The sequence below is a fragment of the Asparagus officinalis genome, chromosome 6, assembly GCF_001876935.1.
Source record: "Asparagus officinalis chromosome 6, Aspof.V1, whole genome shotgun sequence".
Taxonomy (NCBI): domain Eukaryota; kingdom Viridiplantae; phylum Streptophyta; class Magnoliopsida; order Asparagales; family Asparagaceae; genus Asparagus; species Asparagus officinalis.
Window position 1 is genome coordinate 66,822,593 of NC_033799.1, and position 72,089 is coordinate 66,894,681.

Sequence of the window (72,089 nt, forward strand, 5' to 3'; positions counted from 1 at the left end):
CTCCTACCGGTATAAGAGGTTAAACTGCTCCCAGATACTCCGATAAGTATAAGAGTATAAACTGCTTCTCACTCCAAAGAGTATACGAGTATAAACTGTTTCTCGATACTCCGATAAGTATAAGAGTATAAACTGCTTCTTCAAACTCCGACGAGTATACGAGTATAAACTGCTTCTCAACACTCCGATAAGTATAAGAGTATAAACTGCTTCTTGATACTCCGATAAGTATAAGAGTATAAACTGCTTCTCACTCCAAAGAGTATACGAGTATAAACTGTTTCTCATTCCTCCTACCGGTATATGAGGTTAAACTGCTCCCTGATACTCCAATAGGTATATGAGTCTAAACTATTTCCTACCATTGACGGGAAGTTCCTGGAGGATATTACGCTAATATTCTTAAGGATAACCCGGTCGGACAACCAAGTCAAACCCAGTTCCAAGAGAGAAACTGGGGGTGGATTATCCAATGCATCGGGAAGTTCCCGAAAGAATACCACAGGGGTATTCTTAGGGATAACCCAATCATTGTGGAATTGGTGAATAAGAAATTCACGTTCGAACTCAGAAGGCCGGAATGTCTCTTCTCATTCTCTAACTCTTATGAGTCGTTTTTGTGAGATGAGATCCAATCCTCTGATAGGTTAATTTTTCCTCACCAAACCATCCGCTGATCAAATTAAACGACAGTGGATCCACCAACGTTTCCATTTGCCCATTGTTGGCATTTCTCAGACTTAACGTGCTAGGTCCTAGCATTAAAGCCTCCTCTTGAGTGATAATACGAGTTGGCATTTTCTTTGCTACCCGTATTCCACTTTCTGTGTTTTCTGGTCAAACCTGTAAAAGTTAGGGCCAAAGCCAAAATCCCCTCTCGATTCCTCCAATGAACGAGAGGTCCACCTTCAAATCGAGCGATCAAACCTTCCGACAGTTAGGTCGTCTCAAACTCCTGCTTGGTCAAACATTCGACAGTTAGGGCCACATCCAAAATCTCCTCTCGATTCCCCCAATGAACGAGAGGTCCACTTCCAAATCGGGTAATCAAACCTTCCGACAGTTAGGGTTATCCGAATCTTTTCGATTCTCGGAGTGGAGATCCCACTCCTAGTTTCACCATTCTGGATTCTGGGGGTGGAGATCCCACCCCAAGTCTCCTTTCCGGCCGAAGATAGAATATAAAATTCTTCCTCTTCAGCACCGGGAGATAGAATATAAAATTCTTCCTCTCCCGTTTCTCAATCTGTCTTTGCTTTTAGAAAAGACACGATTGTCAAATCCGGGCACTCGATGCACGGGGAATTTTATCCCGAAGCCTGAGTAGGGATAAGTCAACGCCTAACACGCGTTGCCGGGTAGTCTATTCCCGTGAGAAAGACGAAGTCTATGTATTCAAAATCATAGCATTAAGTCTAAGAGAAGCAATTCTCTTAGCACAACGTTACATGTGAAACGGGTTTTAATAATTCACATGCTAGCCCGATTCAAACGGTAATCGGTAAAGGCACATCAAACCCGTTGATGGCTGGGGGTTTGCCAAAAATCCCAAAGCCTATGTCTAACACACATGGCCGGTTAGTCTTTGACCGTAAAAAGGACAAAAGACCATATATTCAACATTGTGGCAGGTTGTTATTAATAACACCATAATCCGTGCCTCACACGCGCGGGGAATTTTATCCCGAAGCCTAAGTAGGGATAAGTCAACGTCTAATACACGTTGCCGGGTAGCCTATTCCCGTAACAATGGCGAAGTCTACGTATTCAATATCGTAGCACTAAAAGGGTTAACTCTTTTAGCTTAAACGTCACATAGGAGCGGACTTAAACAATCCGCATGCTAGCCCGACTCAAACGGTAGTCGGTAAAGGCTAATCAAATCCGTTGAAGGCTGGGGATTAGCCAAAAATCCTAAAGTCAACGCCTAACACGCGTTGCCGGGTAGTCTATTCCCGTGAGAAAGACGAAGTCTACGTATTCAATATCGTAGCACTAAAAGGGTTAACTCTTTTAGCTTAAACGTCACATAGGAGCGGACTTAAACAATCCGCATGCTAGCCCGACTCAAACGGTAGTCGGTAAAGGCTAATCAAATCCGTTGAAGGCTGGGGATTAGCCAAAAATCCTAAAGTCAACGCCTAACACGCGTTGCCGGGTAGTCTATTCCCGTGAGAAAGACGAAGTCTACGTATTCAATATCGTAGCACTAAGAGCGTTAACTCTCTTAGCACAACGTCACATGCGGAACGGACTTAAACAATCCGCATGCTAGCCCGACTCAAACGGTAGTCGGTAAAGGCTCATCAAATCCGTTGATGGCTGAGGATTTGCCAAAAATTCTATAACTGCGAGTCATTGACGCATCAACTCCCCTAGTTGGTCTCGTGACTTGAGCACCCAACAAATTCAGGACAAAATCCACACATGCAGATGAATCAACTTTAACAGTTGGTCCTGCAGCCCCGACACTTGAAACCGCTATGCTCCAATACCTTAAGAGCTTAAAACTGTGTATACTCCAGCAAACGTACGAGTATAAACTGTGTTAATGGCGATCCGTAAACCCTAGGGTCAGCGCCGGTCAACGCGTAACCCTAGGTCAACGCCGGTCAACGCGTTGCGACAAAAGTCAACACGTGGCGACGAAAGTCAACACGTAGTCAACCCACGCGGTTCAAAACCCTAAGGTGAGCGCCGGTCAACGCGTAACCTTAGGTCAACGCCAGTCAACGCGTTGCAATCAAAGTCAACGTTCGACGATTCGAAACCCTAGGGTGGACGCCGGTCAACGCGTAACCTTAGGTCAACGCCGGACAGCGCGTTGCGACAAAAAGTCAACCCCCAGTGATTCAGAACCCTAAGCCAGCACAATGTGGCGGAGGTAGTTCAAAGTCAACTCAATGACACGAGCCAAACTCAATTCATCAGCTGCAGACTCGAGACTCCGACGACGGCCAGACGATAAACGCAGCGCCGGAAGAACCTCGGCTATTCGTCAAAGCATCGGATAGATCGAAAATCGAAAGAGTCAAGAGTTGAAGCTAACTACGCCGACTGAAGGCCAGATCAATCACATCCAAAGTATTCCAGCCTCTTCAGTCACGCGAGTGTAGGCATCGAAAATTGCCGAGAGGTCCCCGCACACAGCTCAGTGTTAACAAGCGACGATTGAACGTCACTACCCGGTTCACAAGAATTCCAACGACGTCGGTAAGCGCCTGAAGCGAACCGACGGATTACGTAAGCCGACAGAATCTCAGAATCACGGGGATACGGATTGATCGATAACCCCGTGATCGTTGCAAACGGACCCACACCCGTCGTGTCCCGTTATGATAATCCAACCATTGGGGCCCACATAGCTCGCCGTTAGAATTCCAATGCACCCGGGATCACTCAAATCTAAGTTCGGACGACAAATCAACCGCGAGTCAACGGCGGGACAACGGCACGGCCCCAGGATGAACCGGGGACACCCAAACAGGTCTCGGCCAATAGCCGAGACACCCCCTAAGGAGTGTCTCGGCCACAACCGAGACACCCCAAGGGGGGTGTCTCGGCCATGGCCGAGACACCCCATGGGGGGTGTCTCGGCCATGGCCGAGACACCCCAAGGGGTGTCTCGGTTTTGGAGCCGAGACACCCCCCTAGGGGTGTCCTCAACCAGCCCCCTACCCCTCTCCTTTTCCTATAAATAGGCCCCTAGGGCCTCCATTCTCTTGGCCTTGGTTTTGAGAGAGAAATTTCAGATCTAGAGCTCTAGCCTTTGAGATAGAGAGGAGCGGCGAAGCCCTGCCGGAGTAAGGAGTCGGGGTTTTCTAAGAGAGCGGCGAAGCCCTGCCGGATCGAGGAGTGAGCGAGCCTTCTGCAGCAAAGGAGCCTCCTTCTTCATTCCCCTTTCTATTTTCCTTAGTGTTCCCCCTTAGCGGTGGTACTAAGTAGAGCGAATATCTCGATTATCCGAGATAGGAGCTGTAAACTTCTAGATCTCACACAGATCGACGAAGTTCAGAGTTTCTAAAATCCCCCCGCGGATAGACGAAACTCTGCCCGATTTTCTCGGACCAGATCTGAGTGCCCCGGTGGTCCACGGATATCCACATCCCCGTCACAGGCAAAAGACCCACGCAAGCAAGAGATGACAAACAGATCTTGCGTTTGTTTGAAAAGAGTTGTATCTATTTTGTTTTCATTGTGTACCAGTCTTATAAAAAGGCTATCTTTTTATTTCATTGTAACGATTGAAGTTGTAATGAATGCAGCAATGAATACAGCAACTTTTTCCGCAAACATCCTCTAAAATTCAATTTATTTTCTTTTGCAAATATTCATAACAATAACTCATCACATTCATACTTATTCTTTATTCCTAATTGTCATGCACAAAATATAAGAACCAAGTTTAATAATCTCTTAAAATCACCTTCTTCGTGGGATCGATATCTTTTTATACTATAACTTGATAAATTGTGCACTTGTAATTTTTGGTACATAATTATGCTGCATCAGGGCCCATGGCAACCGTGGCAAGAAAGACGAAGATGGGTGAAGTATTTAGGAGCGAATCCTTTCCCCTGTTGAAGTGCCGGAGAAGATGAACAGGTGCCCTGTTAAGAAATCGAGTAAGAAAGAGAAAAGTTGAATGACTTTTTGATTTGACCTCAGTGGCCCATATATAAATAGTTGTAGCTGTCAAATCGAAGCGGTATTTTAGGCAAAATCTCACCTGAAACGTGATTCTTGCGTTTTCAAAAAAAAAAGGGGGTTTTCAAATTCCGAACGCACCCTCACGTTCAAATAGTCGAACGCATGATTTAGACATGCGTTCTGATGACCGACCTCAGCCTATCACATAAATAACTCTTTCAAAGGGGTCAATATTCCAAGTAATGGCGATATGATCAGGAAAGAAGATAAATCCCTCTGAGGCCGTCTTCCTGACTAAGCTGGGGATAAAGTCCTTCTTATACAGGCTTGTGGTTCTCTCCATCTGTGATGATAAATTTGTCATAAACCCAGAAATGCCCAGCTTCCCTGAAGATGACGAACTTAGTCAAACAAGCTAAAGCCCAAGTCATTACGGATAAACCAAAAAAAGAATGAGGAGGTCAACGAAGGTGCTCCACTCAATCTATGATGAGGCGCATTTGATCAACAAAATTTTTGGGTTCCAAAGTGTTTCGAAAATTCGTCCCAGTCAACCGCGAACTTTCGAAAACTTTGGAGGGGGTTCTGTAGGCTGTCTAAAAATAATAATACATAGTTGATTCCCCATCAAACACCGATGATGGAAGTTACAATCTGACGACTTCCAGAAGACTACAATTAGCAACACTCTGACAGAAAGAGATTACAAGTCGACGATCTCTTCAAACCAAGACGTAGAAGCCCTCCCTACGTACCATCGTCAAGACACAACATCAATTCAATCACCTACACAGCTTCAACCGCTGCAAATACAAATGCAGCTTCTTATGTGAGATGATTGATATTGATGGTTGCGACAACAACATGACTAATATTATATCAGCAACTATTAGAGATGCTGATGAGCAGTGTAAGGATATTCGACACACTGAGGAGCACATGGTTAAACCATGCAAAGAAATCTTAGTGGAGATCGTGACCTGCAGTTGATAGAGCGTTATTGAGATGCCTCAATTGTCACAAATGGCCTGAATAAGACCTCCTTTACTGGTCATTGGTGCCATCCATATATAAAGACAGAGAAACCTGAATGCAGTTCCAATCAACTGCTGAACGCAGCTTCAACAATCAGCCGTTGAACGCAGCTTCAACAATCAGCCGCTGAACGCAGCTTCAACAATCAGCCACTGAACGCAGCTTCAACAATTAGCTCGAACACAGCTCCAATCGCTGCCAAGCACAGCTCGAACATGGCTCCAATCGCTGCCAAGCACAGCTCGAACGCGGCTCCAATCGCTGCCAAGCACATCTCGAACGCAGCTCCAATCGCTGCCAAACACAGCTCGAACGCAGCTCCAATCGCTGCCAAGCACAGCTCCGCTGCCAAACACAGCTCGAACGCAGCTCCAATCGCTGCCAAGCACAGCTCGAACGCAGCTCCAATCGCCGCCCGACGCAGTTCAAATAGTTGCTCAAACGCAGCTCTAATCAGTCGTTGAACGCAGCTCCAAATCGCTGCACAACGCAACTTCACAACGCTGCAGAATGCACTTCCAAATACTGCGTTCAAACACAACCCATGCGGTTACGAAAAGACCGCTGATCACCCACGATCTGGGGAGTGGTTTTAGTGGGTTGTTACAACCGATTAATGAGGCAACTAAACCTATCATTTAGGAGCGGATTAAGGGGTCAGTTACACCCTTAATCTCCCTATAAATATCAACAAACTCAACGGAGTTCAGGGGGGATCTTTGGATTGTTGGGATCGGATTTTGATCACTTGGAGAGGATCTTCTGATCAGATTTTCCAGAATCGGAGAAAGAGGATTGACTCCTTACACAATCTGGGGAATCAACAAACGGAGAAGCTCCAGACTGTCGATACTTGGCCTATTAACCGAATTATTTTCGGTTTGAACAACTCTATTACTAGAGTTTGTTGCTTGTTCTGAATCACGAAACTCGTCAAGAGTTATCAACCAGACAAGACTGTTGTTCCAGTGAGCATAGATATTCGGATCGTCAACGAGAAGCAAACTCGACACAAACATTCGAGGGAAGCATCTCATCGCTACCAAGAAGAACCCAGAATTAAACAAAGGAGAGGATCCAGATCATTCTCTTCTCTTTTGTAATCGGAAATCCAATTGTAATCGAGAGTTGAGAGAGTTGTAATCATTCTTTTTCTAAGCAGTTAGAGAGAATAAAATCAAATACATTTCTTTCATTCATTTTTCTTATTACAAATTTTCCACAAACAATGGTGCATTAATGAAAGTTTTTATTAGATTGACCTCTAACATACCTATCAAAAAGATGTGTATCATCCAAGAACAACATTGGCCTGCATCCCTCCTTAAATCCCTTCCAACAAGCATAATAAGACACAAATACTCTTGTAAATCTTCCATCTTCATGCTCTAAGTGACCAATTGATCTCGAATTAGTTTTCATAACTTTATCCTTACACCATCGAAGTTGGTCATATGAATATTTAGTATCACCATACAATTCACGTTGAGCTAGCTCTTTTCCCTCACAAATTCTATGATAAGGGATGTCCAAACCAAATTGTATTTTAACCTTCTTTTAGAAATCAATTGTGCGATAAGTGGGTTGTTCTTTCAAGATGGATTTGAGATTATTAGCATTCCACTTACGAAATGCCCATCTATATCATGCCTTTTCTATGTCTCCTCCTAAACAACTATGAGAACTATAAATTTTTTTACATAGAATCGATCATTATCTCTACGACGGGTGCAATGACACATTCATTCATAGTTTGTGGCCTTGCATTTTGTTATCACTCTTTTGTGTTTATTTTTTACAAAAATAAAGTTCAAATCTCATGGAATAGAGTAATTACTTAAACTCCACCGACAATGCTCAACATTATCAAATTCTTGACCAATACTTCTAATTGCATTGTGTCATGCAAGAGGAACCATATAGAGCTCATAACTTCCTAAGACATATTTTGTGAAGACGAAGGGTTTTGTGAATAAGAAGCATGTTCTTCACTAGAGGGGATGTATGGATTTCTAGATAGAAAATTGTATCATAGTAAAAGAAAGTTAGAACTTTAGACTTTATGGTAAAAATATAAAAAGATATCAAAGTGTAATTTACCTTATATGGACAGTATTAGATTGTTTCCTAAATAATTCTCTCGATTCATCTCAGCATTCATAATAACTACATTCTCCTTGCAACTTTGATGTATATTGAACATTATTGAGACATCATCATAACAAACACGCACATTCGATTCTTCTTAGCGTTCATAATAACTACATTCTCCTTGCAATTTTGATGTATATTGAACATTATCGAGTCATCATCATCATCATCACATACACACACATAAAGTTTTTGTGTGTAGGGGACTTTGTAAGTCAAGTGCATCATGTTTGCACTACAAGCAATTGGACTTCGCAACCGCCAAACTATTGTAACTCTCATTGACATTTAATTTCAAAAAGTGATTATTTCCTCTAAAATCCGTCAATGCACAATACAATTTTTCATCCATCTATGTTTGTCATAAAAAATAAACAAATTTATGGAAAATTTCATCAAAGATAGACAACTAAAATTAAATTTAACTAACACTAAAATGAGTGGTTGAGAAATAATTTTCATGAATAAAATGAGAAATTAATGAGAAATAATTATTGTGAAATAATAATTTGAACTTATGTGAAATTAATGAGTGGTTGACTAAAAACAAATTTAACTAAAATTTCATCAAATCTAACTAATTTTTATGGATTCATAATAATAAAATAATTTTCATAAATAAAATAAGAAATTAATGCTATAAACTTAGTAAAATGCAAAATTATACCTTCAATTGCTAAGAAAGTTATGAATATCCATCAAAATCACACCCTACGCATTAATGAAGTTAAGAATTAATTGATGGATTCATAAGAGTGGTTGAGAATTAATTGATAGGTTTATAAGAGTGGAAGAATATAGTAAAGAGGAAATAATGGATGAAAGAGGGGAATTAACTGAAAAATGAAGAGAGAGAGGAACGAGGGTCCCGCCGTATTTTTCCTCTCCCATGCCTAACCGCATTTAATGACGTGTGATGGCATGGGGAGAAAATGGGAGGAACAGCCCCCGTTTCTCTCTCATAAATTTTCATTTTATTAAGTTTTTAATTTTTTTTAAAGGGACCCACTTAATCAAGACATGTGAGATATCAGGGAAGGGTATAATTGGATTTTAAAGAAAAATTAAGGTGGGACCCACATATACAAGTATTGTATTTTGAAAGTTGGGTTTAAAGTCAAAAACAAAAAACTAATTGTGTTTAAAGATACAAGCAAAAGTTATTGGGTTTAGAGATAAACTAAAGTAAAAACTTGGGCCTAGAAATAAAAACCCCTTGAAATAAACTTGGGCTTTAAATCTTTCTTAACTTAGCAAAAACTGGGTGAATTTGTACAGGCTAAAATCTATTTCCATTCGGTTTTAATTTTTTATGTTATTTCATAGGAATGAAGAGGCTTGAGTCTGCTTCAATGAGCGGGTGACTCACACGGTGCAGTTGAATTTGGGATTAACTGTTGATAATTTTTGTAATATATTTTAAAGGCGGCGCTTTTTGTAATTTTTTTTTGCTTAAATTGCTGTATTTAATTAGTTATTGGGCTGCAGGTGAAAGAGACTGCGAGGGAGGCAGGGAATGGAGCTGCGTCTTTCTGATTTTGGCAGCAGCATCAGCTCCTCTGTCCTTCGTACAAATAGGCTAATATCAAAAGTTAATAAGGGTTTGTTTGGTTATTGTGAAAGAGACTAGGAGTTTAATATAATATTGAGCTTGTAGAGGACAAAAATAGAAAAGAAAAATGGAGATGGCTTTAACGGTCTTTTGCTTTAATTTAATTTAGTTTTCACATTTTATTTTTAAATAAAGATGTCATCTTTTGAAATACCTGCTCAATTTAATTACAAATGCCTCCCTTCATCATTCATCAATCAATTTACAAGAATAAGCTGAAACGTTGCACTATAGATGATCAACTCTTAACTTACAATATTTATTTTTAGAAAATAACGTGCCAGTCTGCAGCAACCTTTTGTCCCTATGTAATTCAGAGGAAAAAGAAATTTTATGGGGGCTTATTTGACTTTTTGTGAGATATTTTTAAGAGATTGGATGTGTTGAGATTGCTTGAGAGCGGTAATAACCAAGGAAATGATACAGAGGGCAGTTCAAGAGGTGGGTGTTATCAAATATGGAAAAAACGTAACTAGTCGAATATGTACAGACTACATAGTAGGCATTTGTTTTAATTATAATTTGATTTTTTTTTTTGGGTAGTTTGATTTGATTTGTTATTTTTAATTTTATTTATTTATTTTTAATAAATATTATGTTTGTATCTCCTGGACTACATATCTAATTTTACCGGCACGCATCTCTTTCATTAAATATTGCAAATGAAGAAATTTTCTAAACAAACTCATTCATAATTATTTTTTTTTCTAAAAATAGACCCCCTTGAGTTTTTTTATAAAAATCGACCCATTTTGTCTTAATTCGATTTCTAAATAGTCGGGGTTGCCAACCCTGACTATTTAGTGCATGGAATGTTACGGTTTAGGGTTATAATTGGGGGTTTACAACCTCCTAAATAGTCGGGTTGGCAACCCCGACTATTTAGGAACCATATTAAGATAAAATGGGTCTATATTTATAAATAAAACTCAAGGGGGTTTATTTTTAGAAAATAAATATTTTTTTTTAATTAAAAAAAAAGTGAAGAAAAATAATTCATTTGGAAAGGTAAATTTTTAGATGTAGTTCTGTTCTCTATTTGGATAATTAGACATCAACTTCGTAATCGTGATTTGATCACTAATCTTTATACTACTAAAAGATACTTGCTCAGCTACATGAATCAGGGAAAACAAAAAGCACGTATACAGTTGGCCTCTACAAATTGTTGAATTAAAAAAATAGAAAGCAGCAATTTAGTGAGTGACGCGTGTTAATTTGCAGTTGATCAACGGTTGGTTTTGAAATTTTATTTCTTGTTCGGGAATGCAACTGTTAAAAAGAGAAGGCAACAGACAAAGTCATCTCTGCCGCTTTTTTCCTGACATTTTTAGTCTTTATGCTACGCAAGTTAGGCGTCCAGAATGCAAGAGGAGGATAAACAAGGAGTTAGGTGAAAATATTCTAGAGGTCGATTGTAAATATTTAGGTTTGGGAGGTTATTCGTGACAAAAGTTTACTTTCCTCTCTCCGTTTTGGTTTCCTGTAAGTTTTGTTCTTCGAATATATTTTCGTTTTTTTCTTTTTCGTTTTTTTCTTTTTCTTTTTTTTCCTCTCTTCTGGGAGAAAAACCCAAATACTAAGAGGATGAAAGTTCATTCTGGGAGAAAAAAGAAGCCAACTTAGCATCATCAAATTCCATGAAATTTCAACCAAACAGGAAAAAAATAATGTCATCTGCCATTTCATGGGATGTAACTACTCATAAAATAGTTTTTAAGGGACAGAAGCGGCTATACTCTCATACTACACTAGGCATATTTGCAATTAACTCCAGAACGAACTATTAAAAAAGTATACTAAAAGTCTAAAATTTATACCTTGTTATTCAATCAATTGATAGCCAAAGTAGTCCTTATACATAAGATTATCACTTTGGAGAGCAAATACAGAAGATGGATCAAGGAATCATAGCTTGTGACAGCATTATACCTCAAGAAATTTTAGCAGTCCATTCAGAAAACATGTACTTAAAAGCTCACAACTCAGACCCAACATTTGAACAACTCGGTTATGTTTTCCTAAGCAACTCCCTCGTCCGCATACTGCATAGCTTCTGCAGTAGCTACAGCATTATCACCTCGCTTCAGAATGTGTTCAAGAACTTCTACCTTTTCAAGAAGCGACTCGATGTTTGAATTGGCACAACTAACCAACTTGTTTGTAGTCTTTAGCGCATCACATACCTAGAAAATGAACAAGAATTACCAGTGGCATAAAATGAAATTTCTTCGTGTTAATTAACTGTTTTTTTAGGATTCAAACCTTCAGGGTTAAAACTGTCCATGAGTGATCATTTCCTTCTAACGACTTGATCAACTCGCTGTAGTTCTCCTGGTAAAATGAAGGAAGGGAAGGTTATTTATAGAAAACTTGTGAAACAAATAATCATGACTTACTTTGAACATGAAAAAAGAAAATTGCATATAATCAGGATGCCATCCATCCAAACTAATCGTGAAACAGAGGAGAAGCAGGAGACGAGCAGTCCAGCGCTCCGGCTTAGGGCCTCAAATGAAAAAAAATCAATAGGAGGGCGTAGCCTTTCTCCTTTCACTAGGCTCTCTTTCTCAATGTGCAGATTTATCCAAACCTCTCGAAGAAGGTCGAGCCTTGGGCAGTTCTAATGAAAAAGGGTGTCAAGTGATAGATAAAAAGAGAAGTAGAAGGAACAAAATTAGCCCAACAGAAAGGACTAGCATCTCTTAAAGCGAAAGTAATGAGGCTTCCCACCTTGATTTAGGGTAGGGGAATCTCGAATCACCCGTTGTTCATCTTGCTTGGAAGAGCAGTCTGAAGATGGGTGGACTATTTGCGGAGCAAACCACCCCATCAGGCTTTGTGCAAATCATTTCACCAGTTCCGAAAAGGTTCAATCATGCTGGAGCCATGTATTACGAGATTAAGATGCTTTCCTTTGAATGCTTGTGTTAGCAAATCAATTGACTTCTGATTCCGCTTTTAATTAGCATGAAAATGTAATTATATGCTTCTAACATCAAAATCATGAAACCTGACGGCTGCTGGCTCTTTGATCAGTGATTCAGCGACCACTAGATCGATGAAGAATCTCTCCAAAATATGCTCTTTGAAGCGCGCCAGAAGTTGCCCGCAACAAATTGTGTTTAGACTTGGGGATCGAACTGCCCTTTGCTTGATGGCAGCCTCTGGGGTAAGAATTAGACAGGCAAAGCACTTCATTCGGAAAATGAAAAGGCGAAGACCTGCCGAATGTGTTCCAGAGTCCGCGGGTAAATCAAAAAGTGGAAGAGACGACTCAGACGGATCGGGAAGGTCGAGATGGGACATGACTTCTTCTAAAGCTAGAAGACTATAAGATGACACACTTGTCAGAATGAAGTCCCCGAGACCTCAGGAAGTACCTGAGCTAGTTGTTTAAAAAAAATTCTCTCTAACAATTTTCTTTTTATATTTCCTTCCATAGAATCACACCAATCTAGAAAATAAAGCAACTTTGATAGAAGCAGGGAAATATCTTTAGATTTATGGAAAAATAACTATAGATAGCTCGGAAAAGACCTTTCAATTGCAGAGGGAAATAAAAAGCTTGATAACCAAATGGTTCAGTGTTAGAGCACGGGGACAAACCCTATTGCCTTAAAAGGAAGAACATCAAGATTAAAAATGGCTACTAGTTCACTATCTTTCCATCCATATCCATATTAACGATGAAGATCTGTGCAAGGATAACAGTCGTAGCAGTTCTAATAGTAATAGCGACTCTGTTATTACGGCGAGGGCTTAAACCAACTCGTTCCTCGAGGGTTCAAGTTAGGAGCGGTATAAGACATGAAGGGAGACACGGTTAAGACCTGGGTTTTGACGAGCGTTGGCGGATCCTAGAGTGCCCATCAAGAGCGCTAGCTCTCGTCTTAATGACTACCGCACTTTCCTAGGTCAGATTTTTAGCAAAGAAGGGGAAGAATACGCAAAAAAAAGAATAAGGAAAACAGGGTTATTAGTGAAGTATGCCTCGTTACCGAACTCGACATCTCCTAAAGTACTACCCGGCCGGTGGTCGTAACTCCTCTAATCAGTCTATCAGTCGGGCTTTCATCTGATTTGTTGTGGATGAAGGAAAAACCATGGCCACCGACTCATATGGGAGAAATGGGCAGTCCCCATTCAGTGTATTGCAGAGAATGGAGACATCATTAGCATCCTCGTGGCTCAGAGCGAAAAGTCAGATCAGCACTTTGTTGGAGATCTCTTTTACTAGCTCTGTCCTCAGAATGATCTGAAAGTCATTCGGGATCACTGCCATGAAGCCCCTACACACGAAATACAACTCTCCTCTATCTCACTCAAGTGAATTTGTTTCGAGAGCATTCAGCCAATTTTTAGCGACTTTCACTTTCAACCCGAGTTACCGCTTATTTGTCATTTACGCCCGATCACTCCGAAGAACACTTGCACCCCCCCTCCCGGTCTAGCTGCTGTCACTAAGTTAGTCCCCCTCCATCATATCGCGGCTGCTGGCACGGAGTTAGGCGAAGCCTCAGTTAAGGTAGGTTTAGTGTCTTAATAATTGATATCTTGCTTCCAACTGGCTGATAAGGGCCGGTTAGAGTAGAACAGATTCATCGACAACATAGCTGGGTCCAAAAAGTTTGAAACCAAGCTACTACTATAGAAAGACCTGACTTATCATCTGGATCAATAGTAGACGGAGCTCCGAATGATTGAACTATCATCATTGTAAGAAGAAAGGACTAGTAACATTGTAGAAGAAAAATCCACTTGTAAAGGGGTTAGCTTCATCCCCAATAGCTCCTCTCCAATTGAGAATAGAAAGGAATAACATCTCTTACAACAAATGTAATGGTTGAACCTCCACTCAGGTGAACTGGTTTGGAGAGCATTCCGCTATTTTTGGCGACTTTTAATTTAATGTATTTCTTCTCGAGCTTCTATTTCCTCCGTTAAGGGAGATTCAAGAAAAGACAGAATAAGAATACGTGTTTCCAAAATGAACCACATACGGGTGGAGAAGATAATCCTTTTATTCCTTTACATTATGTTTAACGTATCTCCTCAGGACAAAAAAAAGCACGTTGGGTTCATTTCCTTTCCAATTTCGGGAGTTTTGGTTCTTCCATGAATCTTTTCCATGAATCTTTGAGTCATTTCCTTTCCAATTTCGGGTGTTTTGGTTCTCCCATGAATCTTTTCCATAAATCTTTCTTTCCAATTAATGTGGAGACCTCTAACTACAGGTCGAGTATTGCTTTTCTTCCTCGATTGTTATACTTCATGGGTGTCTCCTGTGGTCTTCTAGCATTAGAAGAAGTCATGTCCATTCAGTGACCATCAATGCTTTCGAACTAGGCTTTGTATAGGTTTTCCACAGGCTCTTGCTTTCCATGTCAAAGAGAAGGTAGGCAAAGAAAGAGCCATAGTTGAGGAGATGAACGCATTAGTCAGCCAGTAAAAGCTATTTTTAACTAATTGACCATTAATAGCATGCGACATAGATGCTATCTAAATTGATCGAGAAGAGGGGGGAGGCTCGAAACTTAACCTATGAGTATCAAGGACGGGTTCCCCTTAGGACAGCCAAAACACATGGTGATGGATCCATAGCAAGAAGACTACTTGACCCATGGCTCTCGACTCTTCCGCTGAATCACTCGCCTCAGGATTGCTACAATGTTTGAAAGAGATCGTAAAGATGGAACCAGTGTTATCAACAAGGTTATTGATAGCGGATAGCGTGAGGCATTACTAAGGCTATTTCGAGCTATTACGACAAAATAACGGTAAAAAACGTAAAGTCAAATAGCGGTCCAATTTAGATATGTATAAATACTAAAAAAATTAAAGAAAAATCTAAGAAATCTAAAAGTATATATTGGATGATTTAAAGAGATCTTAAACATGAAATAGACATGTAACAATCACGTAATATTGAATATGACTAGAGGAGTGAAAAAGTTATCGTTTTCGATAAGAAGGGCTTAGCGGTGACAGGACTGCCTTAAAAGGAGCTCACGGTGAAGGAGGTGAGATAAAGTATCAAGACAGGTGTCAGAGGCTATGAGAAGTGACGGGTGTATGCTGAAAATCACAAGAGACGGTGGAATGCAATGGTCAATGGTTGAGTTTAATTTTTAAAAAATAAGCTTCAAACCGCTTTTAAATAGTAGTCAAAAAATAAATTTCGAATACAATCGCTCACTATTTACCGTTATGACACACTATTGACCGCTTTTGCGAACAGATATATTCCGTAATATGTCACCACTATTGTGCGATAGCGTAGCGGGCGATAACGTCGTGGAAAGGAACCGCTAACGCTATTAGCGTCGCTATTGCGGGGCTATTTACCGTTATTTATAACAGTGGTTATCAATGCGAGAGGCGCAATGTGGGACGTAAAGCATCTTTACACGCACATGCGCAAGGCGCAACGCGATGCGCGCGCCCGAGTGATGCGAGGCGCACACCACCCACATAATTTTTCAAAATATATAATCAAGCGTGAAAGAACATGTTTTTAGAATTCACATCAAAAATGTTATGATAAATAATATATTACTACAAAATGATAATATAATACCTTAATTTCTAATGCTATCACCTAACATAGTAGCAAAATTCATAAATTTGCAAATCAAATGTTAAATCAAGACTAATATCCAAGCAAAGGATTAGTAATGGTCCTCAATTGAAGGATACTAAAAATGTCTAATGGATTTATTTTACTTTTTGGCATATGGAATATCAAGTATAAAGACTCGATTAAAATGTTAACAAACAAAACTATATGAGGATATGTACTACATGCACCCTGCACAAAATAAGGATGTACGCAAGGCACAAAAGGCACTGCTACATCAGAAGTGGGGCGTTCCGCCACCGTCCCGCATCGTAAGGTGCATAAGGCGCAGTAAGGCGCACGCCTTTGAAAACACTGGATGGAACAAAAATATATGTAATAAAGCTACTACATAATCCTAGGTTCAAGTATCTAAATAAAGTTGTAGGGATCAGGACAAAATGTTGGAACTACAAAAAAGTTTTTGACTATTATCCATGACATACTAAATTATCTTGTTAGAGGAATCTTTTTGTTAGAAGCGCATAGAACAACATCTAATATGATCAACTTTTCCCTTTCTATTGGATCCACTTTTAACCTTTTTGTCGTTAATTGAAGTCTTTTTCTTTCCCCTACAGTTTATATACCATAGATTTATACCATTTATGCAACCTTGTGAACCCTGCCGCATGTCATTTGATGATTGAGTTAGCTATAGCATGACTAAGGACATATTATCTATATACATTTGAAGAGTAGCATAGGAATAGGCTTGCAAATCATTCTTCTCAAAGCCTCGAATAAGAAATTATAAGGAATTTCATTTGTTCGTCTTGAAAAACAGGGAGCCTAAATCAGTAACCTCCTAAAGAAAAAAATCTCTAGTTTAAGTGAGTCAAGAGCAAATATGGATAGATGCAATACTATAGTTGAAATGACATGAGACGGGAAGTTGGATTTGACCATCACATAAACTTGACAATGGTAATTAGCTATGTAATTTAAAGTTCGTCGTATTTACTGGAATAAACCTTGAACATGGATACTACCCGTCAATGAAGGATTTTATCAGGAAGGATGACAACTGGGATGATGAGAGTGATTGGTGCCGCTCTTTCTCCTCTCCGTACATTTCTTCTCTAATCTTCTGCCTCTATCTACCTTCCTTTCTTCCGCTTGCTGATCTACTGCTCCACTGCAACTCAACCATCTTCCTCTTTCAACCATTCTAGCCCTCTTCCAAGATATTTATATATGGATCTTATTACAAGTAGATGATAGCTCTATTGGTTAGTGATAGTAATTTTTCTTGAAAATTCTTGTTGCAAACAACATGGATTTGAGTTTGAAGTTCCATATCTGATGAATTTGATGGATTTATGTCCATCTACTAGTTCTAGTGTCTCTTCTCTTTGATACTATTATTCTACTATTTGGGTAAAAACGTGAAACTATTTCATAAGCTTTCTACTTTACTATGAGGAGCTAAATTTGTGTTCTTTCCTATGTAACTGTATTATTTTCTAAAGATCTACCAACGCACATGAAGGACAACCATTTTTCATTGTTTTTGGCCATTTTTAGTTGCAGGAGGGAAACAACTACCGTCAAAGCTGGTTGACCACGAGACTAATAATGACTCAAATATCAGTGATGCGGTTGTAGTAGATGACTCGACCCTTAAACCTTCCAATAAGAATGATAGGTTCTGCTCTCGGATTTTATTCTATCATTCAAGAGATCAACTCAATCTCATTTTGGGACACTCAAATCGAAAGCCTAAAGGGGCATCTCTTAATTAGTCGGTGGCCAATTGCAAAGACTGAACTCCTAAGTAAGTCAGTGACCCTCATCACCACTAGTGCAACAGATATCACGTACATATCTCAAGCTAAATATCATCTTTATCAAGTAATAGTTGGAACCCACTTTGAAGCTTTTTTAATGGATTCTTTTGAGTTCACTTTCAAAGGTTTTACTACACTTGTGATGCCAACAACCAAGCAGCCAAAGCTAAATCTTCCTGGAAACAATTCGAAGTTCTCAAACTCTATATTAGACTCAAGTTACCCAACACTCCACAAGCTTTTTTCATCTTCATCAATTGCAAGTCATAGTTTACATGAAAAATCATGTGTAGGCAACACGTGCAAATGTCACGTCGATCCATCATTACACAAGAATTACCAAAGCCCACTTAGAAGCTTTTTCAACAAACTTCTTATTCTAGGTTCGTTAATATATTGTAAAGGTTTTACTACACAGGTGATGCTCAAAAGTCACAACCAGCAAGCTAAGATAGATTTTCATTCATCTGAAAACAATTCGGGGATCCAATACTCCATGTAGGACTCTAGTTGACAACATTACATGGCATCCTCTCATCTCCATCAATTGAATTCACTTACATGGCCGATCACAAACTATTCAATAACCTGTTAGAACAGCAAGTAGCACATGCATATCTTACTCCAGTGACGCTTAGTTTATGTACTTATTTGGTTGTTTCAAAAAAAAAGTAGTACTTTGCTCTCTATGAAACTTTGATAATGTAGAAGATTAATCTTTCTTCTAATTATTTGATGATGCTATGAAGTAGTATTATTCATTTGAATAATTACACTACAATCAAATAACTTTTAATCAGTTTCATCATGGCGTCCGATCTATTTTGGACTACACGATCATAAAATCATTGTTGTGGCTTCTATATTCCATTCAATAGAAGCCCTCTATTATCAAGTATCATTGCTGTTTTAAAAAAAAATTAATGTGTGTTCATCAATAGGGTTCCTAAAGAGCTTCTAAATAGTATTTGTAGTGGTGCATTGAAAGAAGGCATGATTTTTGGTGACTGAAGTTGCTAAACCCCTTGTCTCAGGAAGCATATTGGCGAGCGCTTAAGTATGAAGGTAAATTTTTTATCAACATCAGCATTCAAACTCTTCCTGAAATTGACCGACTGCTCCATTATCCCTCCCCTCGACGAGTAGAAATAACGGAGCATGGGAAAAAAGACCTATGTTTCACTTGTGATGAGAAATACACATAAGGACATAAAAGTATGCCAAACACATCCCAAATAATGGATGATTAAAACTTTAGGCATCATATTCACTAGTATACACTGGCGATATATTGTCTCGCAAGGGATGGAATTAGGGATGAGTAATGCCTTTCACCCACCAAACAATGGCAGCAAAAATCATCAATCGGCGTTTGAAGCATACATAGATGCTTTTGTAGCGCAAAGCATAAAGAATCAATTTTTGTCTTTCCTCAGTTGAATTCTGATAAAATACTTAGTCATTATCTTATCAAACGTACTCCATATGCAATTCTATATGATCAAGCTCGTACATTGCTATCTTATACACCACTCCACTAGAAGACACCTTCTAGACCAGAGATATTGTCATGAAGTAACTCAAAGAAAACCTTAGGCTCAATTGAACGAAGAAGCTTGCAAACTCTAAGCACATTGGCAAAATAGTTTGAAGCATAGGACTATATATCTCAAGTTGCAGTCCTATATGCAGATTTCAGTCATTAAACAATAAAAGCTTTCTCCTAATATTAGGTCTATATAAAATTTTCAACATATTAGGAAAGTTGCCTGCTTTGCACTTCTTCTCTGATGCGTCCAATACTCCATATTTTCCTCTTGAAGAAATGGCTAGAGCCAACTATTTCTCCATCTGCTCTTCTCGCCCTAAAAGACACCAGAATTTCAAGAGCACACACAATCTTGTACAACAAGCCCTCTTCGATCTTATCCCCCAGCTCCAAATCTTGACACAATTTTGATCTCAAAAGGGAATGAATCTGGCACACATCAAGATAATAATGAGGGGGAGAAGGCTTAGATCTAGTGGGCGCACTGTGGCAAATGGCCAAAAGTACAGCCCCAGCTAAGAAATCCTCTATGCAGATGGGAAGGCTAATAAAACCAAGCCTACTATTATGATCCCTCACCCTAAACTACGAAAATGCTTGTTTCTGGAATCTTTGTTTCCCACTATAAAAGACTGAGGGAGACCCAAAAGAATATGTGTGATTAATGCCACATTACTCTTCTCTTTGCACTTTCCCTCTCACCTTATTATTACTAGTCATTCCAATTGTGTTTTATGACAGATGCTCTGTTTGTAGTAATAAATACTCTTAAGTTAAAAAAAAGGTACCGCAAACATCTCAAAACCACAACAAACACATGCCTCTAAAGCACACTAACAAGTTTGAAGAACTCCACATTGTTGCATTTCAACGAAGAAAGAAAATGCTCAAGATCTCATAGCAGATTGAAGTTCAATTTGGGTATTGTGAAATTGATTAGAGACAAATTGCATCTCACCCAAGCTAAATCAATTTGATTGCATCTAACCTACATTTAATTAAATAAAATGGAGGTCATACAGGTCAAGAAAAATTCAGCAGTCTAGAAAAAACACATGAGATGGATTCATAAGAAGAGTCGAATGTGGGAGAGAAAGTCAGATGTCTAGGGAGAGGGAAAATGTTTGGCAACTTGCATGGTCGAATCAAACCAAATAACAAAATAAAGGCACCAAACTAGAACACACAAGACCCCTACCCTAGGGAAAAGAAAGATAACACAGTGCAACCTAAAGAAAGACGTGAAGGGAAGTTAATAATTTAGTATAAGTCTAGCATGCCGAGGATTTGGAAGAACTGATGAGCAATTTGCAGCTTGTAGCAATGTGTAAAAAAGTGTTTTTGACGCACGTTTCAAGGCGCGATTCAGCGCGTTTGGCCAATAATTCGCCTCAAGGCGCCTTCAGAAGCATCTTTCCCCATGAAGCGCACGCTTCTCCTCTTGAAGGATTCGCATCAGTGAAGAAGCGCAGGCATCACGCTTTAATGTTGCGTTGACGCGCAAAATTTTGGAAAGGGCTCAAAAATCAAAACAAAAAAATTTGAAAGCTGGAAAAAAAATCTACAAAAAAAACTTACCTATTCTTGTTAGGATTTTACCACAATTCGCAAGGTTTCCATAAGGATTCTTGTCTATTTTATTTAAGCCCATCGGATTCTCTCCATCTCAACTTGGTTTAAGAGTTGATGAAGTAAAAAAAGCTTAGAGAGAAGACGACGCTGATGGCCACGAACACGTAAGTTTTTTTTTCTTTTATTGCTTATGTTTTATACTTTTCCCTTTCTATCTCTTGCTATATATAGCTGTGATTTTCTATTATTTTTTCATAAGGTTAGGAATTTTGAAGAAGCCATCTTGGTTTTTCATCTCTCTGTCTGTTGCTCTGCCTCCCCTTCTCCATTCTCTCACTCTCTTATCTTTTAATAATTTGACTACGAATTTGAAATTTTTGACTGACTCATATTTCTTGGGCTATTATTACTTTACAGCTATGGTACTTTTTAAATAGTTCTGCTTTTACCAGTAAAGACTCTTCTTGCTAGGAATATTATTTATTGGACAAAATTTCAAAACCAACCTATTTTGAATCTTAATCTCAAAAAAAAACTCATTTCAAACTTAATTTCAAAAACCGACCCAGTTGGCTGAACTGGGTCGGTTTTTTGAAAAAAAGTTCTCAAACTTCAAGGGAGTTGAAGTCCCGTGAAGTTTTTTACGTAACAAAACTTCACGGGACTTCAACTCCCGTGAAGTTTGGGAACTTTTTTTCAAAACCGCCCCAGTTTCAGCCCAACTGGGTCGGTTTTTGAAATTAAGTTTGAAACAGGTCGGTTTTTGGGATTTTTTCGGCAAAGAAGTCTGTTTTGAAAATTTGTCCTTATTTATTTTTTGCAACCTGATAGCTCGGTTTTCTAGCTTTACTAGTTGCAGACTCAATTTTCTAGGAGCAATTATTTCTTTGTTGCTAGCTTATTTAATATACTAGACTACTGGTACTTTAGAGTTTCAATTTGTTATGCTTAAAGCCTTAAACAATTAGTACGGATGCATGAAACATATTCAATAATAATAATATAATAATAATAATAACTTTACTGCATGAACTGCCTTTCTTATAAAATTAATATTTAATAAGATTTATTTATGTTTTCTTTTTTTTATATTACTGTTAGTGTTTGCTATATATTTCTCCTGTTTGTTTACTGTAAAAAAAAGTAAGATTCTATTTCTAATACACAGAACAGAAGCTTTATTATTACAAATTTGTAACTATAAATGTTATTTATTTTACTTTATGTTTTAGGGCTAGCAAAGATTTCGCTTGGAAGCATGTCAAAGAATACACGGGTACCGAGCCACAACCACGAGGGTTATCTCGATTGCAAATATTGTGTACTTACTTACAAAGGGATCAATCAGCTCAAAAATCATATAGCTGGTTCTCACAAGGGAGTTAAACCATGTATTAAAGCTTCTCCAGAGGTAGTAGAAAGAGCTTTGAATAATGTTAAAGATTTAAAGGAGAAAAAAATGATCTAGTTTGTAATATTGGAAGAGCTGGTAGTTCTCAAGATCAAGAAAGTGAACCTGATTCTGAATTACCTCCAAGATCAAGAGGCCCAATGGATCAATTTATATCTTCTGAAGCTAGGGAAGCAACATTGAACTCAAAACACAAGAAGAAGCAAAAGAAACTAGTATGTCGGGCGGTCGGACGATTCATAAACGGTAACGCATTGTCTTTCAATGTGGCAAACAGTCCATATTATCATGAGATATGTAGGCAAATATCCAATTTCGGACCAGGCTTTAAACCTCCTACGCCATATGAGCTGAGGACATGGATTTTGAAAGAAGAAGTGAAATATGTTGAAGCCTTTGTCAAAGAGCATAAAAGGGCTTGGGCTAAATATGGATGTACAATTATGTCTGATGGACGGTCCAACCAAATAAGCCGAAGTCTAATTAACTTTTTAGTGAATAGTCCGGCAGGTACAGTGTTCTACAAGTCAATTGATGCATCTGCGTCTCTAAAAAATGCAGAATTCTTAGCTAAATCCATTGATGAGGTTATTGAAGAAGTAGGTGAGGAGAATGTGGTACAAATTGTGAGGGACAATGCTGTAAGCTATAAAGCGGCTGGAGAGATTGATGCATAAAAGAAAGAGTCTTTATTGGACCTCTTGTACAGCTCATTGCCTTGATCTCATGTTAGAACGCATTGGAAAAACGAAGATATATGAAGAAACCTTAATGGAGGCATGTGAAGTCACAAAATTTATATATGGTCATTGTTGGGTATTGTCTTTGATGAAAGAGTATACTAAAAATCATGAAATATTACGACCAGCAGTGACACGATTTGCAACAGCATTTTACAAGCAACCAGGTCCATTAAGAGAAATGTTTAGCTCACAAAAATAGAATACTTCTACTTGGGCAAAGTCTCAAAGAAGCCAGCAGGCATCAAGGCACAAAATACAAGCTGTTATGATTCTACATTTTGGCCTCAGTTTGCATATTGTGTGAAGACAACACTTCCACTAGTTAAGGTGTTGAGGGAGGTAGACTCTGAAGCGAAGCCCGCAATGGGATTTATTTATGAGAAAATGGATTCACCCAAAGAGAAAATTGCTTTAGCATGTGGCAATGTTAAAAGGAAGTATATGCCAATATGAAGAAAATAGATGAAAGGCGGAATGACCAATTGCATCGTCCACTTCATGTGGCAGGCTACTATTTGAAACCCCATTTGCGGTACGAGGAGAAGTTTTCCAATGTGCAAGAAGTGAAAGATGGCTTGTATGCATGCATGGATAGGATGATTCCTAACAGGGTAGATCGCATAAATGCCGATATTCAATTGGATTTTTTTCAATGAAGCGAAAGGGGAATTTCGAACTCCAATGGCTATAGAGACAAGAAAACTACGTTCCCCAGGTAATATGTATTCTTTATAAATTTTAGTCATAGTATAAGATACATACTGTTTTAAAATTTTGATTAATCTATAGTTTTGAACTTCCTATATAGTTGATTGGTGGTCTCAATTTGGATCGAGCAAATGCCCAGAGTTGACAAAATTTGCAATGAGAGTTTTAAGCCTCACATGTAGCTCTTCAGGTTGCGAAAGGAATTGGATTACATTTGAATAAGTGAGGGGGAAAAAACTTATTTTCTCCTAACGTTGTAAACTTGTAATTTAAGTTTATCTTATCTTACATTCCTAGTTAATTTTTACTAACAAATTTTATTGGAAATGATAGGTTCACACAGAGAGAAGAAATAGACTGGAACAAAAGAGACTACATTCTCTTGTATATTCTATGTACAATACGGAGGTAAGAGAGAGAAGCATGAAATGAAAAGCTTACGCAGATCCTATATTAGTGGAAGCTGCGTATTCAGATGATGAATGGATAGCTATAAATGAGGATGAAGACATTGATAGCGTAGATGCTCATGTAATAGAAGATGACATGTCGCTTTTTGATGTTGCTCCGGTTGATACAATTCGAGAGGAGATCGAGGGACGTGAAAATGTTGCTAGTGCATCAGCTAAGAGACAAAAAGTACATTCTAGCCAAAGTAAGTGAAACTAAAAAAGATAAACTACATAACTGATATCATTGTTATTTACATATTAGTATATTACTAATCTACTCTTGAAATTTATAATTAGGTAAAGGAAAGGAACTTCAAATCATAGATGATGATGAAGATGATATTGAAGATAATGGAGCCAATGATGAATTGATGAACAGCCTCTCTAATTTGGTGACGAAGAAGATGATTAAGTGTTTTACTGTTTCAGTATAGATGTTCAAGATTATTAGTGGATGAGAAACATCTGGCTTATATTTCTTTTTAGAGTTTGAAAGTGGAAAAATAAACTTATATTTTTTGTTTTGGATGTTTTATTTAGTACATAGTACATATTTGTGCATATAAATAAAATATATTTATATTAAATAATATAATGAAAAAGAAAACTCTGAAGCTCACGCTTCACGCCTCGAAGCTTATGCTTCACTTCATGGGGAGGGTTAGCGCTTCGCATCGCGCTTCTACTTTTTTAAACATTGGCTTGTAGGTATTACTTTAGGTTTGTGCGAAGTTCTTCAGCCACAGTGGTTTTAGGATGAAAAAGAAATCTGAGTTGAATTTTGAAGGGCTAAAATAATCAGGTCAAGCAGGAGTCAATCAGGTGAAACATTATCAGGAGGATGTGAAAAAGCAATTCAGATTATGCGGGAGAAAAAAAAAGTTATCAACCTTTCTTAAAAATGGGAAAATGAAAAAAGAAAAAAGGAAAAAAAAAAGTTTTGTTGGTGAGGACGCAAGAGGGTAGATTTGATGGGAGAGGGAGGGAAGTCAATGGATGTACATATAAAAGATATGTTGATCATAACATGCAAGTTTCAGCAGTAAGTATTGTTGAGGACTAAAACATGTCATTGTTAATGATATTACAACGTTCATTCATAGATGGCAGTAGCCAAAAGTAATGACCGGTGCAAAGTGGGCTAGACGTTGTTAGTTAAGTTGGACTATGTATTTGATATTTTGCAGTGAATTATATGAAACCACTTCCATTGATGACTAGTCTAATCATGTCCTTACTAGACCTATGAGGTTAACGCCAATAATTACCTTTATATTATCTCTGAAGTGATCAGAAACATCTAGAAAGAGTATGTGCTCATATCAAGACCAAGGAGCAAGGGCGAAGGCAAATTTCAAGGACAGTTACACGAGCTATCTCCAAAACAGAGCTTCCATAAGGGATTTTAAACATAAACAAACATTGATAAGTCAGGAAAGAGGAGTGAAATTTGCCAGCCATATTATGCATCAAACGATGAGTAGATTCTAATATTTTATGTAAAACATGCACATATTGTAAAAGATCACTCAATAGCTCAGACCAACTGGGTGTTTAATCACAAGTATCAAATGCATGCACTTCAATGAACAAGCAGCATCAGCTTAGAATAGCTAATAGATAGGTAGATAAATGTCATGTACAGATTAATCTATCTTCGGTTACAGTCAATTTAAGCCCTCCCCTTACAATTGAACTTCTCTAGGATTTGACTCACCTAATGAAAGAAGAGACCGTTGGTTTAAGCTAACTAATAAGGTTGAAAAATAGCATAGCTCTTTGCTCAGTCTCCTTTAGAACAAAAGTCTAGTTTCCAACCTTGGTGGATTGCATCTTCATGCACTTTATATTATTCTCGCAAACGATTAGCAATGGCTGGGAAACTAATCTAACAAGAGAAGTTTATCGTCAGTCTAGTGGAACAGCAAATGAATGGACACACTCAAAAATACCAAGCAACTGATGGCTAACTGATCGCAAGATTACAATATGCGAACAAATGGATGGAAAAAATCCTTTAAGACTTTGATAACAACACCGACAATAACAAAGTGTTTATACCAAATTTGAGGTTGACTACATGAATCATATGCTTCCATCCCTAATCTCATGACTTTAATATACAGTGAAAATAATAAGGGCGTGTTTGGCAATCCTTACAAAAGTAAGCCAGGATCAAACCTGGTCCAATTTTGTTCTAAACTGGTTCTTTTGTAACTACTAGTTTAGAGGTCATTTTTTGGCCTAGAGAAAGTTGGATTAATCTTAACCCAACTTTTACCAAACGCCTTTCTCCTTAAAATGGAACTAGGTCCAAACCTAGTCCCCTTTTGAGGAGTTAAACAAGCCCTAAGAATCCAAGACAATGTTGGTTCAGAGTCAAGTGATAGGAGACAATCTATAATGGTTCCAAGAGCACTTGCTGGGTTAAAGATATTAGTTCTTGCAAAAATGCTATAACTTAAATGGTTAACTATTGGATCCTACTTCTCATATGAGTGTTCAACCGAAGGTTTTCCCAAGTTGCAAGTGCATACGTAAATAACTTGGTGCAAGTGCAACAATGAAAATATCATCAAGAGAAATCAGGAAATAAAAGAAAGCCTGATATACTAAATTTAATAAAATAGAAACATAAGTCTGGTATTTATAATTCAATTTAATTTAAATATATTGGTTACAATTTTCACTCTTTGGCAACGAATGAGGAATACTTGGCTGGTTTTAATTTATGTAACTTGAAAAATATTTTATAACACACGATATATGTATTCTTTTACTACTAATGTTAAATCATTCATGAGATACCCAACTAGTTTACTTTGAAAAACTATTTCCCAATCTTTCATGTGGTAGGCAAATAAAATAAATGAGAGAGAGAAAATCAATGATGATTGCTTTTTGTATCATACCAAAGTGCTTCCGTTTCTCCCGTACATTTTGTGATGCAAAATTTTAGTATGCGTCATAAGTTGATATTATAAACACTCCAATATCTCTAGTTCTTTGAATTATGAACTCGTCAATGTTGCACGGATATGGGTTTGGGTGCAGACACCATGACACGACAAAATTGTAAAAGTTAGATATAGGGACATGGCTATATACATATATATTAAAATTAATAATCTATATGAGACTAATATTATTTTCCATTCACATGTTATGAGAACTAAAATCCTTATAGCATGTTTATGTTTCTTTTATCGAGTAGATTATAAATTAAAAAGCCACTTGTTTTTTGACTAGATACCCAAACGACCCTTTAAAATCATACTTATGAACTACGTACGTGCTAAAGCAAACCTACCCTGCGTCCAAGGAGAACGGGTTGAATAAATTTTAGGTGAAGTGTACAATATACATTCAAGAAGTGTATCATGAGTTTTTAAACTAAAACATGTGTTGTATAATCGAGTACACATCTAAATAAATGTATGTATATATCAAGAAGTGTCCAAGGAGTGTCAAATATATACATAGATATGGGAACTGTCGGACACGGATACAAGAGTCTAGACGAAGTGTCCGATTTACCTAGGAACTTGTTCAATTCTAAGTTGCAACCTTTAATGCTATGGAATTCAGTGCACATTCTATTGTCAGCATTTATTCTATTCTTTTTATTGATAAATCATTTCAGACTATGTTTAGCAACTCCAAAATCAAACTCGGCCTGATCTTAACCAAGCTGGAGTTAGCACATGTAGTGTTGGTTAAATTAGAACTAGTTTAAATGCTAGGATTTGAACTAGAAAAAACTGGTTCAATTTGGGTCAAATTTTTAACATACCCAAAACAAGGTTTAGGACAAAGGTTACATCAACTAAAAGTAGAGTTTCCAACCACACCCTTGACCCTTATAATTTGTTATTTCTATTTTTACCATCAACTCATATTCCTAGCTAGCATTCATATTTTAGTGAAAGATAAGTTTCTTATAGTATTTTCATATTTACCACATTTATTAATTAGCATATTTCGGTATGGTGCCTTAGCTTTTTCAAGGTAGATGTATCATCATGTATATGCCGTATTGATGTATCATCATGGCATGTCATTATATATGTGCTTTTGCAACATAGAATGTAATGATATACTCTACCAAGCTGATTAATAGAAACCATTACGTTGTTGGCATAGCTACATAATGTTTCTGTATCAAATCATATCATATAAAATTTTCAACATGTGCAACTAATGTACAACAAGAACACAACGAAACAGTTATCGCAAATATTTTATGTCTGACTACATGAATCCCCTCCTTCAATCAGGTTAGATTAATACTATCTAAGTATCTATCCTTCTTTATGTGTTGTTAATGTACAATTGTACATAATGAAACTGCTAATTTTCCATTAATTATAGAAGCACGTCAAGTACAATATAATTGCTCAACTTGTTGGTACCATTTGGTCCAATTGTTTTTCATGATAGATATTCTACTATATGAACAGTGAGAACCTGAAAAAAATCATCACTACCACACAAAATTACACCTCTATCGTATTAAAATACATAAATCTAAGCAAGCTAATAAGCTTTGGACAATCCCATACTTGTAATTTACTGTCTATTATGTCGAAATACATAGATTTAATGCTAAAGTAACAATCTTTGAAACAAATCTGTACTGTAAGATTTAGCTAAGAAATAACAGATGGAAGTTTGTTTTGATGCGGGTCTAGGGCTAGGGTCTTATTAGAAACTTTTTATTGAAAAAACAAAAATAAAAAAAATAAAAGATAATAAAATTGGGGAGTAAATACCTCAAATAATCGATGGAGATCGGAGGGGCGGAGAGGGCCGAGAGAGAGATCGCCGGCGGCCGGAGAAGATGGGGAAGACGGTTCCGCTGCGTCTTCTTTGTGGGCCCAATCGAGGACATCGTCGTCGCCGACGTCGCTCAGGAGATCGCCGATGCACAGCAATGGACCCCCAACCCCTCGCATTTCTTCTTCTTGTGCTTAATTACGCGAATACCCTCCGTGCTACGTCATCAGACCATACAATGTGGTACTAACGAGTCGAATCAGTTAGGGATCCAAACCCGTTAAGAAAACGGAAGGGTGAGGGAGAGCCGAATTACAAGTGGGCCTCCCCTAGGGGTGACAAATTATGACCCGACCCATCAATCCGATCCGACCTGATCTGTTTATATTAAGTATGGATGGAGTTATATGGGTCGGGTCATAAACGGGTCAACCCGAACTAACCCGTTTACTAGATGGGTAAATTAGGGTTGACCCGAACTTACATGTGTAACTCAATACCGAACTGTTTAATTCTAAATGGGTTGCAGACTCTAAATATGAAATCATCTTCGTCGTCTTCATCCTCCTCCTTCTCCTCTCTCTCCTCTTCCTTCGACCCCCAGTTTCCCGCCAGGTAAAGCGTCTCTAGCGATTCTTCCTCTAATCGTCAAAAAAAACATTTATTCATTTTTGTAATCGAGAACGAAATTAGTGTTCCGATGAAGTTTGAGAAGAGTCTAAGCAATCAGATAGAGGAAACCCTACCCGAGTGGAGAGACAAGTTCCTCTCCTACAAAGACCTCAAGAAGAAGCTCAAGCTCATTGCCGCCGGCAGTGATCGACCGGCGAAGCGCGCCAAGACCTCTGCCGGCAGTGGGACGAGCTTGGGAAGTTCAATGTGTTCTTTGTTGAGAAGGAGGAGAAATACGTCATTCGGCAAAAGGTGGAATTTTTAGGGGTTTTTTGAGATATTTTCACCAAATCTCTTTGTTTCGAAAGAATTCTGCAAAGCTTAATATCATGTAAAGATTTTCTATATTTGTTATGCCCTGTCAAAGGTTCAGAATGAACCATTGAATTTTGCACGTTAAAATTGATGAGATTGGGCAATGATATCTTAAAAACCCAAATTTTTATGTGTCAAAGTTGTTATGTTTGTGCTTCCGTTGGGTTTCTGTGGATTTGAGCTGACATGGTGGGCTGTGATTTGGTTCCAGGAGCTGCAGGATCTGGTGGAGATGGCGATGGTGAGAGAATCGAAGGAGGAGCTGATGAAGGTGAGAAAGGGGAGGAAGTGAAGTTTTCCGTATAATATTATGGTTTTTTGGGAAAATCACAGGATCAGTGTGTGTGATAGGATTCTTTAGGTATTTTCTCTTTAGTCAGTTAATTTGTATAAATTGGCCAAATTGCACATTTCTCCCTTTGACATTGGCGGGATCATTTCATCTTGATTTTTACAGTATCCATGACATTGAAATGAGATTTGATAAACGGGTCATTCGGGTTATATGGGTCGGGTTGGGTAACCCGTTTAATGAACGGGTCGGATCGCATTGACCCATTTGTTAAACGGGTCAGGTCGGATCACACTTATACGGGTTGAGTCAACTATGACCCGACCCGATCCGTTTGCCACCCGTAGCCTCCTCCGTTTGGTTTTAAACATGTATCTCTCTCTCCTCTTACATGATCAAATCTTTAAAATTGGACGTTATCGAAGAGGGCCCCTCAATCGGCTTTGATGATACATGTAGGTCTTTAGCTTCAGGGTGCAATTGAGTCTATTTGGCTTGGCCTGAGATCACGAAAAAAACATCAAATTGATTATGACGGGATGTTCAACAACATTCTTTCGATGTCTAAATTAGATCTTTGATAAAATATCATAAGCAATAAGTAAATAGTCTATAGTTTTAGAGGAAGATGACCCTTAACACATGTTGGCAGAGGTGAGCCTAGGTCAAAAGGTTATATTGTCCAAAAACTTCTTTTTACCTTAGGTAGGATAAGTATTTATACTAATTGCCTAGGGCAGATTAGCCTCTACACTGTCACCATCTTGATGGCCAAGGTTATTGTGGTGTATACTTGGTCCTTGAATTAATTATTTGGTCTCAATGTATTTACTTGGGCGACAAGTGTTACCATGTGGCAGTACCTAATTGGCAAAGGATGGTACAACCAACATATTTGTAGATTGACCAATTATGAAAGCCGATAATTAGAGAGATTGGTTATTCAATTGATATCTCCTAATACTGTATGTTAAGAATAAGATATGATTCGAATCAATCATCTCTAATTAGGGCAGACCGTCATAGGAACTGGACCGGATTAAGACAAGGCATAGTAGCATACTTGTTAGGATACGCTATCATGGACCCATATCATTATACCAGGGCTTGGGAATTAGGTCCATCGGTCATGATCGAATTTTATGTTGAGTGCAGATGTATGTACCTGGTTGATCAAGTCAACATGTCATTGCGCATATGGTATAGCTAACCCAATTGTAAAATCTAGGTTGTCTGCATAACAGTGCCTCTACTCCCCAAGCTGAGAAGAAAATTCAGATTGAGAGTAGTTAAGATTCAAGTTGAGTCTTCAAGTTGAGTCCACGTTAGCCACAATTCTTCTAATCCCATTTACAGCAAATCTCTTAGATGTGCAGCAGGGATTCTTATCATCATGAAGGTTTTTCATAACGTCTTTTTAACTTGCGCAAATATTCTCAAAAGTTCCCACCTATACCGTTGGGATTTGATTCTCTAACTTCTTTTTTTATTTAATCAAAATATGCTCTATCTTTGACCATTCCCAAGTTCTCAGACATTGTTTGGTTCAAAAATTATTTTCTTTATTGTATAACTCGTTACAACTTTAATTGTTACAACAAGTTCAAAAAAAGATTGGTCTTTTTATAAGACATTTACACAATGAAAATAAAAATTACAATCTCTTTCAAACAATACATAGATCCTATTTATTAGTCTCTGTTTGCGTGGGATCTTTGCTTGTGCCGAGGACGTTAATATCCATGGACCGCTTACGGATCGGATCCGGTTGACAGAATGATTAATCAGAGCTCCTACTTTACCAAGGAAGTATTCGCTTGAAGCACTAAAATTGACCAACCGAAATCAGTAGCTCTTCTCGAGATTAAGACTAAGTCTAATCTCAAGGAACGGACGGAGGGAAATACGAGTTCAAATCCTTCGAAAGCCTTCCTCTTTATGTTGAAGTTCGTCGGGATCTGACTTGCCTTCGCTATAAATTTGTGCTCCTTTGACTCTTCACTCCAACAGCACCTCGCCCTCTTGATCAATTTTTCTGCCCCGTGAAATGAGCCCTTATGCATGTATTTATAGGCTTTGGTTGGGGGGTTTCGGATAAGAACGATGGATTTGACCTTGTCCTTAGTTGACAACTGTGTAACCATGTTTGGAGATGATATCTAGACAGTTGAGAACCTCTGGAACAGAAGAAATCATGTGAAAACAGCAAAAAATGCATTTTGGACGTTATGGACAGCTCTGGGCGTGGGACAGACTATGGTGACCCGCGCGGCCGCGGGTCACCTCGTGGTGACCCGCGTGGCCGCGGATCACCAAGAGGTGACTCGCACACCACGCGAGTTCCGAACTTCTTTTGACGTTTTCAATGTTTCTTGGCTTTCCAGACTTGTACTTTCTGTCGTTTTGTTTACTTGCCCATCGTGTTTGTAGGCAATAAAAATTGCCTTTAAATCCTTATCAGAGAAGTTCAGAACAAAACTGCTAAAACCTCGTCCGAAATAGCAAAAAGGGGAAAAACACTGATAAAAAGGGGAAAACACAGATATCTCCCAAACCGTAAGGAATTTGGCGAAACAGAGGAAGCGAACCAAAGCCTACGGCTTGGTTCGGATGGCTCCATCTTGTCGAGATAGGCGATTTTCATAAATAATTTTGTCCAATTCCGACTTACGGTTTGAAAGTTACGGCCTATTCTTCGATCCATGCTCAGGAGCTCGCCTACAGCTCGAATTTCGCCTGCACGATCAAGACCTAAGTCTACCTGCACACCTGAGCTCGCCTGCAGACCCAGCCCGCCTGCAAGCTCGCCTGCAGACCCAAGTTTGCATGCAGTCCCAAGCTCGCCTGCAGACCCAGTTCGCCTGTAAGCTCGCCTGCAGACCCAAGTCTGCCTGCAGTCCCAAGCTCGCCTGCAAGCTCGCCTACAGACCCAAGTCTGCCTGTAGTCCCAAGCTCGCCTGCAGACCCAAGCTGCAGACTCGCCAGCTTACTGTCAACTGCCCACTTGGAGTATGGGAACAGTTACATCAGCGGTCAAATCCCACAAATCAAGGGAGAAAGCATGGCGCTCCTCACCTAGCAAGAATAGGCGGCTGACAGGACCCCCTAAGTGGTCACATCTCACAGCTAGGGCGGCTGGCTCCCTCACTTCTATTAGTGGTCAAATCCCATGAATCAAGGGATGGCCTATGCTATCCCTTGCCTATTAAAACCCATCTTCAGCCAGCATGAAGAGGGGATTGGCTGTTGCATATTCTGCTAGCTAATCTCCCAAAGGTTGAACCTGGACCTTTGCCAAAGGCTCCCTCATTTGAGAACTGAAGCTCCGGCAGCAACTTCGATCGGATCGTCCAAGGGAAGCAGACTCGGCACAAGCACCGAGCGAGGCGTCCTATCGCCACCGAGGAACCCACGTTAAACAAGGAGGGCATTCCCTCCGTTTCTGTTGTAAACATTTGATTATTAGTTTGTAATAAGTCGTTCTTATCAATACAAACGAAGTTCCCTATTTTCCGGAGATCAAAATTTACACCCTACAGTGTTGACTTGTACACTCTATTGAAGGACTGACCAATGAACGCGTCCTGTCACTTGTGGCTGACTGACAAGCGTGTGCGGTCACTTGGAACTTACTGACGCGCACAAGCTGACTGACATGTGCGAGCCGACTGACGTGCGTGTCTGGTCACTTGGAGTTGACTGACGCATGTGAACCGACTGATGTGCGTGTCTGATCACTTAGAGTTGACTGATGCGTGTGAGCTGACTGACGAGCACGTTCGGTCACTTGGAGCTGACCGATGAGCGCGTGCGGACCACTCGGATAATCCTTCTTGACTCGGATGATGACGTTCATCGTTTTTTCTTCGTCTCGAGCTGCGTACGGGAACCTATGGGTATTTTTAAACACCTACAGATACCCCCTCTAAAGTATTTCAGACTCATTCTTTTATAGAAAAGCCTGGAATGCTTTGGATAAGATAAGCCATGTCTTCAATCTCTTTAGTATTTCGTTGAGGAGATTGCATAAAAGGACCTATGAATTACCTCAATTCTTGAATTCTTCAGCCTTCAGTCTATTTAATATTTTGTTGAATAGATGAAGTTCTTCCGGCGTTGCGTTTATCGTCTGACCGTTGTTGAAGTCTTGAACTGAAATTGGTGTGTAAGTTTCTGAACTTAGCTCGTGTCATTGAGTTGACATTGAACTTGATCATCTTTGTCAGGAATTGGTATCTGAATATAATTGAACTCCCTGGAATCATCCTTTAACCTAGAATTTTTCCTTAGCCTCATTTTAGCGACATTATCGATGCGTTGATCGGCATTGACCTTTACTATAACATGTTGTCTAGCGTTGGCCTTTGTTGTAACGCGTTGGCCGGTATTAACACAGTTTATACTCGTACGTTTGCTGGAGTCTACATAGTTTAAGCTCTTAAGGTATTGGAGCGGGGCGGTCCCAAACGTTGGGGTTGCAAGACCAACTATTAAAGCTGATTCATCTACATGTATGAGTCTTATCCTGAGGTTGTTGGATGCTCAAGTCACGAGACCAACTAATGAAGCTGGTGCGTCAGTGACTCTTGTATTTATAGAATTTTTGGCAAATCCTCAGCCATCAATGGGTTTGATGAGTCTTTACCAACTACCATTTGACTCCGACTAGCATGCGAATTGTTTAAGTCCGTTCTATATGTAACGTTGTGCTAAGAGAGTTAACGTTCTTAGTGCTACAATATTGAATACGTAGACTTTGACTTTCTCACGGGAATATACTACCCGACAATACGGGTTAGGTGCTGACTTATCCCTACTTAGGCTTCGGGATAAAAGTCCCCAGACTTAGAGTCTGGTATCTTTTTCAATCGGTGAAAGACTAAACCGACAACGCGTGTTAGGCGTTGGCTTATCTCTATTTAGGAGTCGATATAAAGCTCCCCACGTGTATAAGGCGCGGATTTTGGTGTTATTAATAACAACCTGCCACAATGTCGAATATGTAGGCTTTTGTTCTTTTTACGGTCAAGAACTAATCGGCAATGCGTGTTAAGCGCTGACTTATCCCTACTTAGGTTTCAGGATAAAATTCCCCAGACTTGGATTCTGGTATCTTTTTTACTCGGCGAAAGACTAAACCGACAACGCGTGTTAGGCGTTGACTTATCCCTACTTATGATTCGGGATAAAATTCCTCGCGCGTGTGAAGCACGAATTTTGGTGTTATTAATAACAACCTGTCATAATGTCGAATATGTAGGCTTTTGTCATTTTTACGGTCAAGGACTAACCGGCAACACGTGTTAAGCGCTGACTTATCCCTACTTAGGCTTCGAGATAAAATTTCCCAGATTTGGATTTTAGTATCTTCGTCACTCGGTGAAAGACTAAACCGGTAACGCGTGTTAGGCGTTAACTTATCCCTACTTAGGCTTCGGGATAAAATTCCTCGTACATGTGAAGCACTGATTTTAGAGTTGAAGGATGGTGTCTTCTTTTGGGGCAAAGACAAACCCGATACTGGAAAGGAAGAATTTTATATTCTATCTCTAGTTACAAAGGAAACTCAAAGTGGGATTTTCACTTCAAGTATCTGAGAATGTGAAACTAAGAGTGGGATCTCCACTCCGAGAATCAAAATGATTTGGATAACCCTAACTGTCGGAAGGTTTGATTACCGAACTAAAGGTAAATTTCTCATTTATCGAGAGTGAATTATGGTTTTGGCCCTAACTATAGGAAGGTTTGACCAAGTGTAGTTTGAGGTGATCCTAACTGTAGGAAGGTTTGATCACTTGATTTAAAAGTGGACCTCTCATTCATGGAAGGAATCGAGAGGAGATTTTGGTTTTGGCTTTAACTGTTGGAAGGTTTGACCAAATTGGGGTTTGAGACAATCCTAACTATTTAAATATTTGATCGTTCAATTTGTGGATCTCTCATTCATGGAAAGAATCGAGAGGGGATTTTGGTTGTGGTCCTAACTGTAGGAAGGTTTGACCGAGTGGACAGTGGGAGTGGGAGTACAAATCACAGTGGGAGTGTTGACATGTACAAATCACTCAGTAGGGGTTATTGGTGTCAAGTGATAAGGACTTTGTAGGCTGTCTAAAAATTACAGCAGATAGCTAATCCCCATTAAACACCAATGATGGAAGTTACAATTCGTCGGCTTCCAGAAGACTACAATTTAAAGACTTTTACGTAGATCGATGAATGTTACAAATCAATGACCTTCACGACAACCGATGAAAGCTCTGATCAATGGTCTTCACAACCAATAATGAGAGTTGTAATCTGAAGACTCTCACATTTCAAAGAGCTAAAGCGAAGATTATAAAACAACGATCATCGCGACGCTCTGACAGAAGAGATTACAAGTCAACGATCTCTTCAATCCAAGACGCAGGACTCATCCCTGCATCCCAGAGGTGAAGCACAAGTGGCCTCATTCCAGAGTCAAAGCTATGCAAACGTAGCTCCTAAATGCTGCAAACGCAGTTTCCATTCGCTGACAAACGCAGCTCCTAAATGCTGCAAACGTAGCTCTCATTCACTGCCAAACGCAACTCCCAAATGCTGCAAAACGCAGCTTCCAACCGCTGCCAAACACAACATCTAACTGCTGCCAACGCAACTTCTAACAACTACCAACGCAGGTTCCATCTGTTGACCAACGTAGCTTGCAAACACTATGTTCAAATGCAGATTTCATTCCAGAATGCAGGACCTACGTTTGACTCGTTCAAACACGAGTTGAATGGTTCTAGAAACTATTTTCTCCCCATGATCTGAGGGATTTCCGCCCCCACTTAGGAGCGGATTAAGAAGGCGGTTACACCTCATTCAACCCTACTTAGGAGTGAATTAAGGGGGCGGTTACACCCCTTAATCCCCTATAAATAACTAAAAAATTAGTTTAGTTGAGGGCTCTTCGGCTTGGGCAGATCAAGAGAGATCTTTGGGATCATTGAGCATTTTCAGATCTAGAGATCAGCAAAGGGCATTCTTCGGCAACAGGAGCTATCTTCGTTCTTAGCTTGTCTAACCAATTATGGTTAAGATCAATCAACTCTTTTACAAGAGTTTAAACTCGTTCTGAGTTATCAATTCGTTCAGAGTTTCAAACTTGCCACACAAGTCCTCCACAGCGTCAAATCGTGAGGAAAAGATTATGTTCCAGTGAAACAAGACGTTCGGATCGTCAACAAGAAATAAACTTGACGCAAGCATTCGAGGGAGGCATCTCATCGCTACTATGAAGAACCTAGAATTAAATAAAGGGGAAAATCCAGATCATTCTCCTCTCTTTTGTAATCGGGAATTCAAATTGTAATTAAGATCAAGAGAATACAAGTCAATTTTTTTTATTTTTTTTACTACAAATTTTCCACCAAACAGACTTAACACGAAGGGGTTTGGTAATTATCAAAGATTAGTAGACTAAAATTCTAAGCATTATATCTGGACTCTAATAGTAGGAGTGTTGAGTGCACAGACATAGTGGGATTTTGAGTGGATTAAACCAGAAAGAATTTTAGTGGACCCAACGTTAATTAATTTGATCAGTGAGGGATTTTGTGGTGGAAGGTTGTAAATCGTCAACACCAGTGGGAGTTTTTTGTGAGGTAAGATTGATCCAACAAAGTGATCAAATCTCATCTTAGCAAAAGAGTGCTTGGAAGTTGGTGGAATTGATCCCGATAATAAGATGTGTTTCATCCTTGAACATTCAGAGTCCAAGTGGGAGTTTCTCATTTATCACTTCTTTGTAGTGACCGGGTTATCCCTAAGAATACACCATATAGCATTCTTCCGGGAACTTCCTGTTATATGAATCATCCACCCCCAGCTTCCTTTGTGAAATCGGGTCTAACATTGTACTTAGTTGGATGACCGGGTTATCCTTAAGAATACCAGGTATGGCACTCTCCAGGAACTTCCCGTGAAAGAAAGGAAACAATTTAGAGTTATATACCTGTTAGAGTATGCATGGAACAGTTTATCTGCATGCACCTATTGGAGGATTGAGAAGCAGTTTATACTCGTATACTCTTCGGAGTGTGCATTCGGCTTAATTTAGCGTTATGACTCCAGCTTCAACCAAGATTTGGATGCTATTCTTAAGAGCGAAGCAAGCCTTGGTGGGATGAAGGATTCTCCTATGATACGCACAATACTTTGGATCTGAAGTATTATCAGCTTCCTCCTGATCTGCGATAGGTGGTAGCTTGATCTTGTTGTTTTCAAGGAGGGATTCAAAAATGGTTGTAACGTCTTTGTCCTTAAATGAGTACTCTTTTTGGAGTCTCAAATTCGAATTCTTTTACTGTCTTCGGGGTTGTTATTGTAACATCTGATTAACGTCAACAACTACTACAGGTGCCTTCCCCTTACCACGGGAGACGAAGCTTGAGTTCGGATGGTTATCCGTCAATTGGCTTCTTTCAGGTTTCTTCCTTCTGAGGAAGCGTTCGGCCTGCTCTCCACGCACGTTTAACTCTTTCCAAGTCTTGGATGGTGCTACTCTCATAACTTCCAAGATATCAATGGACAGGTTGTTATGACAGGTTTAGAAGATGAAGTTCTCTGTGACTGGATCTCGGCAATTCATCGCCTTATTTCGGAAGCGCCTAACGAAGTCGTCGACTGTCTATTCATCTTCCTGTTTCTCCTCGAAGAGCGTTCTGATTGATATCTCGACGTTATCATCAAACAAATTGCCGAGAAATGAGCTCTCCATATCGTCCCAGCTGTTGATGCTTCCAGGCTTGAGACGGCGGCACCAATCGAAGGCATGCCCACGAAGGGTGCCAACGAATGACTGAACCATCAAGGCTTCATTTCCGGAGATCATGCCCAAGTGGGACTTAAAGTAGATCAGATGCTGAGTGAGCGAGCCTTTCCCGTCGAACAGCGTGAAGTTAATCAGGTTGAGCTTCGTCGGATACGGGATCGACTCTCACTCTCTTGGGTAAGGACACAGAATACCGGTCTTCTTCACCTCTCAAGCAGACATCAGAGTGTTGATTTTTCTCTCAAGGTCTTTCATCTTCTCATCCTCGTCTGTATCATGCTTTGGACAATTTCTAAGAGGAGCAACGTGACCACCCTCGGCATTATCATCTTCGGTGGGACCACCCCCAGCGTTGTTATCTTTAGTGGGGCTACCCCCAATGTTTTGATCAACGGGAGGGTTATCTGCATTAAGGTGTTCGTCCATGTTTGAATCGTCACCTACCCGGTAGGCATTGTTGTGACGACTAGATTCACCAATTTGATTAAACAAAGACCGAATATGTTGGTCATGCTCTTCCCTCATCCGCAACATATCCATTTCCATTTTGAACTTAAAGTTCTCTTTTTGCTTAGCCAAAGCATCCTCGATGATTTTGGCCATTTGCTCGGTGTTGATCATAAACGCCTCACAGGATTGTCCTAGACCGAATACTGTATTGTCAAAATCGACTACAGATGATAATCTCATTTTTATTACAATTTTATACCCTCTGTAGGCATCAAAAATTACCTATAGGTCTCCACGAATAGCTCAGTGTTAAGAAACGACGATGAACGTCACTATCCGGTTCACATGAGTTTGATTGATGTCGATGAACGCTTGAAGTAAATCGACGAACTACGTGAACTAACGAAGGTACGGGCTAATCGGGAGCCTCACGATGTTTACAAAAGGAACAATGCCCTTCGTGTCTCATTCACTCTACAGATGATCCAACCATCAGAGCTGATAGAACTCAGAGCTGATAGAACTCCTTGTCGGCTTTCCAACGCACTTCGAATCACTCAAATCCGAGTTCGAACGAAGAATTTACAGCGGAAGCGGACATATACACCCAAGGGTGTCTCGGCCCAAGCCGAGACACCCTAGGGTGTCTCGGCCAAGGTGGAGACACCCTGGGGTATCTCCAACGTAGATTTGGGCCCTTATGTGATTTTAACCGCCCGTTATCTTCTCGTGCCTATAAATAGAAGCCCCAGAGCCTCATTTTTTCAGGGCTGGAATTTTGGAGAATTGGCGAAGCCCTGCCGAACTGAGGAGTGATCGAGTTCTGCAACACAAGAGATCGAAAGTCTTCATATCTACATCACCCGCATCCAATCCTTAGTATTATCCCGTTGTGGTAATTCTAAGAAGAGCAATTATCTCGCTTTTGTCAAGATAAGCGCTTCTGTTTCTAGATCTCCTCGCAGATCGACGAAGCTCTGGACCTGATCTAATTGCCAGGTAGTCCACGGATATCGACATCCCCGTCACAGGCTAAAGACCCACGCAAGCAGAAGACCGATAAACGATCTCTGCGTTTGTTTGATAAAGTTGTAAACTTTTTTTGTTTTCATTGTGTAAAAGTCTTATAAAAAGACTGATTTTTGTATTCGTTGTAAACGTCTGAAGTTTGTAATGAATCTCGCAATGAAACAAGCAACTTTCTCCGTAAACAAACTGACGACCACAGTGGGAGCCAACAGCCTCGCTGCTGAGGCTGTCGTGACGTAACCGGCATTCAAGATCCGGGTGAATGAAGAGATCGAATATGAATTCGATCAACAGAAGTTCGAAGAGTACCTCTCTTCCTCCTCCTCCAGATCCGCCTCTCCAAGCAGGCGCAGGAAGGCATCCTCTTCCAAAAATGTCCGCGGGACCTCCGGCTCGAAGATCCGAGATCCCCTCGCCGTAACTGCACTTACTCCCCGCGACGCTCCTACGACGTCTAACGTGGTCGAAGTTGTAGATCCAGATCTCCCCTCCGCCGTGAAGGTGACCGCTGAAGGTGCTCCAACTTTGTCGAAGAGGGCACGCCAAAGACGTCGTCAACGCCTTGCACGATAATTAGCCAAGGCCGCAGAGTCGATGGACGGGATCCGATACAATAAGGATCTAAAGTCCAGACAGCGCCAAGAACAACAACGGCGAATCGTCAACTTCTCCTCTAAGACGGAGACAAACGAATGGGTTCGCGTCAAGAAGACTCGCTCCACTCTCGAAGAGCGAATCAAGAAACGCCGCGCATTGCTCGCGCATGCCCGAGTCCTTCTGCAAAAAGCGGAAGAGATGCAGAAAGAAGAGACGGTCAAGAAGCCGCCTAGACACAAGCAGGTGTGGGTGCCAAAGGCAAGACCAGCACCTAAGATGAAAATGAACGGAGTTACCGTCCAGCCTTCTTCAAATCCAGATCCCGTTTCCCCTGTTCCTGTACCTCCGACGGAGCCAGGTAAGAACGTGGGTCCCACAAGATCCAGAGTTCCTTTGAAAGCTCGCCTCGGTCATTTACCGGAAAATCGAGGTAAAACGCCCATGAAAGAGCGATTGGGGCCATTGAAGGGTCCCCAAACAATAGTCCAGACTGGGGGTCGTACCAATCCCCCCAAGAAAGATAACAGGGGGAAAGCCATTGCTACCGACCGCATTGGATTGCGGGTCGAAGTTCAGGAGCCCGTTAGGTTTTCACGCTCGCAGAAGCGTAAACTTGAACGTGCGACTCTTGAGAACGCTAATAAAGCGCCGTATCCCCAGAGGGAAGCACATTCATCTGACAATGATAGTGTTATACATGGGAAGTCATGCCAGCACTCTATGGGTTGCTCCAGTTATCAAACTGACGAGTTGTACTATAGAGCCGGGAGTACGGGTAAGTCTCGAAAGAGAGACGCTCAAGACACGGAGTCTCACTGTCCGTGTACCAACATAATCAAGGCAGTATTGTCAGAATGCTGCTGTTCTAAAGCCCCAAGGAGAGTTTCGGTGTTCGAGAGAATCTCCACCAGAACGTCCGAGACTAAGCCAAGGCGTTTCCGTAGGAAGAAGCATGTCCGCCAAAAGGACGAATTCCTAAAAGTGTCTGCTAATATGACCGGCAGAGGCAAATCGACACGAAAGAGAGCTTCAAGTTCGAAATGCAGATGGTCATGCAGAATATGAGAGAAATGCATGACCAACAAATCCGAGCGTTGACAAACCAGCAAGGCGAGCCAAGTCGTCGTAACCAGATTGATCTGGAAGATGAGGACACAGGTGCGAATGAAACTCACAATGTCAATAATCCTTCCATCAATGCAGGGGGTGGTAACGAGAATGCCAACGAAGACTCAGGTGAAAGCTTGAAGATTAAAAACCTCGAGAGCAAAATCAATGCGTTGATTTCTGCTCAAGAGATGAAGAAGACGGGCATTCCTTATCCATACCCAAGAGAATGGGAATCGATCCCCTATCCGGCGAAGTTCAGTCTAATTAACTTCACGCCATTTGATGAGAAGGGTTCACCCACTCAGCATTTGATTTACTTCAAATCGCACCTAGGAGTCATCTCCGGTAATGAGCCTCTGATGGTACGGTCCTTCGTTGGCACTCTTCGTGGAGCCGCCTTCGATTGGTATCGCCGCCTCAAGCCAGGAAGCGTGAATAGCTAGGACGACATGGAAACTAAGTTCCTCGCTAATTTCTTCGACGATGACACCGAGATATCCATTGGAACGTTGCTCGATGAGAAACAAAAAGACGGGGAATTGGTCGACACCTTCGTCAAAAGGTTCTGGAACAAGGAGATGAACTGTCGGGACCCGATCACTGAGGATTTCATTCTCCAGACTTGCCACAACAACCTCGCATTGGACGTATTGGAGGCAATGGGAACAACACCGTCTAACACTTGGAAAGACTTGAAGGTGCACGGTGAACAAGCCGAACGCTTCCTCCGAAGGAAGAAGGTCGAGAGGAACCTACCGACGGCTAATCCTCTGAACTCGAACTTCGCCTCTCGTGGTAAGGGCAAGGCACCTGCAACTGCTGTTGGTGCTAATCCAACGTCACAACAGCAATCCCGAAGGCAGCAAAAGACTTCGGACCTGAGACTCAAAAAAGAGTATTCCTTCAAGGACGAAAACGTTCCAGCCATCTTCGAATCCCTCCTTAGAGGCAACAAGATCAAGCTACCACCTATCACAAATCAGGAGGAAGCTAATAACACTACGGACCCAAAGTACTGTGCATATCACAGGAGGGTCGTTCATCCCACCAAGGATTGCTTTGCTCTCAAGAATAGCATCCAAACATTGGTTGAAGCCGGCGTCATAACGCTGAGATAAGCCAAATGAGAACGGTAAGACTCCAACGAGTATAAGAGTATAAACTGCTTCTCAATCCTCCGACCGGTATAAGAGGTTAAACTGCTTCCTGATACTCCAACATGTATATAAGTCTAAACTGTTTCATTTATTTCACGGGAAGTTCCTGGAGAATTTTTTATATGTAATATTCTTAAGGATAACCCGGTCATGTAACTCAGTACAATGTCGAACCCAGTTCCACAAGGGAAGCCGGGGGTGGATTATTCAAGTATCGGGAAGTTCCCGAAAGAATACCATGAGTGATATTCTTAGGGATAACCCAATCACTATAAAAGTGATAAGTAAAACATCAATATTTAAACTCTAAAGGTTGGAATATTTTCCATTATTGTTATCAAATTCACTAATTCTCATGAGTTATCTTGTTGAGACGAGATTCGATCCTTTTGACAGATTAATCTTTCCTCACAAAAATCCCCCACTGATCAAGTCAATTGACGGTGGGTCCACTAAATTTTCTGTCCGCCAATTCATGGCAATTTCCAAAGCTTGACGTGTTAAGTCCTGATTACTTAATGTCAAAACCCTTCATTGAGTGGCCAGTACAAACCAGTATTTCTTCTGCTACTTGTATTCCACTCCCTTTGCTTTCAGGTCAAACCTTCCTACAGTTAGGACCACAATCAAAATCTCCTCTCGATTCCCTCTATGAACGAGAGGTCCACTTTCAAATCGGATGATCAAACCTTCCTACAGTTAGGATCACCTCAAACTCCTGCTTGGTCAAACCTTCCTACAGTAAAGACCAAAACCATAATTCACTCTCGATAAACGAGAAATTCACCTTTAGTTCGGTAATCAAACCTTCTGACAGTTAGGATTATCCGAATTTTTCGATTCTCGGAGTGGAGGTCCCACACCTAGTTTCATCTTTTCGGATTCTGTGGGTGGAGATCCCACCTCGAGTCTCCTTTCCAACGGGAAATAGAATATAAAATTCTTCCTTTCCGGAATCAAGGAATGGAATGTAAAATTCTTCCTTCCTTGTATTCGGGTTCGCCTTCACCCTAAAAGAAGACCGGGAAATAGAATATAAAATTCTTCCTTTCCCGCACTGATCTTTTCCGAAATTTATCAATCTAGGATTCATCCTAGGAAGTTTATCCCGAATCCTAAGCAGGGATAAGTCTACGCCTAACACGCGCTGCCGGTTTAGTCTTTTTCCGTAGAAAAAGACACCTAAGTCTGTGCCTAACACGCGCTGCCGGTTTAGTCTTTCTCCGTAGAAAAAGACACTAGAGTTCGATTCTGGGGTATTCTATCCTGAAACCTAAGCAGGGATAAGCCTGCGCTTAAACCGCGCTGCCGGTTAGTTCTTAACCGTTAAAAAGAACATCCGCCCACATATTCAACATTGTGGCAGGTTCAATGGCGAAGTCTATGTATTCAACATCATAGCACAAAGTCTAAGAGAATTCACTCTCTTAGCACAGCGTTACAATCCGCATGCTAGCCCGACTCAAACGGTAGTCGGTAAAGGCTAATCAAATCCGTTGAAGCCTGGGGGTTAGCCAAAAATCCTAAAATCAACGCCTAACACGCGTCGCCGGGTAGTCTATTCCCGTGAGAAAGACGAAGTCTATGTATTCAATATCGTAGCACTAAGAGCGTTAACTCTCTTAGCACAACGTCACGTGCGGAACAGATTTAGAGAGTCACTTACGCATCAGCTTCATTAGTTGGTCTCGTGACTTGAGCATCCAACGACACTCGAAACCCTAGGGTCAACGCCGGTCAACGCGTAACCCTAGGTCAACGCCAGTCAACGCCAGTCAACGCGTTACGACCAAAAAGTCAACATTCAACGTTCGAAACCCTAGGGTCAACGCCGGTCAACGTGTAACCCTAGGTCAACGCCAGTCAACGCGTTGCGACCAAAAAGTCAACATTTGACGTTCGAAACCCTAAGGTCAATGCCGGTCAACGTGTAACCCTAGGTCAACGACAGTCAACGCGTTGCGACCAAAAAGTCAACATTCGACTTTCGAAACCCTATGGTCAATGCCGGTCAACGCGTAACCCTAGGTCAACGCCAGTCAACGCGTTGCGACCAAAAAGTCAACGTATGACGTTCGAAACCCTAGGGTCAACGTCGGTCAACGCGTAACCCTAGGTCAACGCCACTCAACACGTTGTGGCAAAAAGTCAACATACGGTGATCTAAAACCCTAAGTCGGCACAGTGTGACAGAGATAGTCTGTTCAAAGTCAACTCAATGACACGAGCCAAACTCAACTCACTGGTGGTAGACTCGAAACTCCGACGACGGCCAGGCAATAAACGCAGCGCCGGAAGGACTTCGGCTATTCGTCAAAGCATTGAATAGACCGAAAAATCGAAGGAGCCAAGAGTTGAAGCTAACTACAGGTCCTTTACGCCGACTGAAGGCTGGACCAATCACATCCAAAGTATTCCAACATTTTCTATAGAAGAAACGAGTCTGGAACGCTTTGGAGGGGGTATCTGTAGGCATCGAAAATTACCTATAGGTCTCCACGAATAGCTCAGTGTTAAGGAACGACGATGAACGTCACTATCCGCTTCACAGGAGTTCAATTGATGTCGATGAACGCTTGAAGTAAATCGACGAACTACGTGAACTAACGAAGGTACGGGCTAATCAGGAGCCTCGCGATGTTTACAAAAGGAACAATGCCCTTCGTGTCTCATTCACTCTATAGATGATCCAACCATCGGAGCTGATAGAACTCCTTGTCGGCTTTCCAACGCACTTCGAATCACTCAAATCCGAGTTCGGACGAAGAATTTCTCGGCCCAAGCCGAGACACCGTAGGGTGTCTCGGCCAAGGTGGAGACACCCTGGGGTGTCTCCAACGCAGATTTGGGCCCTTATGCGATTTTAACCGCCCGTTATCTCCTCGTGCCTATAAATAGAAGCCCCGGAGCCTCATTTTTTTAGGGCTGGAATTTTGGAGAATTGGCGAAGCCCTGCCGAACTAAGGAGTGATCGAGTTCTTCAACACAAGAGATCGAAAGTCTTCAGATCTACATCACCCGCATCAAATCCTTAGTATTATCCCGTTGTGGTAATTCTAAGAAGAGCAATTATCTCGCTTTTGTCGAGATAAGCGCTTCTGTTTCTAGATCTCCTCGCGGATCGACGAAGCTCTGGACCTGATCTGATTGCCAGGTAGTCCACGGATATCGACATCCCCGTCACAGGCTAAAGACCCACGCAAGCAAGAGACGACGAACGGATCTTGTTTTTATTTTTAAGAAAGTTGTAATCTTTTATTCTTTTGTTGTTTGAATTTATTTGTAACATTTAAAGTTTAATGAAATCAATGACTAAGGTAACTTTCGACGAAAACACCCTCATTATCTATTTTATATGAATAAATATACCACTAATAATTATTTTTATCTTTTAATTGCAGATTAATGAAGAATAAATCTTAACTTCCCATATCTCAACAAAAACCCATTGATTAAATGAAGAAATGATTCAAGGAGCCAAAGTGCAATTTTCGAATTTGTGAAGGCCCAAAGCAAAAAGATTACACAATGAAATATGGACTTGGCTTTGTTTTTCACATGTGTACACGAATCGGACTTGGACAGACCGCTGCAGATCATGAATGGGCCGAAAAAAATCAAAGCTGGGCCGGATTTTTATTTATCTTTTGAAATCAAAATCAAATGCAAATTTGCATTGGACCGAACCTGCTGGCTATGGATTTGATTGCTGGACTTAAAGAGTGGAATTTTCACAAGGGAAATGTGGACTTGATTTGGGCTGGTTGCTAAAGATTTGAATTGGGCCGGATTTTGCTTTGAAAATCAAATGAGAACTCCAAATGGCCAAAACTTGCTGCAGCTATTGAATTTTGTAACAAAGACCGGACTTGGATGTTGATGGACTGCTGCAGATTTCAATGTTAGTTTTGAAATAAATGGCCGGACATCAAATGGTTGCTGCATGAATGAGACCGAACAAAAGCTCCAATGGGCCACAGCTCTTCAATTTCTATTTTTAAAATCAAATGGTTGCATGGGCCGGACTTTGATGAAGATTTTCATTTGCTATGGGCCGGACTTGCTTGTTTATTTTCTTTTTGGAAAATCAAATAAAGATTGGGCTAGAGAAAAACAAAAAGCAAATTCAAAGGTGGAGATTGTTGCTTGGGGCTCAAGACAAATCCAATGGCTCATATTCATTGAAGATTACTATAAATAGGGGTAGAGAGTGAGGGGTTAAAGGTGTAAAAATTTTTGTAACTCCTTTTGGAGAGGAGGACTACTCTTAATTGAGAAGGCCTTCCAAAAATTGTAACTTTAGTTGCAATTAATAAAAATAATTTTTTCCTCTTTAAATTTGTTCTTTCTCCTCTTGTTGAATGATGAGGATGGAGATGAAGAGCAATTTGAAGGTTTGCATTTCTTTTCTCTTTTATTTCTTTTTAGTAATTTCTTTATTATTGCTTATTAGTTAGATTTAAATTCATGCTTGTAGTATAGATTTACTTTCTTGTCTTTTTTATTTTCTTTTTGCACTTTAATTTGTAGAGTAGATTTATTTTTCTTGCATTTAATTTCTGCAATTTATTTTGTAGTTTAGATTTTTATTTTCTTTGTAATTAGATTTATTTCTTGTTCATAGTTTAGATTTTTCTTTTCTTTTTAATTTTGTAATTAGTCTTCTTTTTCTTGTTTTTATTTCTTAAGATGTGAATTTAATTCTTGTAGGAATCTTAGAATTGTATGAAACTAGTCTAATTTCTTTTATATTGTATGAATTATTCTCTTGTACTTAAAATGTTCATGTTAGGATAATCAACTAGAGAACTAATCGGTAGAAGAAGAATTTGATAATCTATGCTTATCTTAAATGGTTTGATAGGTTATGCTTATGAATTCTAGGATTATTATCATGTTGTTGTTCTTATCATGAATAGTAATTTTAACTTAGATGATAATTTGATAGGTTACACTTTCCTTAAATGGTTTGATAATCTATGCTTAATAAATCTAAGTTGAAATATGATAAAAAGAGAATAGTTTATATTTTGTAATTGAAATTGGTTAGTGGATTATATTCTAGATTTCTTACCTCTTTTTCCACTTTGACATTTACTAACAAGATAATAAATTCAAACAAATCCCCCCTTCTCACTTGTTTGATTGTTAACCCTAATAAAAAAAAACATTTTCTCTTTTCCATCCTTTTTAGTTGCTTTTAATTCATAGGGTTGCATTTCATATCATTAGCAGGAATTCACCAAGTGATTTGAGCATCTTGATTTGGCACACACTTAAAAATATTTTTAAGGGTAAAATCCCGTAATCAAGATAAGGTGAGGGATTTCATCACCCTTTCCTTAGCCTAAAAATCACTAAATTCCTCACTACACCACCCAAGCCTAATAAAAATCATTAGACGTTGGCCCTAAGGATTCGAGCTCAATAAGGAACAAAGAATCCTTAAGTGAACCGATTTAAGTTTTCTTGGATTAGTTGGTGTCTAAGGCAAGGTTTAGGGGTTGCGTAAAGCGCTCCGCAAGGAACGAGGTACTTAATTGATCTCTGATCACCCTCTAGTACTATCCCTACCTGGCTAACTACCAGGGTAAAACTTTTATCTTTTCACTTTAGGAATTTTTGGTTAGGAGCTAGTCTAGTTGAGTTAGGCTTCACCCTAGAGTTAGAGTGATTGAAAAGTGATTGATTTTGATTTGTTTTAGTTAGGATTTTCCTTTTTCTTCAAAAAAAAACTAACTTTTATTTTTCAAAAAAATATATATATATAAAAAGAAATTGTTTTTAGTGCATGCAAAACGTGGATTAGGGACAATACACATCAACAAATTCATTTTGAACAAATGACTAATCCATAAGTTTTTCAAAATTTATGTTATCCCAATAGAATTAAAATTTCCAATGAAGTCCGGGAGTTTGTAGAGAATCCATATCAGTATTCGGTAAATGATCCATTTTTTCCAACCTACAACCCAGGTTGGGCAAGTTACACAAACATTGCATGGAATCAGGGAAACCACTCCGAAACTCACTCTCTCTTTGAACCAACATTGTCCTAGGGGTAATACAGTTCCTTTCAATTCTCATCCACAATTTCAACAACCCAATCTGTCACATCAAAATCAGTCTCCTCATCATCAAGTTGTAACTCACACTCCTCTTGATACAGATCATGATGAACGTCTCAATTTTTTGGAAAAAGGTTTTGAAATCATTATTAAGGCCTCCACACTAGCCACGGATATGTTAACTCAAACATCCTACACGATGAACTCCTTTATGCAATCAACCGAACTCATACTTAACTCTAACACTCAAGCCCTAGCTAGATTAGAAACCCATATTGATCAACTAGCTAGTGCCATAAGTGAAGTAGAGGAAGGAGAAATTCCGAGTCAACCCGTGGTCAATCCTAAGGACACTCAAATGAATGCACTACAGTCAGGAAAACAGGTCGATAATCAGGAAAGAACACCTTTAAGCCAAATTCTTGTTCCAATTCATTCTTCCCGTGATAATTCAATTCAGGAAAGATCGAGGGAAGAAGAAGAAGAGTCAGATCTAAGTTTTGAGGAAATTTTCGGTGAGGAGCTAAAAATATTAGGAGAAGCGGATCGGGTTTGTCAAAATAAAGAAACTGTGTTGGACAATTGCTGTTTTGAACTGAATTTTGAAAAACTCTTTCTTGATGAACTAAGATTTTTGGAAAATAAACAACCACTAAATTTTTACAAATCAACCATAAATCTTGGGGTTGAAGAAATTCTTAAAGAAAAATTGGTTGTTAGAGAACAAACTTTCACAAATCAAGAATCTAAGTCCAATATGCATGACACCAATAATACATACCTTCAATTGCCACAAAAATCATTGAACACCCCGGAATGCTTAGAATTTCAGCACATTATTGTTTATATCATGTTGAAACTATTTAAAATCCGTGGGAGAATTTTTAGCAATAAGGTAGGATTCAATGTAGAACAGGAACTCTTCATGTTGAATATTTCATTCTACATTGATTATTTTGTTTATTTCAGAATAATAAAAAGAATTTATTCTTCTCTCATTTGAGAGTTTCTTGTTCAGTTGTTAAAAAAAAAAGAAGAAAAAAAAAGAGAAAAAAAAAGAAAAAAAAGAGAAAAAAAAGAATAAATTTTTGATTTCATAAAAAAAGACAAAAAAAAAAGAAAAAAAAGAAGAGAATAATAAATTTTTGATTCTATCCTCCTCAGACCAACGATAATTGTAGATTTTTATCAGCTGATCAAATGTAAGTACTTCACTTCTTATCTGCTTTACTTTATGCATCATAGAGTTTGCATTGAGGACAATGCAAAATTTAGGTATGGGGGTGGGAATTAGTTATTTTTTCTCTTTATTTTACATTTCCCCCCTTTTTCTTTAAAAAAATTTATAAAAATATCGTCACTTGCCAAATTGATAGAGTTATGTAATAATTGATCTATTTGATAAATTTAAAATTTTCTAATCCCTAGTTAGTTATTTACTTAAGTTCACCTTTTATGATAACTCTAAATAAATTTCTTAAGAAATGATTTTCAAAGTAGTATACTGTTTGTGGAAAATTTTGTAATAAGAAAATGAAGGAAAGAACTGTATTTGATTTTATTCTCTCTAACTGCTTAGAAAAAGAATGCTTACAACTCTCTTAACTCTCGATTACAATTGGATTTCCGATTACAAAAGAGAAGAGAATGATCTGGATTCTCTCCTTTGTTTAATTCTGGGTTCTTCACGGTGGCGATGAGATGCCTCCCTCGAATGCTCGCGTCGAGTTTGCTTCTCGTTGACGATCCGATGTTTTGTTTCACTGGAATATGGTCTTCTCCTCACGATTTGACGTTGTGGAGAACTCTGAATAAGTTTAAAACTCTATGAAAGAGTTGATTTAACCGAAAGTTGGTTATAAGCCAAGGGTGAAGAAGATCTTGTTGCCGATCTCCAAAGCTCCAACCGAAGGATAAAGGATCCTCTTTTCGCTGCCAAGAAGTTCCAACAGCCCGAACCCTCTGAACTGAATTGATTTTCAGTTATTTATAAGGGATTAAGGGGTGTAACCACCTCCTTAATTCGCTCCTAAGTGGGGCTAATGGGATGTAACCGCCCCTTAAATCACTCCTGAGTAGAGTTGTGATCCCCTCATATCGTGGGAAACGGTTTTGGAACCGTTTAGCTCGTGTTTGAACGAGTCAAATGCAAGCCCGCGTTCTGGCATGAATCCTGTGTCCAAACGCAATGCCTAAAAGCTTGAACGCAGCATTTGGAAGCTCGGACGCAGCGTTTGGAAGCTCATTTGCAGCGATTTAAGAGCTGCGTTTGGCAGTGGATCTGAGCTGCGTTTACAGCAATTTGGAAGCTGCGCTTGTACGATTTAAGAGCTGCGTTTGGCAGCGGATCTGAGCTACGTTTGGAGCTGGATGTGACCTGCGTTTACAGCGTTTGAAGGCTGCGTTTATAGCGATTTGGAAGCTGCGTTGGCGGCCGAATCTGAGCTGCATTTGCAGCTTTTGGAGCTGCGTTTGCAACTTTTGGAGCCGCATTTGAGCTGCGTTTGTGGCTATGAACGCGGCGCATCTTGATGCTGGTACGCGGGGAGGACTTCCACGTCTTGATTTGAAGAGACAGTCGATTTGTAGTCTCTTTCTGTCGAAGTGTTGCAAAGATCGTCATTTTGTAATCTTTACTTTAGCTCTCTGATATGTGAGAGTCATCAGATTGTAACTCCCGATGTTGATTGTGGAGGCTGTTGATTAGATGGGCCTGCAAACTTGCATAGGATTTTTGGCAAACCCTCAGCCATCAACGGATTTGATAAGCCTTTACCGACTACCGTTTGAGTCGGGCTAGCATGTGAATTATTTGAATCCGTTTCACATGTAACGTTGTGCTAAGAGAATGAACTCTCTAAGACTTGATGCTATGATTTTGAATACATAGATTTTGTTATTTTCACGGGAAAAGACTAACCGACAGCATGTGTTAGATGCAGACTTATCTCTATTTAGGGATCGAGATAAAGTCCCCCATGCGTGTAAGGCATGGACTCAGAGATTATTAATTTAATGATAATCACTGGCTACGATATTAAATATGTAGACTTTGTCATTATTTCTTCCTGTGTTACTTAAAACACTGAAAGAAAGTTAGAAGCGCCAGAGGTGTAATATTAACTTGGCATGAATTTTCACTTAGAGTGAAATTCAGAAATTTTCTTTATTATCACTAGGATAATTCCAGAAAATATTTAATCCGCTGGGTATTTTATAATGAAAACTTGTTATTCTTGTTAAAAAAAGGGTTAACAAGTTCATTGGGGTTTTTGATTGTTAGAGGTGTGATGTTAACCTAACAGTATTTTATGGACCTATCGCTCTGTTGACGAGAGTCGATAAGTGGAAAGTGTTGCGATCGGAGCAACTTTGAGGACCTATCGCTCTGTTAACGAGAGTCGATAAGTTGATTTTGTCAGAGGTGTGATATTAATGTGACAAGAAGAATATTGCGATCGGGGCAATTTTGAAGACCTATCGCTCTATTGGGGAGAGTCGATAAGTGGATTTTGTCAGAGGTGTGATATTAACGTGACAGGAAGAATATTGCGATCAGGGCAATTTTGAGGACCTATCGCTCTATTGGGGAGAGTCGATAAGTGGATTTTGTCAGAGGTGTATGATATTAACGTGACAAGAGAATGTTATATCGAAGCAACTTTATGGACTTATCATCCTATTAAAAAGGATTGATAAGTGGATTGTCAGAGGTTTGGTGTTAACGTGACAGGATTTGTGTTGCGATTGGAGCAACTTTGTGGACTTATCATCCTATTGACGAGGATTGATAAGTGGGTTTTGTCAGATATGATGTTAACGTGACAAGAATGTGTACTTGTGATTTGAACAAGATTTTGAAGACTAGTGAGGATTGATAAGTGGGTTTTGTCAGAGGTTTAGTGTTAACGTGACAGGATGTGTGTTGCGATTGGAGCAACTTTGTGGACTTATCATCCTATTGATGAGGATTGATAAGTGGGTTTTGTCAGAGGTTTAGTGTTAACGTGACAGGATTTGTGTTGCGATTGGAGCAACTTTGTGGACTTATCATCCTATTGACGAGGATTGATAAGTGGGTTTTGTCAGAGGTTTAGTATTAACGTGACAGGATTTGTGTTGCGATTGGAGCAGCTTTGTGGACTTATCATCCTCTTGATGAGGATTGATAAGTGGGTTTTGTCAGAGGGTTTAGTGTTAACGTGACAGGATTTGTGTTGCGATTGGAGCAACTTTGTGGACTTATCATCCTATTGACGAGGATTGATAAGTGGGTTTTGTCAGAGGTTTAGTGTTAACGTGACATGATTTGTGTACTTGTAATTTGAACAAGATTTTGGGGACTAACGTCTCGCTGGGGAGAATTGCTAAGTGAGTTTATCATCAAAAGCGATGAATTTTGATACTAAGATTTTAGATGAATTTTGATACTAAGATTTTAAAGACTTAGTGTCTTGCTGGGGAAGATTGCGATTTGAGTAATTTTAAGGACTTATCATCCTATTGACAAGGATTGATAAGTTGATTGTCAGAGGTGTATTGTTAACGTGACAAATTGGGAGTGATGCAAACTGAATTCATACTCCGTAGGGGTGATGATCGTCAGAATTATAATGTTAACTCGACGATGTGAAAGATTCGTTACTCTTAATCCAGTGGATTCCAAGTAACCAACCCCCAGTCTTGATTAAGACTTAGCAGGGGAATAAAAAGAGATAGACAAGGCACATCACCTAGTGGGGCACTATCCATGAAGTCGGAATAGAGGCACATCACCTGGTAGGCCATTATCTGATGAGTTTGACTATCAGAGGTAACTGTTAACGTGATAGTTTTGTGGACCCGCCATCCTACTTGAAGAGGATTTGTGGGGGAATTTGGAAGAAAAGGACTATCAGAGGTGATGGTTAACGTAATAGTTTTGGTGGACCCGCCATCCTACTTAAAGAGGATTGGTGGGAGAATTTGGAAGGAATAGACTATCAGAGGTAATCATTAACGTGATAGTTTTTTGTAGACCCGCCATCCTACTTGAAGAAGATTGGTGGGGGAATTTGGAGAAACTAGACTATCAGAGGTGATGGTTAACGTGATAGTTTTAGTGGACCCGCCATCCTACTTGAAGAGGATTGGTGGGGGAATTTAGAGGAAAAGGACTATCAGATGTGATCATTAACGTGATAGTTGTGGTGGACCCGCCAACTTGATAGTTTTGGCAGATTTCGTGGTTGACAGAGGTATTCTATTGAACATGACAACTCAAAAAATTTGTTACTCATAATTCAATGAACTACAAATAAACCAACCCCCAGTCTTGAACAAGTGCAGAGGGAAAAAGGATAGACATGGCACATCGCCTAACTGGCCACTATCTAATTAGGTTGACTATCAGAGGTAATTGTTAACGTGATAGTTGTTGGACCTGCCATCCTACTAAAGAGGAGGATTAGCTTTAGTGGCCGTAGTATCTTCCGGTTCTGACTGGGAAGAGTGAGCTTGGTCCGATTGCTCAGGAGAAGGTTAGGCTTGGTCCGATTGCTCAGGTTGATCCTACCTACTTTGTTCTTCAGCTTTGATCCTGGCAATAATCTTTTGAGCATGTTCGCCTTGAGAGATTAGTTGTCTCCAAGAACGACATTCTGCAACTCCGATTCTGGCTAGAAGGTCGGTCTGCAAGTTGTGTCGACAGGTCTCTACTAAAGTAGACTGTGTCATACCTGACGAACACCGGAGAGCCATGGTTCGGAACCTCTTGACGAAGGCTTTGACGGACTCCCTCTTCATCTGCTTAGTGGTGAGAAGGGTATGGATGGAGACTTCTGTATCATCTTCAAAGAATCTTGATAGGAAGAGTCTCTCTAGATCTATCCACTTTTGGATACATCCCACAGGAAGTTTCCTGAACCATTCAAAGGCAACTCCCTTGAGGGTGCCAATGAATAATCGAGCCAGTATGGCGTCGTTTGATATCACATTCCCAGTCTGTGACTTGAAATGATAGATATGTTGGTTCGGTGATCCCGTGCCGTCAAAAGTTTGTAGCGTCGGGACTTCGAATTTTGGAGGATAAGGGGCTGCATCCTATTCGGCAGGATAGGGTCTGATAACTCCCTCGTCTTGGAGCTCGCTTTTGTTGGAAATGGCATTGAGGCGGGCTTCCAATTCTTCCATTTTAGCAGATTGGAGATTCTGCTCGTTCTCAGTCTCTCTTCCTTTATCAGAGGAAGATTCCAGATTATGGGCTTCTTGATCAGAAGTAGCACCATCAACCATTTTTTCCTTCCCTCTGCTTGTGTGAGGTCGGGATGAAGATGTTTTTCCTCTCCGGGAGGATTCTTACCTAGGTGGCGAATCTGTCTTCTGAGATTTAGCCTTGTCTGCGACGAGTTGAGTCAACAGGTCTAGGAGTTCATTGAGGGTCTTCTGCTGTAATTTGAGCATGGCGTCTTGCTCCGCAACCCTCTTTGAAAGATCTTCAGAATGTTCTGCCATGTGGGTGAAGCTCTCATGCCCAATGAAAGAGCTTGATGATTGAGACTCCGTAATGGCTGAGTGTTCATCATCGGAATTAGTTCCTTGGGCTAACCTCCGATAGTTGATAGGGGGAATTGTTCCTGTTCGCGTCCGAGTGCGTTGGTAGATCCCTTCAAATTCGTTAGCGATTTCTCTGACGGTCGGTGAACGACTTGTCTCTGAGTCATTGGAACTAGGACCTGAGGCTTTCCCTCTGCCAATCACATTGATAGTGACTCCAGGATACTCGGTCTCTGGAGACTTCTTCCTGTGAGAACGTCATTGTTGGTTGGGCAAGGTAACATGCATTAATCGGTCGAACACCAATTGTTTGGTCGCATATGAGCAACATTAACATCCCGAGAGGACCGTAGGAATCAGCCGTTCACATTGGAATGAACGAATGACTTGTTGCATCAGTCTTTCTCTCGATATGAATTCTCTCAAATCTGTTGTAAAGATTCGAAGAGAATTACTCACTGATCGTGAGGTTTGAATTGGAACCCCCAGTCCATGATTGGACAGGACTGGCTCTTGGTGAACATGGATCTGGTTGAGATGCCTTGAATCCAAAGATTTCTTATATCCGCCCCTCGATCTAGTTGCGCTACGCAGAGTATTCACCCGAACGCATGCCTGAGCTCCAGGTGTTGCTGGTGAAACGCAGTTCTGAGGGCTGCGTTCAGTCTTATTCACACAGAGCCTATGTTTGGGCTCATGGACGCGAGGCTTGCGTTCTGAAGCAGAAACGCAGAGCACATGGTTGCGTTTAGGCTCATAAACACGAAGCTCGTGTTGACTTGAGGATCGGCATTCTTGGAGATACGCTCGTTGTAGGGATCTCCTCCTCCATCGAGCGGCGTTCTTCTTAGCCTGCTTCAAGGCCTTTTTCGCCTCCATGGGCATCTTTCGACCCGATACCCGTCGTCTTGGCGCGGGTTTGGCTGAAGCTGAGCCCACTCCATCGGGGGAGGGGCTGTCCGAGCAGTCTTCCTTAGGCGGTTCGGCTGCAATTGGAGCAGTTGGAGCTTTAGTCTCTTTGGAGACTTTGTGGATCTTGTGCATAGCCTTGGGGCTAAGGGATCCGGAGGAGAGGGCCTCCTCAAACTTGGCTTGATCGAACTCTACAATAAGAGTTTCGACGGTTGTTCCAATGAGATGAACGCCGGATTGCGCCACCACTTCTTCGTCAGAGAAGCTCGTCCCCAGCGGAGTCGCCATCTTTTGTTTGTGGAAAATTTTGTAATAAGAAAATGAAGGAAAGAACTGTATTTGATTTTATTCTCTCTAACTGCTTAGAAAAAGAATGCTTACAACTCTCTTAACTCTCGATTACAATTGGATTTCCGATTACAAAAGAGAAGAGAATGATCTGGATTCTCTCCTTTGTTTAATTATGGGTTCTTCTTGGTAACGATGAGATGCCTCCCTCGAATGCTCACGTCGAGTTTGCTTCTCGTTGACGATCCGATGTTTTGTTTCACTGGAATATGGTCTTCTCCTCACGATTTGACGTTGTGGAGAACTCTGAATGAGTTTAAAACTCTATGAAAGAGTTGATTTAACCGAAAGTTGGTTATAAGCCAAGGGTGAAGAAGATCTTGTTTCCGATCTCCAAAGCTCCAACCGAAGGATAAAGGATCCTCTTTTCGCTGCCAAGAAGTTCCAACAGCCCGAACCCTCTGAACTGAATTGATTTTTAGTTATTTATAGGGGATTAAGGGGTGTAACCACCTCCTTAATTCGCTCCTAAGTGGAGCTAATGGGATGTAACCGCCCCTTAAATCACTCCTGAGTGTAGTTGTGATCCCCTCAGATCGTGGGAAACAGTTTTGGAACCGTTTAGCTCGTGTTTGAACGAGTCAAACGCAGGCCCGCGTTCTGGCATGAATTCTGTGTCCAAACGCAATGCCTAAAAGCTTGAACACAGCATTTGGAAGCTCGGACGCAGCGTTTGGAAGCTCATTTACAGCGATTTAAGAGCTGCGTTTGGCAGCGGATCTGAGCTACGTTTACAGCAATTTGGAAGCTGTGCTTGTACGATTTAAGAGCTGCGTTTGGCAGCGGATCTGAGCTGCGTTTGGAGCTGGATGTGACCTGCGTTTACAGCGTTTGAAGGCTGCGTTTATAGCGATTTGGAAGCTGCGTTGGCGGCCGAATCTGAGCTGCGTTTGCAGCTTTTGGAGCTGCGTTTTTAACTTTTGGAGCCGTATTTGAGATGCGTTCGTGGCTATGAACGCGGCGCATCTTGATGCTGGTACGCGGGGAGGACTTCCACGTCTTGATTTGAAGAGACCGTCGATTTGTAGTCTCTTTCTATCGAAGTTTTGCAAAGATCGTCATTTTGTAATCTTTACTTTAGCTCTTTGATATGCAAGAGTCGTCAGATTGTAACTCTCGATGTTGATGGTGAAGGCTGTTAAACTAGAGCTCTCATCGGTTGTCGTGAAGGTCGTCAGATTGTAACCTTCAGCGATCTACGTGAAAGTCTTCAAATTGTAGCCTTCTGGAAGTCGTCAGATTGTAACTTCCATCATTGGTGCTTGATGGGGATCAGCTATCTATTGTGATTTTTAGACAGCCTACATATACTTTACTTAAGCCTTAACTTGGATTTTTATTTAAAATAATAAAATTTTTGCATGCTTAACTTAGAGTTGAAAATAATTCTTTCAAAGTATCTTGATTTACATATTTTCAAAATATATATACATATACAAAAAAAAAATCGCAAAAGAAGAGTGCGAAAAATGGGCACCAAATAATAATAATAATAATAATAATAATACTCTTGAATTCTAGGTGATTCTATCTTATAAAGCCTAAGCTAACCGAGTAATTAAGCCCAAGGAGTATTTCCATACTTAATGACCTAAGCCCAATTGGGTTGGGATCCATTGGCCCAAAACTCGTTAAAAGGTCACTTAGAAAGCCCGTTAAAGTTGAAAAAAATCACCAAGGATGAAAGAGTTAAAAAATAATAATAATAATAAAATTTTTTTAATAAATGTTTTATAGTTGTATATATGGTCTTGGAAAATATTTTAAATCAAGCAACTTGAAAATTATTTAAAACAAAGAGTTAGCATGTTCTTTTCAAAACTTTTAAATTAAATTTCTAAGTTTGTATTAGTTTCGTATTGCTACAATGAGAAGATTTTCTTGAAAATATACCTTAGAGTTATATATAAAAATGTTTTCTTGAATGATAACTGGCTCCAATTAGATTATCTAAAAGTTATCAAGTGAATTTAGTTATTTACTAACTTCTTTAATTTGGCAAATTAAATGAAGAAATGATTCAAGAAGCCAAAGTGAAATTTTCGAATTTGTGAAGGCCCAAAGCAAAAAGATTACACAATGAAATATGGACTTGGCTTTGTTTTTCACATGTGTACACGAATCGGACTTGGACAGACCGCTGCAGATCATGAATGGGCCGAAAAAAAAATCAAAGCTGGGCCGGATTTTTATTTATCTTTTGAAATCAAAATCAAATGCAAATTTGCATTGGACCGGACCTGCTGGCTATGGATTTGATTGCTGGACTTAGAGAGTTGAATTTTCACAAGGGAAATGTGGACTTGATTTGGGCTGGTTGCTAAAGATTTGAATTGGGCCGGATTTTGCTTTGAAAATCAAATGAGAACTCCAAATGGCCAAAACTTGCTGCAGCTATTGAATTTTGTAACAAAGACCGGACTTGGATGTTGATGGACTGCTGCAGATTTCAATGTTAGTTTTGAAATAAATGGCCGGACATCAAATGGTTGATGCATGAATGAGACCGAACAAAAGCTCCAATGGGCCACAGCTCTTCAATTTCTATTTTTAAAATCAAATGGTTGCATGGGCCGGACATTGATGAAGATTTTCATTTGCTATGGGCCGGACTTGCTTGTTCATTTTCTTTTTGGAAAATCAAATGAAGATTGGGCTAGAGAAAAACAAAAAGCAAATTCAAAGGTGGAGATTGTTGCTTGGGGCTCAAGACAAACCCAATGGCTCATATTCATTGAAGATTACTATAAATAGGGGTAGAGAGTGAGGGGTTAAAGGTGTGAAAATTTTTGTAACTCCTTTTGGAGAGGAGGGCTACTCTTAATTGAGAAGGCCTTCCAAAATTGTAACTTTAGTTGTAATTAATAATAATAATTTTTTCACCACTTTAAATTTTTCTCTTCTTCTCTTTGTTGGATGATGAAGATGAAGATGAAGATGGAGAATTATTTGAAGGTTTGCATTTCTTTCTTTTTCTCTTTTATTGCTTATTAGTTTAGATTTATTTCTATGCTTGTAGTTAGATTTTATTTTCTTGTTAAATAGCCAAGAGGCTAGAACCCTCTTGCCTTAGATTTATTTCATGCTTATAGAGTAGATTTATTTTCTTGCATTTAATTCTTATAATTTTATTTTGTAGTTTAGATTTTGCAATTTATTTTATAGTTAGATTTTAATTTCTTACACTATTCCCCTTGAGGCTAGAACCCTCTTGGGTTTAGTTTTTTTTTTTTGTTTATTTTTATTTTGTTTGATTCGCCTTTAGGCTAGAACCCTCTAGGGAATCACCCATTTCTAAGAAGTAGGTTCAATTTTAGATTATTCATATCTATAATTGAATCCACCATCTTTAATTTCTTGTATTTTCTTTTATTCTAGAATTTTGTTTTTCATTCTTGATTTTTTATTTGTTTCTTGATTTTATTCATTTTTTCCTTCTCACCTTATTGATCATACTCATTCTTTTTCAAATCCACTCTCACTTACACTTGCACCTATTCACACATCATTTTCACTCTCTCAATCTCTTCACAATCACATTCACTTATCACTCCTACTTGTCACGCACACAACATAAGAACCGATTTCATATTTTCTCCTACAAAACACCTTCCTCATGGGATCGATATCTTAAATACTATAACTTGACACGGTTGTGTACTTGCAACCTTTTTGGTACATGTTTATGCCGCATCAACAGAGTTAGCATTTGATGCTTCATCATCCGAGGATAATCCTCTATTTATCCTCTGATAGTCCTTACGTCTAGTAGTCCCTACGCGTAGCCGAGTTAGACGATGTGATACGAGGGGGTCAGAACTAGAAGGTCGAGTCGATTTTCCATTATCAGCCATGTTAATTGTGAATTCTAAAAGTTCGTCATCTTGAACGGCTGATCGTTTCTTGCGGAAACACCTTGGCTTAGTTTTCGATGCTTCAAAGGAAAGCCTTTGGAATACCGAGACCCTCTGTGGAGCGGTCTTGGGGCAGGAACATTCTGACAGTACTGCCTTGATAATCTTAGCACACGGGCAGTGATAGTCTGTTTCTCGGGTACTCCTTTTCCGAGACTTGTTCCTACCCCCAGCCCGATAGTACAACTCATTGGTCTGATGACCGGAGCAACCCATCATGTGTTAGCACGACTCCCCAGGTATACGTCATCGTCAAACGAGTATGCTTTCTTCTGGGAATTCAACGCTTTTATTAGCATCTTCAGGAGTCACATGTCTGAGGCTACGTTTTTGTGAGCGTCAGGCTTCAACATGCTCCTGGACTTTGACACGTAATCCAATGCAGTCATTTATAGGGATTTTCTTATTATGCGATCTCTTCCACTGCTTAGAAGGATGGCTACGACCCCCAGCCTGATAAACCACTCGAGATTCGTTCAATGGGCCCAAGTGCTCTTTGACTGGAGCTTTACCTCGATCATCGTGTGAAGGACCAAGGCGATCTGTGATCTTTATCATAAATCGGAACAAATCCACGCTGTCATCGGGCTCCACCAGAGGTGTGGGATCAATTAAAGTAGAGGCGGAACTCGATGAAATCGAAAAAACAGGTGCAGAATATCTCTTGTCTTGACCCTGGCGTGGGTCAGGATTTAGTGACCCGCAGCTGGACGGGTCAGACTTGAGTGACCCGCGGTTGGACGGGTCAGACTTGAATGACCCGTGGTCGGGCGGGTCAGACTTGAGTAACCCACGGTTAGGCGGGTCACCTGGGTGTGTCCCGCATTTTTTGATCTTTTCGGTCGCCGTCTTGTACTTTGGCCTCCATATTTTGTGCAGTCTTTGTGGCTTCTTTTTCACCTCTTCCTTCTGTAATTTTTTGGCTTATTACACAAGGATTCTCGCGTGCACAAGCAATGCATGGCATTTTTGAATTTTCTCTTGAAGAGTCGAGCGGGTCCTTTTGACGCGGACCCATTCATTCTTTACTGGTTTAGAGGAGGAGGGGTTGTTCGTTCTCTGTTGTGGCGGGGGGGGGCTGACGCGGACCCATTCATTCTTTACTGGTTTAGAGGAGGAGGGGTTGTTCGTTCTCTGTTGTGGCGGTTGGCGCCTTCTGGACTTCAGATCTGCTTCGTAGTGAATCCCGTTAACTGGCTCCAAAGCCTTAGCAAGTTGGCACGCAAGTCGTTGTCGTTTCCTTTGGCGTGCTCTCTTTGATTGAGTTGGCACGCCTTCTGCAATTGACTCTTTAATGGGGGAAGAGTTCAGATCTACAACTTCAGACTTCAGCCTTATTGGAGGCCGGAGGGGCGTTGCGAGCCATAAGTGCAGCAGCAGTGAAGAGATCTTCTTCTTAGATCTTCGAATCCGAAGTCCAGCGGGCTTTCTTGGAGAAGGCCTTCCTGCACTTGTGAGGAGAGGGGGATCTGGAGGAGGAGGACAAGTACTCATTTTACTTCTGTTGGTCGAACTCGTATTTGACCTCTTCTTCAACCGGGATAAGGATCCAGGGTTGCGACACATCAGCCTTCGTAGAAAGGCTGTCGGCTCCCACTATGGTCGTCAGCGTGTTTGGTTTAGAAAATGTTTTCTTTATTGTATAACTCGTTACAACTTTAATCGTTACAACAAGTTCAAAAAAAGATTGGTCTTTTTATAAGACCTTTACACAAAGAAAATAAAAATTATAATCTCTTTCAAACAACACACAGATCCTATTTATTAGTCTCTGTTTGCATGAGATCTTTGCTTGTGCCGGAGACGTTGATATCCATGGACCGCCTACGGATCAGATCCGGTTGACAGAATGATTAATCAGAGCTTCTACTTTACCAAGAAAGTATTCGCTTGAAGCACTAAAATTAACCAAGCGAAATCAGTAGCTCTTCTCGAGATTAAGACCAAGCCTAATTTCAAGGAACGGACGGGGGTAAATACGAGTTTAGATCCTTCGAAAGCCTTCCTCTTTATGCTAAAGTTCGCCGGGATATGACTTGCCTTCGCTGTAAATTTGTGCTCCTTTGACTCTTCACTCCAACAGCACCTCACCCTCTTGATCAATTTTTTCTCCCCATGAAATGAGCCCTTAGGCCTGTATTTATAGGCTTCGGTTGGGGGGTTTTTAGATAAGAATGATGGATTTGACCTTATCCTCAGTTGATAACTATGTAACCACATTTGGAGATGATATCTAGACAGTTAGGAACCTCTGAACAGAAGAAATCCCATGAAAACAGCAAAAAACATGTTTTGGTCGTTATGGACAGCTCTGGGCACGGGACGGACTATGGTGACCCGCGCGGCCGCAGGTCACCAAGAGGTGACTCGCGTGCCACGCGAGTTCCGAACTTCTTTTGACGTTTTCGATGTTTCTCGGCTATCTAGACTTGTACTTTCTGCCGTTTCGTTTACTTGCCCATCGTGTTGACTTATACACTCTGCTGAAGGACTGACCAACGAACGCATCCGGTCACTTGTGGCTGACTGATAAGCGTGTGCGATCACTTAGAGCTGACTGACGCGCGCGAGCTGACTGACATGCGCGAGCCGACTGACGTGCGCGTCCTGTTAGACCCTAGAGGGGGGTGATTAGGGTCTTATACTAATCTAATCCTGATTAAATGCCAATTAAAATTATATTGATTAATTTGTTCTTGCAAGAATTATATGATATGGATATGAACAAGAATGATATGAATAAGCACAAATAAAATATACGCTAAGCAAAACACAGACACACGATATGTTTACGAGGTTCGATCACCACGACCTACGTCCCCGCTCCTCACCTCGAGAAGATCTCAACTATGACAATCTGGTTTGGAAGCAAGAACTTCTACACACTCGGTTTACAAGTTTACCAAAAACTTTCACACAACAAACACTATGCAACCACACTTTACACACTAAGTGCAGGAACCTAGCCCGTGTCCTCCTCCTCAAGTGCTCGGATACAACCTCTCCCTAGGTTCGTCAATCGACGCCACTCCTATTGGATTCAACCCCATCTCACGCCTCACACTTCTCTCGGTGTACAAGTGTATTACAAGTGATACTCACAATAATGGTTAAATACAATGATTTGTTCTCGATAATAAATGAGAACACAATGAAGCTCACTCTCACTAAATCACACACCACTACCCAACAATATATTGTATGGAAATATTATAAGCTCAATAAGGTGTGTGTGATAATAGTGAATGAAAATATGCAACTCAATTAAATATAACTAAGTTATAAAAATGAATTAATAAGCTATATAAGAAAGAGTTTAGAAAACTTCTCAATAAACAAGAAGAACAGTAGATGATGATGAGGATAGAATCCTCAGTTGGAATTGAAAGCCTCTTCTTGTTGTAGAAAACTTCTTTTGAAATAGACAACTAAAATCAGCTTAAACAGCTTTTAAACACCTCTTAATCTTTTGTTAAAAGCTCACTGTAAAACAAACTCTTGGTATTTTGAAAGAGGAAGGCAATGGGGTATTTATACTCACTCAAGACATCAGCCAAAACAACCTTGAAAAGACCAAAATAGCCCCAGAGAATCAAATCAGAATATAGTCGTTGCAACACAATGATGAGTTCGGCGGTCGATCGTGGAAATCTCGCGGTCGACCGCGAAGTGTCGACCCTAGCGGTCGACCCTGGCGGTCGACCGTGAAAGTCTCTGGATTGAGCCACGGTCGACCGTCATGGTCAACCGCGATCTAATAAAAGGCAAAGATGGACTTTGAACTACTAGCGGTCGACCGTGGTGGTCGACCATGGCAGTCGACCGCAAACTGATACATGTTGAAATACAGGTTTTTGGTTGATTTTAAAAATACGTTAAAAATATCAAATCAATTCCAAAAATAGTAAAACTTTGTAAAAAGTTTCTAAATGATAAAACAAACATGTTTGAAAAGGAATTTTTGGAAATACAATTTTTGTTTGTGAAAACTCACTGTTTTTGAAAAGTGTTCAGAAAACCTATTTTTCGTGAACATGAAAATTGAACTATGACTTGTAAACTTGTATATATATATCATGCATACATTATATATATATAATGTATATATCATGCATACATTATATATATAATGAAGTATGAAAGAGATGTAAACATGAAATAAAAGCTATTTAACAAAGTTTGATAAAAATCATTTGTATGATATAAAAAAGTCAAACTTGTGTTGTGTTTACATATTGAGCTTAAATATAATCATACGATATATGTAAGCAAACTAATCTTATACCTAGGTGAATGCACACACATGAACTTGAATCTTTAACTCTTGATTACCGTGTGTTGAATTCCTGTAAAGAGAAAAATAAACCACAAAAACTAGAAAATATATTAGCTATAATTGTTTGACAAATCATCATCAAAACCATAGGGCCAACACGTCCGGTCACTTTGAGTTGACTGACGCGCGTGAGCCGACTGACATATGTGTCTGGTCACTTGGAGTTGACTGATGTGCGCAAGCTGACTGATGAGCGCGTTCGGTCACTTGGAGCTGACCGACGAGCACATGCGGGACACTCGGATAATCCTTCTTGACTCGGATGATGACGTTCATCGTCTTCTCTTCGTCTCGAGCTGCGTACAGGAACCTATGGGTATTTTTAATTGCCCTACAATCATGAGGTACATCGCATCTCAATGCAGTTGTCATAAATAACTTCTGACCCCGCAATTATCGCATCATTTCTAATTCCTTCTTTTTTTTAATAGGAGTTATAACTACAAGTATATCAAGAAACTTCTTCTTTGAAAGAAATATTTTGTTTCAAACAAATCTCCATTTGTGACCTTAGAAACCATGTCTGCCAAAGGTTTATTAATTCTTCTATTTACCAAGGAATTTCCATCTTCTCCTTTTCCCTCATCATTATGGCGAGGGAATGTTGTCACTCATCGTATTGGATGATTTTTCATAATTGCGTCGAGTCCCTCATGGCACTACCCTTGCATGCTACATGGTGTTTTATAACGACGTTAGGGGTTCATGTGCTGAGCAAGAGATGGAGTGCAGTGATCATATGCATCCTACTTTTCGAGGACAAGCCTTTTGAGAGTGACAAGATGTTTTTCTTTTTAGCAAGCTTGTGCGCGCGACTGAGTTTGATTTCCTATAGGGGATCTCATCATCTTGAGCAAGGCTTGGTAACATCTTAGAATTCACATTAAGCCCAAAAAATTGGGTAAAACTCGCTCGGTTTATGTTTCTCGACCAGTTTTGCTTATGCTGGATGAACTCCAACTAAAGCCTATCCAAGCTTGAGTAGATTTGATGAGCTATATGCATACTCCAGCTGGTAGAGCATCGGCTATGCTAGTTGAAAAGTAGTTTCTACGAGGCACCGTAGTGCTTTGTGAGTGCTGTCAAGCTTGTTGCTCCAGTACATCTCATTCCGGCCGGAACGTCCTCCGATCTATCCTCCCCGTCAATCTTCTTGATGGGGACATCGTTAGGCTGGATTTGAGTTCAGCTTACCCTTAAAGAGGCCTTACAAGGAAATTACAGCCATGCTATTTTGTTGAATTGGTTTAGAAAAGTTACAGTTTGGATATGGGACCAACCTCCTTTCATGAATCAAAGATCTATCATCAAGTCTTTTCCTAGCAGGACTTTAGAATATTGTTCACGTTTGAGTCAAAATAACTATGCTAATTTAACATAATATTTCGATACAAAAGATGAAAGCTTACTCATTATCTCATTTTTACATAAAATTATATAAGAATGGCATAATAAGCTAGAGTGTGGATTAAGATCAAAAGATTGCAGGTTCTTACTTTTCAAATTAAAGATAAACTAATCTTAACACGAATTGCATTAAAATTATTCTATTTATCTAAGATTGTCAATTACATTTGCTAGAACAGTCTTCGATTAAGAAATTTACAATTTGATTAATACAAATGAATAAACTAAAACTAAATTACTAATATAATATGCTTGAAATAAAATATGAATGGAATCAAATGGACAATTTTATTGATTCAAAAGTAAATAAAAGAACAAATTGATGGCTCTTAGGTGTAAAACCCCGTAAAATTTGAATATCATGTGAAAAGTAATAATAAATATGATATATGATGATAAATAATATATTTTGATGTTTGAGTATGCTAGGGATTGATTTGAGATCAATCCAATGTATATATATGATAAATAATATATTTTGATGTTTGAGTATGCTAGGGATTGATTTGAGATCAATCCAATGTATATATATGAATATAGGAGTGAAATCAAGTATGCTAGGGATTGATTTGAGATCAATCCAATGTATATATATGAATATAGGAGTGAAATCATGCACGTCATGCACGAGCTTGAATCTGAATAAATGATTAGTTAAAAGTATTTATGTTTTATACACATATATAGTTCGACTTTGGGAAAACTCAAAAAACAAAATTTATAGGGGTCTCTTCAACATATTTCCAATACATCTTAAATCACCTATTTTTAAGTTTGGATGTAAAAGTTACAGCCAAAACAATAAAGACATGCACACACATATTTTTCTTGATAAACCGACTATAAGTTGACTTACACCAAGTCGACTTATAAGTCGACTTACAGACTGTATCCAGTTTTCTTTCGGGTTTTCGGGTCATATCTATGTTGTTCCAATCCCAATCTTATATATACTCATTTAAACCCTATTTTGCTACATTTTTTCGTGAGAATACAGCAATCACCCCTCCTCTAAAACCCTAGTTCAAGTTTTTGAGTTTTTGAAAGAGTATGGTGAAGGATTCGCCGAGAGGAAGACGAGATATGTGTTTGTACCAAAGGAAGAGGTCTTGCACACGTGTTGGAAGGATCAACAGCGATGTGAGGCAAGATTATCTTCATCCAAACTCATCCCCATAGTTAAATAACAAGTTTAGATGTTTAATATGATGTTGAATACGTGTTTTCATGCTTTAATCTTAACATGTGGTGTTAAAAGTCATATTTTTTATATTAAATCTTAAACCAATGCTAGATCAGTAATCTTTTCTTACTGTTTATGATAGAATAATGATCATGATCTTTAGGGTTTCAATTATTTTCGTTTTAAATCTTTTAAACATACTTAACTTATGTAATAACCCTAGTTTGATGTTTAATTATCTTTTCATGCTAATTTATCATGCTTAAACCCTAGGTTTGTGATACCTAAATAACATAGACATGTTTAAATGAATTTTATGTCTCCGTTCACATCTATAAATGATCATGCTATGGCAACCATGTGATATTTCATGTTTTTATTGAAAATCTTGTATAATCATGTTACTAACCCTAATTAGTTTTAATCCAAATGCTAAATCATGTAATCTTGCGCGCGACTGAGTTTGATTTCCTATAGGGGATCTCATCATCTTGAGCAAGGCTTGGTAACATCTTAGAATTCACATTAAGCCCAAAAAATTGGGTAAAACTCGCTCGGTTTATGTTTCTCGACCAGTTTTGCTTATGCTGGATGAACTCCAACTAAAGCCTATCCAAGCTTGAGTAGATTTGATGAGCTATATGCATACTCCAGCTGGTAGAGCATCGGCTATGCTAGTTGAAAAGTAGTTTCTACGAGGCACCGTAGTGCTTTGTGAGTGCTGTCAAGCTTGTTGCTCCAGTACATCTCATTCCGGCCGGAACGTCCTCCGATCTATCCTCCCCGTCAATCTTCTTGATGGGGACATCGTTAGGCTGGATTTGAGTTCAGCTTACCCTTAAAGAGGCCTTACAAGGAAATTACAGCCATGCTATTTTGTTGAATTGGTTTAGAAAAGTTACAGTTTGGATATGGGACCAACCTCCTTTCATGAATCAAAGATCTATCATCAAGTCTTTTCCTAGCAGGACTTTAGAATATTGTTCACGTTTGAGTCAAAATAACTATGCTAATTTAACATAATATTTCGATACAAAAGATGAAAGCTTACTCATTATCTCATTTTTACATAAAATTATATAAGAATGGCATAATAAGCTAGAGTGTGGATTAAGATCAAAAGATTGCAGGTTCTTACTTTTCAAATTAAAGATAAACTAATCTTAACACGAATTGCATTAAAATTATTCTATTTATCTAAGATTGTCAATTACATTTGCTAGAACAGTCTTCGATTAAGAAATTTACAATTTGATTAATACAAATGAATAAACTAAAACTAAATTACTAATATAATATGCTTGAAATAAAATATGAATGGAATCAAATGGACAATTTTATTGATTCAAAAGTAAATAAAAGAACAAATTGATGGCTCTTAGGTGTAAAACCCCGTAAAATTTGAATATCATGTGAAAAGTAATAATAAATATGATATATGATGATAAATAATATATTTTGATGTTTGAGTATGCTAGGGATTGATTTGAGATCAATCCAATGTATATATATGAATATAGGAGTGAAATCATGCACGTCATGCACGAGCTTGAATCTGAATAAATGATTAGTTAAAAGTATTTATGTTTTATACACATATATAGTTCGACTTTGGGAAAACTCAAAAAACAAAATTTATAGGGGTCTCTTCAACATATTTCCAATACATCTTAAATCACCTATTTTTAAGTTTGGATGTAAAAGTTACAGCCAAAACAATAAAGACATGCACACACATATTTTTCTTGATAAACCGACTATAAGTTGACTTACACCAAGTCGACTTATAAGTCGACTTACAGACTGTATCCAGTTTTCTTTCGGGTTTTCGGGTCATATCTATGTTGTTCCAATCCCAATCTTATATATACTCATTTAAACCCTATTTTGCTACATTTTTTCGTGAGAATACAGCAATCACCCCTCCTCTAAAACCCTAGTTCAAGTTTTTGAGTTTTTGAAAGAGTATGGTGAAGGATTCGCCGAGAGGAAGACGAGATATGTGTTTGTACCAAAGGAAGAGGTCTTGCACACGTGTTGGAAGGATCAACAGCGATGTGAGGCAAGATTATCTTCATCCAAACTCATCCCCATAGTTAAATAACAAGTTTAGATGTTTAATATGATGTTGAATACGTGTTTTCATGCTTTAATCTTAACATGTGGTGTTAAAAGTCATATTTTTTATATTAAATCTTAAACCAATGCTAGATCAGTAATCTTTTCTTACTGTTTATGATAGAATAATGATCATGATCTTTAGGGTTTCAATTATTTTCGTTTTAAATCTTTTAAACATACTTAACTTATGTAATAACCCTAGTTTGATGTTTAATTATCTTTTCATGCTAATTAACCATGCTTAAACCATAGGTTTGTGATGCCTAAATAACTTAGACATGTTTAAACGAATTTTATGTCTCTGTTCATATGTATAAATGATCATGCTATGGCAATCATGTGATATTTCACGTCTTTATTAAAAATCTTGTATAATCATGTTACTAACCCTATTTGGTTTTAATCCAAATACTAAATCATGTAATCTTATCTCTATTAATTAGTTGTACATGTTTATAACCTGGTTCCTATATTCCATGTTGAATAGAATGAGTTTTGTTTGAGAAATATCGCAGAAAACATCAAAACATCAACCTGGAAGTCGACTAAGTCGACTTATGAATCAACTTGCCACAAGTCAACTTATGCCAGGCATAAGTCGACTTATAGGTATTTTTCCAGATTTCATGAGTTTTGTTTCTGTACTGTTTTGAGACGCGTTTGCGGGGTTCAAACCGCACTTTTGTACATGTACATTCATGCATACATCAGTACAGTGTCGTTGCATACACATGAGTAACCCAAAGGGGGTTTTGACAAGAGTTGGGTTGTTTATAATAGAGTAATGATTGTTCATACACTCGTTCGATATCGTTAATGAGTACAACTCAGTACTATATGGGATAGTACGTCGATATACCAGATATACACAGTTTATGCATAAGATGGATATCGTTGATGAGCCTAGTTCAGTGCTGCATGAGGTAGTGTGTCAATATTCCATATGTACAGGTCATTGAGTCGGGTTTGGATGCTTTGTATAGTAGTCCGTCCGCACGAGTGTACGATGAGGCTGGTAAGCTGTCTATTTATGGTGATTATGAGCCATCTATTTGGATACCTATGTGGTAGGCCTTCCCACACTCAGGCTACGTGTTGAGATCGCGATGAGACTAATGATCCATGTACACAGTTCAAGATACATACAGGGTAATCCGTGACTTTGAGGCTGTTAATTTATAGCCGAAGTTTTAGGCGGATGTCAGTTATGAGTTCAACTCATCTTTGAGATATATGACCGAGATACTTTACTCTTGAAAGTATACGGGATTATATGTCGGTATTTATTTTATCTCCCCAGTGATTATGGAAGATATTATAAATATGATGTAATGATGCCTTTATATTTTTTTTTTCTTTACTTGTTAGTTAGGATCAATGATTAGCGATTCATAATTTGAGACATATGGTATATACATGAGGGTTTCCTTATTTGGATTATTTCACTCCACGTACTAGTCTCGTGTTGTGAATTTCTAATTATTGATCTCATTAGTTTGTTTTTTCCTAGTTCGGTGTTAATGTTTAGGTATCTACAATTTAAGACATATCGTATATACATGAGGGTTTTCTTGTTTTGATTATTTTGCTCGAAGTACTACGTCTCGTGTTGTAGGTTTCTAAATATTAATTTTATTAGATACGGGGAAAATAATCTAGGTAGACTATGCTTAATAGATAGAGCATTCACTTCATCTAGCAGCCCTTCCCTTAGGGGCGGATAGAGGTAATCTTGCTTTAGCGCTCTGACGCTCTTGTTGTTGTTCTTTTTATTTTAAA

The 72,089-nt window shown here is 39.5% G+C and overlaps 1 protein-coding gene across 1 annotated transcript; it reads right to left on the bottom strand.

Annotated features, from left to right (window-relative positions):
- Positions 11,249-29,290, bottom strand: LOC109845599. Its single transcript, XM_020414868.1, has 3 exons — positions 29,065-29,290; positions 11,714-11,782; positions 11,249-11,634 (listed from the first exon to the last, which is right to left on the bottom strand). The coding sequence occupies exons 1-3, from the start codon at positions 29,245-29,247 to the stop codon at positions 11,470-11,472; spliced, it is 417 nt and encodes a 138-aa protein (XP_020270457.1). The 5' UTR covers positions 29,248-29,290; the 3' UTR covers positions 11,249-11,469.

Excerpts from the sequence above, each read along its gene's own strand:
- LOC109845599 (XM_020414868.1), bottom strand. The coding sequence starts at position 29,247 with ATGCGAGGGGTTGGGGGTCCATTGCTGTGCATCGGCGATCTCCTGAGC. Across the intron at positions 11,783-29,064 it reads ATCTCCATCGATTATTTGAG|GAGAACTACAGCGAGTTGAT; the intron begins GTATTTACTCCC and ends TCATTTTACCAG. Across the intron at positions 11,635-11,713 it reads GGACAGTTTTAACCCTGAAG|GTATGTGATGCGCTAAAGAC; the intron begins GTTTGAATCCTA and ends TTCATTTTCTAG.